This window comes from Homarus americanus, unplaced genomic scaffold (genome assembly GCF_018991925.1).
Source record: "Homarus americanus isolate GMGI-L3 unplaced genomic scaffold, GMGI_Hamer_2.0 scaffold20160, whole genome shotgun sequence".
Lineage (NCBI taxonomy): Eukaryota > Metazoa > Arthropoda > Malacostraca > Decapoda > Nephropidae > Homarus > Homarus americanus.
In genome coordinates, this window is record NW_024752894.1 from 1 (window position 1) to 50,876 (window position 50,876).

The 50,876-nt window shown below is 45.0% G+C and overlaps 1 protein-coding gene across 1 annotated transcript; it reads left to right on the plus strand.

Annotated features, from left to right (window-relative positions):
• Window positions 1–3,472: 3,472 nt before the first annotated feature.
• On the plus strand, window positions 3,473–33,468 carry LOC121855217 (transcription factor collier-like; the record flags this gene model as incomplete). Its single annotated transcript, XM_042350080.1, is given in 9 exon segments — window positions 3,473–3,555; window positions 3,558–3,574; window positions 18,441–18,567; window positions 30,911–30,950; window positions 30,952–31,054; window positions 32,155–32,183; window positions 32,185–32,279; window positions 33,198–33,242; window positions 33,245–33,468. Coding segments are annotated over 9 exon segments (763 nt in total), but the record flags the coding sequence as incomplete, so codon positions are not given.
• Window positions 33,469–50,876: the final 17,408 nt, after the last annotated feature.

Here is a 50,876-nt window from a genome sequence, read left to right on the forward strand (position 1 = left end):
ATCAATGTACTTCGTTCAATTGGGATTGCTCATATGTGCTATACGTATTATTATTAATATTATTATTATTATTATTATTATTATTATTTTTTATTATTATTATTATTAAATATTATTATTATTATTATGAATTTTATTTTTATTTATATTTTTACAGAAGACCTGGGTGACAGGCAGAAACACAGTTATTTGTATAAGACGAAAGCCTAACACACACACACACACACACACACACACCGCACACAGAGGCTAAAGTGAACATGTTTGGTGAGCGTGTATATAGAAGTGTCAGGTCTATCAGGTCCCGTGTTTCTCTTTGGTTGACCCCACTTACTCCTCCCCTCCACGCCTGCCAGCCACGCTCACTTTAGACCCCATTTCCCGCCTCAACGCCTTACTCTTTCCTTCTTTCATCCAATATTTCCCGGAAGTTAAAATTTCATGTTATATTCGTTATTTTTTTTTAGTTTTGTAGTTTTTATTGTTATTTTTGTAGTTGCTGAATGTAACTATTGGCGGGTCATATTGGAAACCCTATAATGATACGTTTGTCAAGATTTTTACTAACTCTCTTTTTCATCAGAATATCGTATTGTTTCAGAAATTTTTATATTCAATTTATAATATATTCAATATCATCAGTTAAATCCTATACGGATTAGTGAATTCAAAAAATAATCGAAAAAATATCGACCACAGTTACCACTCGTCACTTGTCATACAGTTGTCACTTTAAATTCCATCACAGCGAGAAAATTAAACGTCTCTTAATTTTACGGGTTCTTATTCCCCCCTCATATATACTGGCAGGATATTATATTTATCAAGTAGTTTCTCTCTCTGTAAATCTGTCTATGTATCCAGTAATACACATAACATTTAGAGGTTTTTTTTTTATAATATATCTCCTAAGTTCCTGGATCAAATCAAGATATAGTTAGTTTAGTTTCTCTTTAGAAGTTTTTAAAGTTTAGTCAGTTGGCCGTGTCAGACCCAGCAGTGTCACAGTTAAGTTACTAAATTACTTTGTATTTTAAAATTAATCACCACTAGCATCTCAATTCCAGTTTGTGTTGGTAAATAAATGTCTATATTATGTTTTAGATAATTTTGGCCCATAACGTTGGTGTGTAGATAATTAAGGATTTTATACAAGATCATTAACCAGTGTGATGGCAGGGTAATGTGTGTGGTGCTGGGCAGGCAGTGCTGTGTACTATTACTTCACACAAATTAAAAATAATAATTATTGTATGCTATGTTAAAGTTTGTATTTATAAATGATAATTAGATTGTTAAAATAGGTAAAATAAATGATAATTAGATTGTTAAAATAGGTAATTAAGGAATGAGTTGAGTGGTAACGGGAGGAAGATCACCACGCTTCCCCGATCTTCATTTGTCAATCAAATCCAGGGCTTTGAATTGATTTTACCCAAGTTTATTGTATAGTCTTTTTTATTCTTTATTTTCTGTGTACTGTGAAAAATTGTGATATTTATTGAAGAAATTAAAAGATGATTTGAAGAGAGAGAATGTTTCCCCTAGTGAGTCAACCTAGTGACCGTAAATAGACAGATAGAAAGAATTAATTAAATCAACACACAAATTTACTTCGGTTTATCTTGTACGCAAACACATATAAACAACGTAAACAATCGTAAACCAAACCTTAAGTCGATTTAACCAATAGCCGAGGAAAAATAAATCCATATTATTTTTAACTATTTTACATCAAATATAACTAAAACTCTGACCTTTAATTCTACGTATTTCGTATTATTCCTAAAAGTGAAATAATAAAAAATGTGTAGAAAAATACCTCGACACGCTCCCGCTGTTCATTTTGTCACTCAGAAGCTGCCGCTGAGTGTCAACATAACAGCGGCTCACCTCGACACCTCCTCGTTTTTTCCCCCGTTGCACCTCCTGACGTCTTTATAAATACCAGAAACTGACGCTAAAAACGCTGACATTGTATCGACTCTGACATGGAAATATATAAAGACTAAATTTACCAGTGCTAAATAACCGGAAATTTTGTAATAACAATAATATGAACATTAGATGTAGTGATGCTACTACTACTACTACTACTACTACTACTATATAATAATAATAATAAAGTAGGTACTGTATTGTGTGTGTGTGATATTCCAGACATATCGATAGAGACTTATAAGGCCTATAAATGGGAACGTCTTCTTAAGCCACTAGTTACCAGGAACCACAAAACAGTGTCACAAGTCTTGGAAACCGGAATAGAGAAGCAGGATCCTGTGTTTTGTTGTACAAATTGAGGCAGGAGATGGTGGTGTGGGGTGACAACAACGTCTCAGCCCCCCCTCCTAAAACCTCCCTTTCACCTCTCTCCCTCTTCCCTCTCCTCCTTCCTCCGTGACCTTCCCTCTCCCTACCTCACCTTCTTTCATCCTCCTCATCTCCTCCTCTCCTCATCTCCTCCCTAACCCTCCCCCCTTTCTCCCCTCTTCCCTCCTCCCTTCCATCACACCTCTCCCTTCCCCTTATCCCCCTCTCTCCATCCCCTCCCTCCTCCTCCTCCCCCTTCACACACACTAGTTTTCTGCATTAATTATATATATATTTTGTATTAGCACATATATACATATTTGAACTATAATGTGAGCTTATGTGTATGTATGTATATATGTATGTACGCATGTGTGTGTATGTATGTATGTGTGTGTGTATGTATGTATGTATGTATGTATGTATGTCTATTTACCTAGTTATTCAAAAATTCCTGTAATAATTTCATAAGTTTCCTAATTAAGTCTAACTGTTTTCTCTAGATAGACTACGTGTGTGTGTGTGTGTGTGTGTGTGTGTGTGTGTGTGTGTGTGTGTGTGTGTGTGTGTGTGTGTGTGTGTGTGTGTGTGTGTGTGTGTGTGTGTGTGTGTGTGTGTGTGTGTGTGTGTGTGTGTGTGTGTGTGTGTGTGTGTTTGGGTTGTGGTTAGTAAGGTGGGAGGAGGGGAAGAGGCCAGAGAAGATAGGAGGAGAAGGGAGGAGAAAGAACAAGAATAATAGTAAAGAGAGGAAACAATAATTAAACCAACACTCCTAGGTGTAGATATGTGTAGAGGCCTTGGGTTTGTGGGTGTAGAGGCCTGGGGTGTGTGGTGTAGAGGGCCTGGGGTTGTGTGGGTCTAGAGTACTGGGGTGTGTGGGCTGGTATGGGTGTGTCCAACAGGTGTTTGTGGTCTCTTGTGGAGTGTATTATACCCAGGAGAATTGAAGGAGAAGTATGGTTTCCTGTATACCTCCTGTCACCACACACACACACACACACACACACACACACACACACTTGTTCTCAGTAATGACTCTGTACACCTGTGTGAGTGAGAGCCCACAGCACGTACTCTCTCTCTCTCTCTCTCTCTCTCTCTCTCTCTCTCTCTCGTTAATGCAATGTTCACTTGATAATCGTGTTCTTGTTATTCCTGACAGTTATATTCTTTCTTTCAAGTTCTTCTTGAAGTTCTTCCTCAAAATTCTTAACCAGAACTATCTCAAGAACGCCAGTAACCCCAGAACATGCGTCGCTTCCAGGTGAGTCAGTCTGTGTGTTATCTGTGTATACGTTAATACATATACACTGGTGTCTGTATACGTTAGTCAGTGCATATGTGTAAACGTAATGTGAATGCACTAATACATGTATACACTAGTATGTGAACATTCATGAAACATTTCCACATAACTACACACACACACACACACACACACACACATATACACACACACACACACACACACACACACACATATATACACACACACACACACACACACACACACACACACACTAGTGGATGACGTCACACATGCCCATGGGTTTGTTTACACTTGAGACACCTAGCGGAGAAAAAAATCATCATGGCTGACACTTACAAGAAACGTCGCTCCGAGTCCATCTTTCTAGAGTCCTCGTCGACGTACAGCATTAGGACCAGAGTTGCTGCGTTGTGTGTTGGATCGTCCTGTACTGAGAACAAGAATAACATATTTAATTACTAGTTGATGAGCGTTAACAGATAGGCGGGTAGCGTTAGGGTACAGGGGAGTGATAAGTCTTGGGTGAAAAACGATAATTTACCTCATACACATCAGAGCCATTATTTATTTTCTGGTGTTAGGTGGGGGGGGTACAGCCTGTTGATGTTTCAGGGTCTGTCGTCGCTGGTGTAGGAGTGAAGGACAAAGTGGTATTTATGTTTGGTATTTGGGAAGCGAGTGTTACTGAGCCTCGTCGATACCACAACCGATGAGGGAGAGGGAGGTGAGGGGGGGATGAGGGAGGGGAGGAGGGATGAGGGAGGGTGAGGAGGGATGAGGGAGGTGAGGGATTGTGAGGAAGATGATAGGGGAGGGGAGGTGAGGAGGGGATGAGGAGGAGAGGGAGGGGTGAGGGGGAGCCGAGGAGGTGAGGATTGTGAGGAAGATGATAGGGAGGGGAGGTGAGAAATATTAGAGGAAGAGGAGGTGAGGGAAGGGAGAGGTAAGGTAGGTGAGGGGGGAGGTAAGGTAGGTGAGGGGGGAGGTAAGGTAGGTGAGGGAAGGGAGAGGTAAGGTAGGTGAGGGGGGAGGTATCACTTAATAACTCACTCCGATATACTCTACCTTACTGTATTTACCTGGTAGTGACTAGTTTATTGTGCACACCGGGTATGTCTGTGGACGGCCAAATCAAAATCAACCACTTAACAAAGGCCTATGTACTATACTGACGCATCAACACAGCACTAACCGGTTGCCGTCATGTTCAGTCGTTCGTGTGGAGGCTGTGATGTCAACATTGTCTTCGTGTGACGTCTCAGTCTCTCACTACAAGATGGCTGGTCGTCTGCTCTATGTGGCGGCCGGTATATAAATTAAATTAAATTAGTCGGTGCTGTCACAACAGAAAATGTGGTGAGGGGTGACTGGACCAATTTAAGACAGGAAATAACAGGTGAATTTTCTCTATTGCTTTCTTAAGAATATTTTCATTTGACTTTTTGGAAACGTGTTAAAGTAATTCTTAAATTTTTCAAGTAGGACCTTGAAGGAGAATTAGTTTCAAGCTTATGAGTATTGTGAGTATACCACACACTCTCTCTCTCTCTCTCACACACACTAGTCAGGTGTTTTAAATATTATAAACTTATTATGTATGCTTCAAGTTGATCTCGCTGAAGTGGTTTAAAGTTTCACTCATAAGTTACATGTTGGTGAAAAAGTTAAATATTTTAACTCGCTCAGAAGTCTCGTGTTACACCGCTTAAGTTGTGTAGTAATGGAAGGTTGTGATTGGCTCATTCTCCCAGTCGATGTAAATTCTTGCACTATGATTGGTTAAAATTGTCACGATTCAGAGGGTTAGGATTCACTCTGTTTTAGTGGGATAAGATTTGTTTGTCGTTTGTTTGGGTGTTTTAAGCGTTTGTTTTAGTTTCGAAGCAGCTCAGTCATTCGGTTTAGATGCTCGAATCATTTTGTTTCAGAAATTCGAAGCTCTTGTGTGTGTTGGAGCAGTAGTGTTCTCTGGTTCATGTGTTCGAAGCAAGTTATGGATAATCTTTTTTAGTCTGTCTTCACTTGTTGCCCAATATGGGTGTTCGAATCGGTGAGTCGAACTTAAGCCTGGTTGATTTATTTGGTCCGGATTTTCCAAACTTCAAGATGAACTTTTTCGGGTTGCTGTGTGACACCTAACCTAGCTTACGGTAACCTAACCTAGCTTAACTTAACCTAACTTAACCTAACAACCTAATCTAACCAACCATTACCGCGTCTCTCCTGGAACACCTCGTGAATATGTGTGTGTGTGTGTGTCCCCCCAGTGGGGTGGGCGTGACGTCTTGAGGGTGGCGAGTGGGTGTGAGGGTGGCGAGTGGTGGAGGGTGGTGGTGATGAAGGGTGGTGGTTCTGAAGTTGGATGATGAGGATGGATGCTCTGGGTGGACAATGGGTGATGAGGGTGGGTGGTGGGTGATGAGGGTGGGTGGTGGGTGATGAGGGTGGATAATGGGTGATGAGGGGGTGGTGGATAGTGGGTGGTGAGGGTGGGCGTTGATAAGGTAATGAGTGGTGGTGGTGTAGTCTTGGTCCCTCGGGAGGCTAGCAGCTAGTGTCTGCTCCACGCACTGAGCCCTCGCTTGTGTGTGTGTAAGTGCGTGTGTGTGTTTGTGTTTGTGTATATCTGTGTATGTGTCCGCCCACCTCCACCCCCCACCACCTTCCCTTCCTCCACCACCCCCATTACCCACCCACCCACCTCTCCCTCCTGTCGTGGACCCTGCACTTCCTTCTGCAGTAAACCACTCTTAATGGAAGAAGCCTAGCACCATCTAGCAGCAGCCGTGTGGATTCTCAGCACCTATGTATTAATGGATAGATTCCCAGCGCCTAGGTATTAATGGATAGATTCCCAGCACCTAGGTATTAATGGATAGGTTCCCAGCACTCAGGTATTAATGGATAGGTTCCCAGCACCCAGGTATTATTTGGGCAGGCTCTGTCTCTGCTCAGCACCTCACACACATGGGTGAAACATTCCTCGTGAGGTTCAGTCTCCCCTAACGCTGTGTGAAAAAGATTCATGATAACGTGACTGCCAGTGTATAAATTAAACTCACGTTAAATAAGTTGAACAAAATAATAGTCCTGATGTTCAGTGTGGCAGGCGGAGGAGACCGGCAGTGTTGAAGTGACTTTTGTTGTTGTTTAATGTGTATTGATTACCCTAGGCGGTTTGTGTCGCCCTCACACTACATGACTGTTGTGTGTCGCCCCTCACTACACGACTGTTGTGTGTCGCCCTCACACTAAATGACTGTTGTGTGTCGCCCTCACACTACATGACTGTTGTGTGTCGCCTCACACTACACGACTGTTGTGTGGTAGTTGTGGGGGCAGGGGTAGTAACAAGTGGTGGGAAATACCTTCATCGTTTCTGGTAGTTCTTGCCGCCGCCGCCCATGTGATCTGTCTTGTCCAGGTCGCTGGTGAGTGTCGGTCGCCGGTAGTGGTCGAGTCGGCAGCAGCGGTGGCTGAGCTGTACTGCCGAACAGCAGCAACTGGGGGGAGAGGGCTGGGTGGGAGGGAGGCGATGAGAGCATTCCGAAACATCGCTCGTCAAAGTAGCGAACACAGCAACAAGGGACAACAAAGACGTGTTTATCAAGTCATCAAGGAACAAGTAGGAGGAGTAGAGGGCCATCAAGAGCAGGGGACACGCCTCAGTGCATTGCCCTTTATTTTATCTGGCCCCAGGATAACAAGAGGGGGGGTAGGGATGTGGGGCTGACCTTGGAGTTGGTGTGGGGGGTGAGGTGCTCATTACAGGCGTGTGGTGGTGGGCGGAAGTGCGGGCGTGAGGTTGGCCAGGCCCCGGGAGACAGGGCGGCTCTCAACGCCCCCGACCACTGTAGTCTTGTGCCTCTACCCAACCGCCAGCCAGCACCCGACCCGACCCGATTCCACGGTCTCTGGGTTCAGGAGGTGCCGGATCCTGGGTGCTAGGAGCTGAATACTTGTAGGGCTGGGAAGTTCTTGGTATTCCTCGTTACCGGGTGTTGGATGCTCCCAGGTGCCGGGCGCCTCTTGCTAGACTGCGGTAGAACTAAAACACAGTAAGACCATAGTTCTGGGTGCCCTACAGGCCTCTGGGTCATATTACGCTCAGTGCTCTGACGGCCGGAAAATCCTGTGTGTTGGCTGGTAGCTACAGAGTCTTAGCTGCTCGTGGGCAGACTGGAGGTGGATTAAGATACTGCTAGGACCAAGGGGGGGGGTGGCTGTTGCTATGACTGGGGAAATGTGCCATAAGGTACTACTGGATAAAAGCTGAGCTGTCTTGCTAAGGAGACAGATGGAACACTCCCAGAGCTCCATGAAGACGTGTTCTTGTATACACACTTTTACCCTAAATATCTGTCGGACCTGTTGTGGAGGATCACCTGCCTTCAGTTGTCACCTCCGATGGCTCGTCTCTTGTGTTGCCTAGTTGATGACGGTACACCTGACCCATGGATGGTTGACGGATCTCACCCTTGACATGCAGCCCAATGTCGCTTCAACTAACCCACTGCTGTCAACTCTCATCGTTCACCACATCCTCATCTGCCCTGTGACCTCCCCTACAGGGTGGCACCTCTCCTCCCCTGACCAGATATCCCTCCTCCAGGACAGGCCGGCAACTGACATTATTAGTGACCTGCCACATTTTGCCATAAAACAGATAAATTGTACAGGAATTTTCACCACACACTCATCATTGTCACTTTATGTAACTTGCTGACAAAACCCATGCGACCCTTCAGGCCTTTTACGCCCTTAATGCATGAGTCCATAAAACCAAGCATAAACTCCGCATGCTTCCCAGTTGGGCGCTATAACCTTCTGCGCTTCACCTTGCACAGGATATAAGGGGTGCCTAATAAACTAGCCCTCTCCGGCAAACTGTAAATCTGTAATCCTCCTCCCAATCATCATCATCATCATCATTCACCTCCTACTCTTCATTATTCTCCTGTCTTTTTTTCTCTTCCTCTTCCCCTATTTTCCTCCTCTTCAGAACAGGTCATTATTCTCTCCTTTTCTTCTTCCTCCTCTTCTTCTTTACTCTCCTCTCTTTCCTCGTCTTCTTCTCCTCTCCTCCTCCTCTTCCTCCATCTCTTCCTCCTCCAAGTCTATGTTCCTTTCACCAGTTTCTGCTTGTTCTCGCTTGTCATCTCGTAATGTTACCAAGATGAACTAGTGCCTTAAGTGTCTTCGCTCATCAAAACCTTCTTCTCTACTCACCCAGCATCATAATTCACCAGCTAGGTTAGGTTAGATTAGGTTAGGGTTGGGTTAGGTTAGGGTTAGGTTAGGTTAGGTTGGGCTTGGGTTAGGATAGATTACGTTGCTTTGGGTTATATTAGCTTGGTTAGATTAGGTTTGGTTTGGTTAGGTTAGGTTGTTTTAGTTAGGTGGGTTTGGTTGCGGTGCCTTGGGTTAGGTTTAGCCAGGTGAGGTCAAAACTAAGGTAGTTTAGAGTTAGGGTCAGACAAATCTGGGGTCAGACTAAGGTAGGTGAGGTCAGATTACTGTAGGTTAGGTCAGACTAGGTAGTTTAGGTTGACCTAGTGTGTGTTAGGCTGGAATCTTTCTAAAAGCTGAGACTTGAGTTTACCTTCTCTCAGCCTCACACACTATGCAAACTCGCAACTCACGGGGGAGAGGGGGTGACTTATGCTGTTCTGTGTGTGTGTGTGTGTGTGTGTGTGTGTGTGTGTGTGTGTGTGTGAGTGTGTGTGTGTGTGTGTGTGTGTGTGTGTGTGTACCATCATTGTCCATATCCGGGCCAAGAATCCTTCATGACCTTAATGGTGACTCTTCTTGTAGCCTTCAGAACGTGACCTGACCTTGTGACCTACTACCTCCTCCCGTGTCCTTGTTCTCGAATCAGCTTTTTCTTTTGTCTTTCACTGTAGGCCATCCAGGCTGTGTGTGTGTGTGTGTGTGTGTGTGTGTGTGTGGCTGTGTGTGTATTGTGTGTGTGTGTGTGTGTGTGTGTGTGTGTGGGGAGGGGGTCATCCAGCCACTGTCATAAACGAGCTGCTTCAAATACCTACTACCAACACCTGTGGAGTCAGGACTACCTTAACCACTAGACAAAAGACCCTGGGACACTAACCACCAAATTGATGCCTCTAGGAGGCAGCACTTTAACCATCAGACACGGGGACACACTACTGTACCACCTAGGCTCGGATGGTCACCTGTGTGGAGGGCAGAGGCGTCTTAGTGGTCGTAGGGGACCTTCTCACCAGTGTGGCGCCTAGCCTGGCCTCACTCTCACGGACACAGGACATTGGTGTGTTGTTGCTCAGGGAGAGGTGGCTCAGTGGTGGGAGGGGGTTGTGGGGAGGGTTGTGGTGGGAGGTTGTGGGAGAGGTTGTGGTGGAGGGGTGGTGGGAGGGGTTGTGGTGGAGGGGTTGGTGGTGGGAGGTGGGTGGGAGGGGTTGTGGTGGAGGGGTTGTGGCTAGTGGGAGGGTGGGAGGGGTTGGTGGTGGGAGGGGTTGTGGTGAGGTTGTAGGAGGGTGGTGGGAGGGGTTTTGTGAGGGGTTTTGTGGAGGGGTTGTGGAGGGGTTGTGGTGGAGGGTTGTGGTGGGAGGTTGTGGGTTGTGGTGGGAGGTTGTGGTGAGGGCTGTGGTGGGAGGGGTTGTGTTGGAGGGGTCAGGTGGGAGGGGGTTGTGGTGGAGGGTTGTGGTGGAGGTCAGGGGAGGGTGTGGTGGAGGGGGTCAGGGTGGAGGGTTGTGGTGGAGGGGCTGGGGGTGGAGGGGGCTGTGGTGGAGGTTGTGGTGGAGGGGTTGTGGTGGAGGGGTTGTGGTGGGAGGGGGTTGTGGTGGGAGGGGTTGTGGCTCAGTGGTGGAGGGGTTGTGTGGAGGAGGTTGTGGCTCAGTGGTGGAGGGGTTGTGGTCAGTGGTGAGGGGGTTGTGGGAGGTGGGTTGTGGTCGAGTGGTGGAGGGGTTGTGGTTTAGTGGTGAGGGGTTGTGTTCAGTGTGTAGGGGTTGGGGACTAGTGGTGGAGGGGTTGTGGCTCAGTGGTGGAGGGGTTGTGGCTAGTGGTGAGGGGGTTGTGGTGGGAGGGGTTGTGGGTGGAGGGGTTGTGGTGGAGGGGTTGTGGTCTAGGTGGTGGAGGGGTTGTACTAGTGGTGGGAGGGGTTGTGGTGGAGGGTTGTGGCTAGTGGTGGAGGGGTTGTGGTGGAGGGGTGTGGTGAGGGGCTGGTGAGGGTTGTGGTCTGGAGGAGGGGCTGTGGTGGAGGGGGTTGTGGTGGAGGGGGTCAGGTGGAGGGGGTAGCAGGAGGGGGAGAGCAGTGGTGGAGGGGTTGTGGTGGAGGGGTTGTGGTGGAGGGGGTTGTGGTGGGAGGGGGTTGTGGTGAGGGGTTGTGGTGGAGGGGTTGTGTGGAGGGGGTGGTGAGGGGTTGTGGTGGAGGGGTTGTCTCAGTGGTGGGAGGGGTTGTGGTGGAGGAGGTTGTGGTCTCAGTGGTGGGAGGGGTAGGTTTCAGTGGTGTAGGGGTTGTGGGTGGAGGTGGGTTGTGGTCTAGTGGGTGGGAGGGGGTGGGCTCAGTGGTGGAGGGGTTGTGTCCAGTGTAGGGGTTGGGACAGTGGTGGAGGGGTTTGGTTAGTGGGTGGGAGGGAAGGGGGAGGGGTTGTGGTGGGAGGTTGTGGGTTTAGTGTGGGAGGGGTGGAGGGCTGGGGAGGGGTCAGGTGGGAGGGGTTGTGGTGGAGGGGTTAGTGGGTGGAGGGGTTGTGGGGGAGGGGTTGTGGTGAGGTTGGGAGGTTGTGGGTGGAGGTGTGGTGGAGGGGTGAGGTGGAGGGTCTGGTGGAGGTGGTGGAGGGGTGGTGGTGGGGTTGTGAGGGGAGGTGATGTGGGGGAGGGGGTGGGGGTGGAGGGGTTGTGGGTGTGAGGGGGTGGGGGAGGGGTTGTGGGGAGGGGTTGGGGAGGGGTTGTGGGGAGGGTGGGGGAGGGGTGTGGAGGGAAGGTGGGGTGGCTGGGGGAAGGTGGAGGAGTGTGGGTTTGTGGGGGAGGGGTTGTGGTGGGAGGCAGGGTCAGTGGGAGGGGTGTGGTGGGAGGGGTTGTGTGAGGGAAGTGGCCTGTGGTGGGAGGGGTTGTGTGAGGGGATGGGTCTGTGTGGTGAGGGGTCTGGCCCAGTGGTGAGGGGGTTTGGACAGTGGTGAGGGGGACGATGTGAAGGGAAGGAGTGGTCTGTGGCGCTGGGAGTGTGGGAAGTACTGTGTCCTGCCTGCCTGCCTGTGCCTGTCTGCCTGTGTCTGTCTGTCTGTCTGTCTGCCTGTGTCTCAAAATAAATGGGTTTATAAACATACACATACTGTGAGCTGTGACACAAGAGCAAAACAAAAAAATGTAGGTGAACTGACAAGATGTATTTGATGGTATAACAAACACAGGGAGACACAGACAAGGTTGTATAAATTACTGGGGTGAGGTGGGGGGGGGCAGATGTGGTAGTAAACAGGTGTATTATTTAGAGAGACATTTGCAGTTTCATTTCTTGTTAGTGACGGACCTTACTGGTGTGTGTGTGTGTATGTGGGTGAAAATGTTACACACACACACACACACACACACACACACAATAACAACTGTAAGAGAACTTATTTACCAGTGTTTGTTGAGCCAAACGTGACTGTTTTGTTTACCAAGCTCACAGACTAAATATACCCTTAAAACGATACAGGAAATAACGCGACATTTATTTGCTAGTACAAAAAGACAACTCAACGACAACTAACTCACGACGGCCCTGCTTCGCTTTGACAGAGGAGCCGAAAGCACATATCACCGCAATCATATTCACTCAATACTCAGGCATGTGTTTGTTGGATGGTTTTTCAAATAGACTAGACAACCTTAGAGGACAGGTTAGAGAAGCGAGTTGTAAGGTAAGAGACAAGAGACGCCACAGTCAAAGGAAGGGCTAGGACGCGGGCAGGCGCCAGTGTTTGTGTGAGGCAGACGATGCAGCAGATGGCAGGCCTGCGCTTCCGCCTGACATGCCACGGCGCTCTCACATCACTTCTCCACTACCTCTATATTTTGGGATAATCAGGCCACCAGCCAACCTATATACAGACGCTGTAACAAACAACAACAAAAAAAACAAAAAAACCAAACAAAAACAACAAACAACAAAAACAAAAAAACAAACAAACAAAAACAAACAAACAAAAGGGAGGGATGTGTGAGGGGACGGGGGAGGGGATGTGTGAGGGGATGGTGAGGGGATGTGTGTGAGGATCTTGTGGGAGGGATGTGTGAGGAATGTTGGGAGAGAGGATCTTGATGTGACGGGATCTGAGGAAGAGGACGTTGTGTGTGGAGGGACAAGAGGAGGGATGTGTGAGGAACAAAAGAGGACGGGGAGGGATGTGTGAGGATGTGGTGTGAGGATCTGGGGAGGGATGTGTGAGGGAATGATGTGTGTGAGGATCGGGGAGGATGTTGTGTGAGGATCTTGGGGAGGGATGTTGTGTGAGGGATGTGTGTGTGAGGATCTTGAGGGAGGGATGTGTGAGGGGAATGGTGTGTGTGAGGATCTTGAGGGAGGGAGGGGAGGAGGTGTGTGAGGATCTTGAGGAGGGAGTGTGTGAGGATCTTGAGGAGGGATGTGAGGAATGTTGTGTGTGAGGATCTTGAGGGGAGGGATGTGTGTGAGGATCTTGAGGGAGGGGATGTGTGAGGATGTGTGTGTGTAGGGATCTTGAGGGAGGGATGTGTGAGGATGGAGGGTGTGAGGATCTAGTGGAGGGATGTGTGAGGATGATGTGGAGGGATGTGTGGCGAGGGAATGTTGTGTGTGAGGGAGGATGTGTGTGAGGATCTTGAGGGAGGGATGTGTGGAGGATCTTGGGGAGGGATGTGTGAGGAATGTGTGTGTGTGAGGATCTTGAGGAGGGATGTGTGTGAGGATCTTGAGGGAGGAATGTGAGGAATGTGTGTGTGAGGATCTTGGGGAGGGATGTGTGGGGAGTGGTGTGTGAGGATCTTGTGGGAGGGATGTGAGGAGGGGACTGAGGGAGGGATGTGTGAGGAATGTTGTGTGTGTGAGGATCATGAGGGAGGGATGTGTGAGGGATGTTGTGGAGAGGATCTTGTGGGAGGGATGTGTGTGAGGATGTTGAGAGGGAATGTGTGAGGAAGGGTGTAGGATCTTGAGGGAGGGATGTGTAGGGAATGTTGTGTGAGGATCTTGAGGAGGGATGTGTGGAGGACTTGAGGGAGGGATGTGTGAGGAATGTTGTGTGTGAGGATCTTGAGGGAGGGATGTGTGTGAGGATCTTGAGGGAGGGATGTGTGAGGGGATGTTGTGTGTGAGGATCTTGAGGGGAGGGATGTGTGTGAGGATCTTGAGGGAGGGGATGTGAGGGATGTTGTGTGTGAGGGATCTTGAGGGAGGATGTGTGAGGATGTTGTGTGTGAGGATCTTGTGGGAGGATGTGTGTGAGGATCTTGGGGAGGGATGTGTGAGGAATGTTGTGTGTGAGGATCTTGGGGGGATGTGTGAGGATCTTGAGGGAGGGAGATGAGAAATGTGTGTGTGAGGATCTTGAGGGAGGAGGGGATGTGTAGGAATGTTTGTGTGTGAGGATCTTGAGGGAGGGAGGAGGGATGTTGTGAGAGGACGGGAGGGATGAGGATGTTGTGTGAGGATCTTGAGAGGGATGGTGGGGGACGAGGAGGGACACGGAGGGACGTTGTGTGTGAGGATCCCCAGAGGAGGACGGGAGGGATGTGTGAGAGGAGGTGTGTGTGAGGATCTTGAAGGAGGATGTGTGAGGAATGTTGTGTGTGAGGGATCTTGAGGGAGGGATGTGTGTGTGTGAGGGATCTTGTGGGAGGGATGTGTGTGAGGATCTTGAGGGAGGGATGTGAGGGAATGTTGTGTGTGAGGATCTTGAGGGAGGGATGTGTGAGGGAATGTTGTGTGTGAGGATCACTTGAGGGAGGGGATGTGTGTGAGGATCTTGAGGGAGGAGTGTGAGGAATAGTTGTGTGTGAGGATCTTGAGGGAGGGATGTGTGAGGGAATGTTGTGTGTGAGGATCTTGAGGGAGGGATGTGTGTGAGGATCTTGTGGGAGGGATGTGTGAGGAATGTTGTGTGTAGGATCTTGAGGGAGGATGTGTGAGGATCTTGAGGGAGGGATGTGTGAGGGATGTTGTGTGTGAGGATCTTGAGGGAGGGATGTGTGAGGATTTGTGAGTGAGGATCTTGTGGGAGGGATGTGTGGAGGATCTTGAGGGAGGGATGTGTGAGGGGATGTTGTGTGTGAGGATCTTGGGAGGGATGTGTGTGAGGATCAGGGGAGGATGTGTGAGGGAGTTGTGGTGAGGATTGAGGGAGGGATGTGTGAGGATGTTGTGTGTGAGGATCTTGAGGGAGGGATGTGTGTGGAGGATGTTGTGGAGGGATGTGTGAGATGTGTGTGTGAGGGGATGTTGTGTGTGAGGATCTTGAGGGATGTGTGTGAGGTGTTGTTGGAGGGATGTGTGAGGGAATGTTGTGTGTGAGGGGATGTTGTGTGTAGGGATCTTGTGGAGAGGGGATGTTGTGTGAGGATGTTGTGTGAAGGGATCTTGTGGGAGGGATGTGAGGAATGTTGTGTGTGAGGATCTTGAGGGAGGGAGGTGTGTGAGGATCTTGTGGGAGGGATGTGTGTAGGGATCTTGTGGGAGGGATGTGGAGGAATGTGTGTGTGAGGATCTTGAGGGAGGATGTGTGAGGAATGTTGTGTGTGAGGATCTTGAGGGAGGATGTGTGTGAGGATCTTGAGGGAGGGATGTGTGAGGGAATGTTGTGTGTGAGGATCTTGAGGGAAGTGTGTGAGGGAATGTTGTGTGAGAGGGATGTGTGTGAGGATCTTGAGGGAGGGATGTGTGTGAGGATCTTGTGGGAGGGGATGTGTGAGGATGTTGTGTGTGAGGATCTTGGGGAGGGATGTGTGAGGATCTTGAGGAGGGATGTGTGAGGGAATGTTGTGTGTGAGGATCTTGAGGGAGGGATGTGTGAGGAATGTTGTGTGTGAGGATCTTGAGGGAGGGATGTGTGAGGGAATTTGTGTGTGAGGGATGTGTGTGAGGGATTTGGAGAATGTTGATGAAGAGATCTTGAGGATGTGAAATCTTGTAGGAAGATATGCAAAGGGAAATGTAGAATATGTTGAATTGTAGAGGATGTTGTCTGAGGGATGTTATTTAAGAGGATGTTGTGTAGGAGGATGTTTTTTAAGAGGATGTTGTGTGGGAGGATGTTTTTTGAGTGGATGTGTTGTGTTTGTAGGGGAGGGGTAAAGGTTTCCGGGTTGTGGTATGTGTCGGTGGCTGGATCAACAGTTATATTTATAAGTTATCAGCTGTTGTATATGTTTTCGAGGACTCCTGAATTAAGATTTTGGAACCCAATTTATTTTACTCTGATAATTTAAATACGGTACCAAACTCTAATAGTAGTTAAAATTAGTCTCGAGGTTAACATTAAGGGTGGTTAATCTTCAGGTAAAATAAGCTGTAGTGTTGGAATATATAATTATTGTGGCGCCCAGATGAGGATTTGTAGTACGTCACAGAAAGAGTCATATACAGTGTCTCAAAAAATGTATATACACACAAGTAAGGATAATGTTGTTGCTTTAATACAAACATTCACGCCATCACCACGAGTATTAGCGGCTGTGTGTATACATTTTTTTGAGACACCTTTTATATTTGTTGAGTTAGTGAGGTGTAAGTAAATCATCCCTCACAGCCCCTCCACCCTCGAATAGCTCTCTCTCTCTCTCTCTCTCAGCTCAATTACCACTTTTTTTTCTTTTCTAGAAGTGAATAATTATGAACATCAAGCACGCTTTTAAACTCAAAATGGCGGTTAAATTACATTGAGCCTTTACCATAGTCTGACATGATCTCCTTTCTGTTTGGGGGAAAAGTCGATCGCAGGTTTTTTTTTTTGAGAATTTATCTATATGGCGTAATTAAAGTGAACTGGGTAAAGGGAGAATTAAAACTTACGAAGTATTTTGAGAATCTATCGTAAGTTTCGAGTCGGATAGAGAACATATTAACACTTAGGAACCTTTGAGGATACATCGTTAGTGTCTCAAGCCAGTAAGAATGAGGTTAAGAGTAGTGGTGGAGTGTAGCCAATCCTAGCCGAAGCCACCATCCGCGTTCTACCCTCAGTAAACCAAAGACGAATTCTCACTCCCTTATCAGTGGACTCCATTCGCGCGCGAGGGATTACCCGTGTCCACTTCCCGCCAGACTTTCCCGCCTTTTTTGTTGTCACGTGACCTATTTACCCGCCATTAATCCGCCAATCCGGTGTCACTTTATCTTTCCCGCCACTCAACGTCACTTCCGCATCAGAGACTTCCTGCAGTTGCCGCACATTTTTTTTAATTTTGTAATTGTATTTTCTTGTTTATCATTGGAAGGTGTGAGATAATAATTGATTTATTGTCGGTTTCACGTGTGTTAAATTATCATTGTTTACACGTCTCTAGATCTCCTGTTTACACCTTTAGATCGCCTGTTTACGTCTCTAGATCGCCTATTTACACCCTCTAGATCTCCTGTTTACACGCCTCTATGATTGCCTGTTTGTGGATCCTGTGCAAGTTGTTTACGCTCAGCTACACCACGTGAGAGTGTCATCCATGTGTTACACTTATCGCCCTCACTGACACTACACACACACACACATAGTGTCCTCTGGGGTGTGAGACAGACCACTTGGTGACGATGGGGGTGGCGGGGTGAAGGATGGGGGAGGGCTGGTGGTGGAGCAGGGGTGGAAGGGGAGGTGGGGGAAAGGAGGTGATGGTGGGGCAGTGGAGGAGGGGATGAGGGGCAGAGGAGGGAGGAGGTGAGGTGGTGGGGCATGAGAGGGTGAAGGTGGGGAGGGAGAGGGAGGTGATGATGATGGCATGGGGAGGAGGGATGAAAGGTGGGAGGGGGGTGATGGTGGGGCAGGGAAGGGGGGTGAAGTAGGAGGTAGAGGTGGTGATGATTGGGAGGAGGGTAAGTGATAGGAATAAGTAGGCAACCCTCTCCTCTCCTCCCCCTACACACACGCTCAATCCTACAATGCCTGGGAACCCTGAAAACACTTTTTGTAGTGATGACAAGCAAAGGAGGGAGGGATGGAGGAGTCAGGGATAGGGGAAGTAGGAAGGGAGTGGAAGGTGTAAAGGAAGGAGTCAGGAATGAGGAAATGGTGGGAGGGAGGGAGCTTTATGTAGACAACCATTTAGGGTTTCATTAATGTGATGATTGGTAACTCCTATGTACGTTTATAATTCCTATGTAAGTATTTTCAATCCTTGTGTAAGTATTTCAAAACTATGTGCATATTTGTAGTTATTCTGTTTTTTTTTTTAGTGTTATATTTTTTACTAAGTATGTACAATATCCCAAACAAGTATCTACCAGGCTGGATCCGATGACTTCCGAAATGTTACATGCAACTCGTCATGTCTCGGGAGGGTTGGTATACGGGGTTCTGTGTCATACTGATCTTACTACATTTGGTAACCGAACATCATATTAATTACGTCGAAATATTTACACATTTCATCACTTAAGTTAAACTATATACCAAAGTAAATCCATGTCCCAATATATATTATCCGTGGTCATCATAATGTTTCACACGGTGTATGGACAGATACTTTTTTGAGATACTGTACGTACTGTATTTCACATTTTTCTCTCGCAATGTACGTATTATAGGTACCTTAGTACGTGTCCTTAGGTAACATAACCCTCTTACCTATATATTTCCCCCTAACGTACGTGACCTTAAATCCCATACCCCTCCAAGTGTGCGTGATTAACTAACGCCCGTGTCCTTGTCTCTCCGTACAGGTGGTGATCTCTCAGCAGGTGGACGTGGCGGGACCTCTCCTGGCCGTCTCAGACAACATGTTCGTCCACAATAACTCGAAGCACGGCCGACGAGCCAAGCGTCTTGACCCAACTGAGGGTATGTTTGGTAAGTTGTGTGTGTGTGTGTGTGTGTGTGTGTGTGTGTGTGTGTGTGTGTGTGTGTGTGTGTGTGTGTGAGAGAGATGGACAGGGATTAGGTACTGACCGATTAGACAACATTCCCACACTTACTATAGGTGTCTTCAGTATGCCCTGAATAGCAGGTGATTTAAGTGATTAGCATGTCCTGATTAGGTGATTAGTACGGCCGGATTAGATGAGTTGGTCTCCCTCAAATGTCTCCGAATATAATCTGTCCTTGAGGGAGTTCCCACGACGGTCTGCTGTGTGGAGGATGGTGAATTATCATAGAATTATGTTGAATACCCGAGTCCTGGCGAGAGTGAATTATGTCGTCTATTACTATAGGTTTTGTATCTACCTTTAAGAACCTCTGTGGACACTGTTGCCCGTTACTCTTTTACAATCCACGACATCGGTGAGTTTGGTTTTCTTCTCGCGTTTATTGCTCTTTGTGGGTCAAGTAGAGATTGTTAGGATAGGTTAGGTTAGGTTAGGATAGGTTAGGATAGGTTAGGTTAGGTTAGGTTAGGATAGGTTAGGTTAGGTTATGATATTTTAGTTAAAGATAGTTGAATTAGTTTAGATAGATTAATTTGTGTCATTTGAGATAATTGTCTCAGCGCTGTAGTCTCTCAGGCAGCAATAACGTCAACACGGTGGACGCTGGTCGTCGTAGACTTAAGTAAGAATAACCGTTTTATGACGTCCGTCGCCCGTTTCTACTTAAAAAACACAGTAATTTTATAAGAAAATAAGAGGGACTGCAATAAATAAAGACCTCGCACGAGAAGGTAAATAACATCAAATATTAAGACTGAGCGCAGTATATATATATATATATATATATATATATATATATATATATATATATATATATATATATATATATATATATATATATATACATACAGTATATTGTATGTGTGTTCAGGGTTTATTGTGTAATACATTTTTATATACTTGGTCGTGTTTCAGGTGCCACACTCCGCCTCGTCGTGTATTCATCGTCCAACAAATAGTCTTATACTTTTTCCTCTACACCTCAGAAGCGGTTTTGTGGTGCACAGTTAAATTATCCCGTGATGATACTTTTTCTCTTCACGTAGGGGAAAAAATAACTAACTTTCCGTCACATTCTTCTCTCAGAATTCCCGGTGTAATAACTCGCCTCCCTCCCTCGTTATCTGGTGGCCAACATCTTCTCTGCCTTTTAAATCTGTGGCACAGGAAGCTCGTAGATTCTCGCTATGAACTATGTCTTTTACTAACTTTGAGAAACCCCCGGCGATCTTAAGGTAAAAAGCAACAATAGTTTCTCATTTGTAAGTTGGTCTTAGACAATCCCCCGCGGGGCCATAGCTCCCCGCTGATTGGTTTATTCTCCCAGCGGGAGCCAAACTCGGCCTCTGATTGGTCCGAGAAGCCTCGTCGTTCACAAGACGCGGAATGCCAATTCGGATTTTTATGTATGTGTTTTTGAGAAGCTTGTCGCTGTGGAATCTTTTAGGGTATAAAAGATATATCGAAATCACTGTTAACGCCATCGAGCGTGTCAGAAGACGGAACACAACGCCCAGTTAACTTTTGGAGCATAAATTGTGCCGAGGTGTAACGGTGATAATACTCTTCCCGCCTTTTTTTTAAACTCGTGTTTATTTTCACGGAAAGTCCCAGCGAGTTTTACGAGTATGTGAATTGCCACATATAAGAATTTTGTCGTTGAATATACTTGGCCAGCGGCACTATATCGCGGGGTTTAGAATGTAAAGTGCACTCTTTATAAAACTCCGTAGATGATGCCGCGGGATGTACCAACTAGTGTCGTTGAATAATGAACGTTTCCAAAGCCACTTGTATGACTGGTTTAATATGTAAAGTACACTCATATAAGATCTTCTTTAGTAATAATCATGAAATATAAGTAAGACTTATTTTGTCGTTGGAACGTTACCTTTTACCGGAGACAAAGTTAGTAAGTAATAGGAGAGACAGTGTTTATAAAAGCTCCTTAGATGGTGTTCCTGAAAGATAATAATTTTCTCATTAAATACTCTCCTCCCGCACCACTATCAATCCCAACATAGGCTCGAGACGTGAAGAAAATCGCTTTAAAACTCGACTAGATGATGTGCATGGGTGCGATAGGTTTTAACCAATCAGGAGCGTCGCATTGGAAAACAATAAAGATGGCGGATGACTTAGAGAGTATTGTGGTGATGACGTTGTATCTTAGCGTTAATGTAGTGTAGTCAAGATAACACCCGGGGGGACGGGACACAATTTTTAAAGCTGAATCTTGGGGTCTGGGAATGTATACAGCTGCTGTTGGTATTTGTTTTGTTTTGACGGATCAGCTGTTAATGTTTTGTTTTGATAGATCAGCTGTTAATGTTTTGTTTTGATAGATCAGCTGTTAATGTTTTGTTTTGATAGATCAGCTGTTAATGTTTTGTTTTGATAGATCAGCTGTTAATGTTTTGTTTGATTAGATCAGCTGTTAATGTTTTTGTTTGATAGATCAGCTGTTAATGTTTTTCTTTGACGGATCAGCTGTTAATGTTTTGTTTTTGATAGATCAGCTGTTAATGTTTTGTTTTGATAGATCAGCTGTTAATGTTTTGTTTTGATAGATCAGCTGTTAATGTTTTGTTTTGATAGATCAGCTGTTAATTTATAAATATTTTAATAAATTCAATACAAAATATAGGGAGAACAGAAGTCAGGACTAGTTAGGGTTAGGAAGGAGATAGGCCGGGAGGGATAGGGGAGACGCGTGGGGCTAGGAAGTGAAGGGGGCCAGGAGGTAGGGAGAATCAGGCCCCAGGGTGACCACTGTAATAATGCGATCAAAGACACCCACTTCAGGACTATGGGGGGGACCTGGCCTTCTCCTCCTCCTCCATACTTCCCCCCACGACCTCCATCTTCTCCCTACAACTCCTTCCTTCCCCTTACGATTCCTCCTTTCCCCTACGACTCTTTCCCCCACGACCCCCTCCTTCCCTTCGACTCCTTCCTTCCCCGACCCCTCCTTCCTTCGACTTTCTCCTTCACCCCGACATTCTCCTTCCTTCCCCGACCCCTTCTTCCACCACGACCTTTCCCTACGACTCCATCCCACGACCCCTCCCAACAGCCAAGAGTCGAACAACGATCAATCCTAATTCCGGATTCCTAATTTCATCGCGTGTGTGTGTGTGTGTGTGTGTGTGTGTGTGTGTGTGTGTGTGTGTGTGTGTGTGTGTGTGTGTGTGTGTGTGTGTGTGTGTGTGTGTGTTTGAGGACAAGAGTGGGAGAGTGCTCAGAGGTATCGTAGCCATGGGGTCTTTGAATGGTGCGGATAGCTATCGTTGGTGGGAGGTGAGAGGAGGGGAGAAGGTGAAGTGAGAGGAAGATGAGGTATAGTTGGTGGGGTAGGTGGTTAGGGGAAGGTGAGCTGAGGAGCGTAGAAGGTGAGGTTATTGGAAGTGAGGCGAAGGGAGGAGGTGAGGTTAGGGGAGGTGAGACAGGAGGTGAGGCCAGAGAAGGTGAGGTTATGGAAGTGAGGCGAAGGGAGGAGGTGAGGGGTTAGGGGAGGTGAGACGAGGAGGTGAGGTTGGGGAGGTGAGACGAGGAGGTGAGGCCAGAGAAGGTAGGAGTTATTGGAAGTGAGACGAAGGGAGGAGGTGAGGTTAGGGGGAGTGAGGGGAGAGGCAGGTATCGAGGCCACTGCTTCCCTCTCTGTCTTCATTACCTTGGCCTCCCCTCCTGGCTGCCTGACGAAGTCGTTTGTGAGGTGATGAGGTGATGGGATGGGGAGGTGAGATGAAGGGAGAGTGAGGGAAGGGAGGGTAGAAGAGGGTGAGGAAGGGAGGATAGAAGAGGGTGAGGAAGGGAGGATAGAAGAGGGTGAGGGAAGGGAGGATAGAAGAGGTGAGGAAGGGAGGATGGTGGGGAGGATAGAAGGGTGAGGGAATGGAGGATGGTGGGAGGATAGAAGGGTGTGAGTGGAGGATAGAGGAAGGTGAGGGAAGGGGGAAGAAGGTGATAGGATGGGGAGGATAGGGGGAAGAGATGGCTAGAAGAAAGACAGGAAGGTGAGGGAAGGGAGGGAGTGGATGGGGGATAGAAGAAATTTGGGAGAAGTAGAAGAGAGAGGAGAAAGGTGAATAAAAATGAGTACTGAGAAGAAAATAATAATAAAGAGTTGAATAAGTATTGGGAAGAGAGGTAGAGAAGAGGAAAGACAGAGAGACGCATTAGATGGAGCGTTCGTGAAGAAGAATCCGACTTAGTTGACGTTAATTAAGATAAGATAAGATGTATTTAAACGTAAACCAAAGCGATAATACGACTAGCATACGACGACACACCGAAAAGGTAAACAAAACGATAATACGACCAACATACGACGACACACCGAAAAGGTAAACAAAACGATAAACGACTAGCATACGACGCACCGAAAAGGTAACAAAACGATAATACGACCAACATACGACGACACACCGAAAAGGTAAACAAAACGATAATACGACCAGCACATGACGACACGGCGAAAAGGTAAACAAAACGATAGTACGACCAGCACATGACGACACACGGCGAAAAGGTAAACAAAACGATAGTACGACCAACACATGACGACACACGGCAGGTAAACAAAACGATAGTACGACCAGAACATGACGACACACGGCGAAAAGGTAAACAAAACGATAATACGACCAGCACATGACGACACACGGCGAAAGGTAAACAAAACGATAGTACGACCAGAACATGACGACACGGCGAAAAGGTAAAACAAAACGATAGTACGACCAGAACATGACGACACGGCGAAAAGGTAAACAAAACGATGGTACGACCAACATACGACGACACACGGCGAAAAGGTAAACAAAACGATAATACGACCAGCACATGACGACACACGGCGAAAAGGTAAACAAAACGATAGTACGACCAACACACGACGACTTTTAAACTAAATGAGACAAATTAGGACTGACGCCACAGGACCAGTTGACGCTAAATAAACACCACAGAGTAAAAATAATGTAACGCTATATTGGTTAGGTTAGGTTATAGGTAAGGTTATAGGTTAGGTTAGGTTAGGTTATAGGTTAGGTTATAGGTTAGGTTATAGGTTAGGTTATAGGTTAGGTTATAGGTTAGGTTATAGGTTAGGTTATAGGTTAGGTTAGGTTATACTGGACTGGGCTAAAGATTAGGTTTAGGTTGAGAGGTTAGGTTAGGTTAGGTTTGAAGAAAAAACAGAAAGGAAGAAAAAATGAACTTAAAAAAGGTAATGTATTCGTAAACAAAAGAAAGAGAAAACAAGAGTAAAGTGAGAGAAAGAGAGGAAAAGAAAGGAGAGAAAAGAAGATAAACAGGGGAAAAGAGAGTATACGAGGCACAACAGAAACCTCCTCCTTCCTCCCCTCCCTACCTACCTCCGTCTCTCCCTCCATCCCTCCCTCCCCAACAACCTTTTCCCAAACCCCTTACCCCATGACCCCCAACCCCACCCAAAACACACGAGCAACAATAAACCACCACCACCGTTATTAAGCTCCCCCTCCTCCCCCCTCTACCCTCCCTCTCTATCCCCATCCCTCCCCTCTACCCTCCCCTACCTCCCTCTCTCCCCCCAACTTAGTTCTTGGACATTTGCTTCGTGTTATTTCCTCGTGTGAAATAAACCTTACTATTTGATTCTGACCTCCGTGGACGATCACTTCCTCTGCTGCTGCTTCTTCTTCTTCTCTCTTCCTTCTGTGCTGTGGGGTAGTGTGGTGCTGTGTGGGGAAACTGTAGGGGCTGTGGTGGTGCTGTGGGGTGGTGTGGTGCTGTGTGGGGAAACTTAGGTGCTGTGGTGGTGCTGTGGGGTAGTGTGGTGCTGTGTGGGGAAACTGTAGGGGATGTGGTGGTGCTGTGGGGTAGTGTGGTGCTGTGTGGGGAAACTGTAGGGGCTGTGGTGGTGCTGTGGGGTAGTGTGGTGGTGGTGCTGTGTTGTGATGTGATGCTGTGTGGGGAACTGTAGGTGCTGTGGTGGTGCTGTGGGGTGAGTGTGGTGGTGCTGTGTTGTGATGTGATGCTGTGTGGGGGAACTGTAGGTGCTGTGGTGGTGCTGTGGGGTAGTGTGGTGGTGCTGTGTTGTGTGTGATGCTGTGTGGGGGGGAACTGTAGGTGCTGTGGTGGTGCTGTGTGGGGAAACTGTAGGTGCTGTGGTGGTGCTGTGGGGTAGTGTGGTGGTGCTGTGTGGGGAAACTGTAGGTGCTGTGGTGGTGCTGTGGGAGTAGTGTGGTGGTGCTGTGTGGGGAACTGTAGGGGCTGTGGTGGTGCTGTGGGGTAGTGTGGTGGTGCTGTGTAGGGGAACTGTAGGGGCTGTGGTGGTGCTGTGGGGTAGTGTGGTGGTGCTGTGTGTGGTAGTGTGGTGGTGCTGTGGGGTTGTGTGCTGTCCTGTGGGGATTATGTTGGGATTCTGTGGTAGTGTAAGATGGTAATAGTAGAGTAGTATACTAGATGATGTGGTAATAGTCCTATATTGTGATCGTGGTGTGGTGATAGTCCTATATCGTGATCGTGGTGTGGTGATAGTGATGGGAGCAGAATAATGATGGCATTAGATATATAATGACGAAATTAGTACAATGGTGTAAGAGCAGTGTGTGTGTGTGTGTGTGTGTGTGTGTGTGTGGTCGTTAAAATCAATCCCGAGACTTACATGAAGGACGAGATATACTCCTTTATAAACTACTATAACAAACAATAAAACAAGTAAACAAAAGTAAACAACTAGTCTTACACCTTCCATTGACCCGTTTACCTGCAGGGGCTTCTCACTAACGATGCGTCACACCTGTCTCCCAATTATACATCAAATTATAAATGCATCTGTTTGTCATTATCATCAATTTACAATTTATTTCATCAACTCATCAACTGGAGAACAAGAAGATTGATGGATTGAAAAGATTGAATTAATTATGTGTTGTTTCCCTAAGTTAAAAGGTGATTCAACTGTTACAAAAAAAATTAAGTTCTATGGTGAATTTATTAGTAAAAATGGTTATTGAATAAGTTTTAAAAGTTATTGAGTTAAAAAATGTGACTGGAAGGATTAAAAAAGGTGATTCGACGAGTTAAAACAGAGTACACATAAAACAGCAATAAGACAAACACGACACACACACACACACACACCTCCGTCTTGGCCGTCCACTGAATTGCCTCTGTCAGAAAGAGCGTCTCCCTCCTGTGAATTATAGACGACCCCCGTCTGCTGCTGCTGTCTGTAGTAGGCCTCTTGCTGTTACTGCTGCTGTTATCTCTAGTAGGCCTCTTGCTGTTACTGCTGCTGTTATCTCTAGTAGGCCTCTTGCTGTTACTGCTGCTGTTATCTCTAGTAGGCCTCTTGCTGTTACTGCTGCTGTTATCTCCTAGTACCTCTTGATGCTGTTGCTGTTATCTCTAGCAGGCCTCTTGATGCTGTTGCTGTTATCTATAGTAGGCCTCTTGATGCTGTTGCTGTTATCTCTAGTAGGCCTCTTGATGTTGTTGCTGTGTTATCGCTAGTAGGCCTCTTGATGCTGTTGCTGTTATCTATAGTAGGCCTCTTGATGCTGTTGCTGCTATCTCTAGTAGGCCTCTTGATGCTGTTGTTGTTATCTCTAGTAGGCCTCTTGATGTTGTTGCTGTTATCTCTAGTAGGCCTCTTGATGTTGTTGCTGTTATCTCTAGTAGGCCTCTTGATGCTGTTGTTGTTATCTCTAGTAGGCCTCTTGATGTTGTTGCTGTTATCTCTAGTAGGCCTCTTGATGCTGTTGCTGTTATCTCTAGTAGGCCTCTTGATGTTCTTTATCTCTAGTAGGCCTCTTGATGCTGTTGCTGTTATCTATAGTAGGCCTCTTGATGCTGTTGCTGTTATCTCTAGTAGGCCTCTTGATGCTGTTGTTGTTATCTCTAGTAGGCCTCTTGATGTTGTTGCTGTTATCTCTAGTAGGCCTCTTGATGTTGCTGTTATCTCTAGTAGGCCTCGTGATATAATGTTAATAACGTCAACATTAACCTGAGACGCCACTCATCCTGCCATCAGCAACTTTTCATCATTCATCTATTAAAAAAATTCCTTCATCCACCTTTAGAAATATTTATCCATTTCCTCAAAGTCGTAAGTTTTATCATCATCTTATAATAAATAGAACAATGTCTGGGTAGAGTCACAGCACAGTTCTGACGCCACCTCGGTCACGGCCTCATAACAGTTACCGAGATACATGTTGTCCTTGATATGATCCAAAGTTAAGGAGGAGAAATTAATACAGGAGGATCTGAGAAACTGAAATTTTAACCTGATGAAGTATTTTGAGGTGGGGGCGTGTTGGAGATGGAGGTGGGGATGTATGGATCTGGGGTTGGGGAGGAGGAATGAGGGTCTGAGGAAGGGTGGAAAAGGTGGAAGGAAAGGAGGGGGGAATGGCGGGGGGATGAGGAGGAGCGTTGCATCTCGCTGATTACTGGAAAGAATAAAAACAGATTCGGCATCACCGTCTGACACCAGTAAAGGAGAGAGACGGACCTGGGGTGGAGGTGGGGAGGTTATTGGGGAGACATCTATGTGGTTGTGGAGCTGGGGAGGTATTGGGGAGACGTCCAGGTGGTGGTGGTGGTGAGGAGGTTGTTGGGGAGACATCTAGGTGGTGGTGGAGCTGGGGGAGGTTGTGGGAGACGTCCAGGTGGTGGTGGTGGGGCGGTTTTGGGGAGACGTCCAGGTGGTGATGGAGATGGGGAGGTTATTGGGGAGAAGTGCACAGACGCCTAAGTTAATGCTTGACCTCTCCTCTACGTATCACTTGAAGATTAACCACCCAGCTTATACCACCAAGATTAACAAACCTAACCTAACCAAGCAAACCTAATCTAACCCCTCCAGGTAGTGTTAGGAGGTTTAATCATTGGGTGAAATAAGCTGAAGGGGAAAGGGTAGAAGAGAGAACAAGGTCATTGCATGTTTGTGAAGCCCTGAACACATTTCTAACATCTGGTTTAGATCAACATACTCGTTAACGGCAAAGGTAACATCATCAAGACACGGGTTCGAATACTAAGTAAATCCAGGTAACACAGTCTCTCTACTGGTTATTACACAACTTATGAAACGCACCTGTAAAGTGAACACGAGGGTTGTGAACACGGGGTTGTGAGGAATATTATTGACGAAGGAAGATTACGGTCAGTGAGTGTATAGTACATGTGGTGGTGGTGGTGATGATGATGGTAGTAGTGGTGGTGATGGTGGGGATGGTAGTAGTGCAGGTATGGTGATAGTGTTGATGGGGTAGTGGTGGTGTTGTTGATGGTAGTAGTAGTGGTGGTGGTGAGGTGTTGATGATGATGATGATGATGGTAGTAGTGGTGGTGATGGTGGGGATGATACTAGTGGTGGTGGTGGTAGTGGTGATGATACTAGTGGTGTTGATGGTAGTGGTGATGAACTACTAGTGGTGTTGATGGTAGTGGTGATGATATTCGTGGTGTTTGAGTAGTGGTGATGATACTAGTGGTGGTGGTAGTGGATGATGATACTAGTGGTGTTGATGGTAGTGGTGATGATACTAGTGGTGTTGATGGTAGTGGTGATGATACTAGTGGTGTTGATGGTAGTGGTGATGGTTAATGCCTGAAGACTCCCGCCTCCCCAGCTTATTTCACCGACAGATTAATCACCCTATAACGTTACAGGGGTTAGGTTAGGTTAGGTTTGGGGTGACAGGTGTGTGTAAACGACACTGAGAAAGAGGAAGAGGAGGAGAGGGATAGGGGGAAGGACGAAAAAAGAGGAGAGGGAGATAGAAGAAAGAGGCGGAGGAGGATATAGGTAGAAAGAGGAATTAGGGAATAGGTGAGAAGACGGAAGAGGAAAAGGAAGGGAAGGATAGAAGATAATAGGAGAGGCAGAAGGAGACGGTAGAAAAACCTAGTGGAGAATAAAAGAAGGAAAAGGAAATGAATGAAAGGAAGAAAAGGAAGGAGATGAGAAAAAGACGACGTTAAGAGGAAAATAAAAAAAAACTACAAAAATTCTTAACTTCCGTATTGAGCCTACAACCTCCCTCCTTCCATCCTTCTCTCCCTTACCTCCTTCCCTCCCTCCCTCTCCCCCCTCCCTCCCTCCCTCCCTCCTCCTTCTTTTCCTTCCTTCTCCCCCTCCCTCCGTCTGCCTCCCGACACTAAAATGTGGTGAGTATTACGGGCTGAACGTGGTCGACCTCTCAAGATGGCCAAACACCTTTTTTTCTGTTTTCCTTTCTCTCTCTCTCTTTCTCTTCCTCCCTACCGTCACCCCCAAACAATCCCCCCCTCCCCACCTTCTTCATGCCTCAAACAAGTTTTTATTTTATTTTCATTGAGGTTTGGTTGTTGATTTTGCAGGGGAAGGGGGAGCCTACTAGTCCCTCATTGGCTTTTACTCCTCCCGGTATGTTTGTTTAAGCGCACTGTTTCTGTGTATTAGTTTTGGTGGTTTAGTTTTGGGTGTTAGTTTGCATAGCAATATTATTCGAGTGTTTGTCTTAGGGGCCGGGTTGGTTTAGCACTTAGATTCGGGTGTTAATTTTATACATTATTGATTTTTAGTCTTGATTGTGTTATTTTTTGTGTTTAAGTCTCGTGGGTTAGTTTAAGGTAGGTGTTGTGTGTGTGTGTGTGTGTGTGTGTTTAGTATGTTATTACAGTCTTCTCATTGTTTGGATTTGTTTATCATGTATGTTTTTAGCTTTTTTTTAATACACATCAGATATTTTAATGTATTTTACCTGTTTTTGTTTTGATCAACATTGGGATACTTTATAGAATCACTTGAAAATTAGCTGGGGAACATATTTCACCTGAAATTAGACACCCTAACTATATCTTGGAGATTTAGGTTAGGTGAGTTAATCTTCAGGTAAATAAACAAGTGAAAGCTAATCTTCAGGTGAAATAGCTGGGGTGGCTTATCTTAAGGTGGAAATAAGCTGGGGTGGCTTATCTTAAGGTGATGCAATATTAATTTTTTGCCATTCCGTGACGAAGGTGAGCTTTGCCTACCTGTCACTGATGATCTGTTACAGCAGGTGTTCTGTACATCCCAGCCCCTACCTCACACGCAGCCCTTACCACCACACAGTCCTCACCACCACCAGCCTTTACCGCCACCCACCCCTCATTGTCACCCAGCCCTCACCCCCACCCAGCCCTCACCTCACACCCAGCCCTCACTTTCCACACACCTACATCTCCACTCATCACCCTATCTTGTTTACCTGTGACAACCCTCACCCCCCTCATGCCACACCCCGTCTTAAATTCCTAGTGCATGTGTACATCACCCCCTCATCCCCTCCCTCCCTCCCTCTCCCTCACCTTCCATCCTCCTCGCCCTCCTTCCCTCGCCCTCTTTCCCTCCACTCGCCTCCTTCCTTCCTCCCTCCTTCCCTCCTCTCTTCCTCCTTCCCTCACTCGCCCTCCTTCCCTCACTCGCCCTCCTTCCCTCACTCGCCCTCCTTCACTCACTCGCCCTCCTCTCCTCGCCCCTCCTATACAGAGTGTGGGCGTGGCTCTTCCCTTGTGTCCATCCGTCCACGACACAGGTGAGTCGAACTCCACCTCCTTCTACCACCACCACGCCCCGGATTGTACAGTGGTGCTGAATAAAATGCTTTGGTAATCTCTCTCTCTCTCTCTCTCTCTCTCCTCTCTCTCTCTCCCTCTCTCTCTCTCTCTCTCTCTCTCTCTCTCTCTCTCTCCCCCCTCTCTCCAAATGCATAAGAATTTTTCCCTCAACTTATTTTCACCTGAAAAATTAAACACCCTAACGCTACCTAGTAGAGTGCGTTTAAGTTAGGTTAAGTTCGGTTCAGAGTAGAATGGGTGAAGACTCGCTCTCTGCTGCCCTTGTCCACCTCCTGTGCCTCAGACAATTTAATACCAGGTAGCTGTTGTCACACTCTCACTGTGTGGTGTGTGAGCCCAGCTGGTGGAGGCATCCGAGTGGTGCTCAAGGGACAGCTGGGGTGTCAGTCAGTGCTAAGGGGCGCTGGTATTAGGGTGTCAAATATTTGTTTTGTAATTTATGAGAATTTGTACCTTAGTAAATAGTTCATTGTATTGTGTGTTGTTTTGTTGCAAAGATGTATCGATTATTATTATTATTATTATTATTATTATTATTATTATTATTATTATTATTATTATTGACGATGATAATGGTGGCCTTACATACCTGTCCCTCATAAAGTCTGTGCCTACATCTAGCCAATTCCCCATACATATTAACCCTCCCCCCGTATCTTCCCCAGGACTGTACCCCCCACTTGCCAGCTACCCCTGCATCAAGGCCATCACCGTCAGAGGGCTGGACCACGGGAGGCGCCACCGTCATCATTATAGGCGATAACTTCTTTGACGGGCTGCAGATCGTCTTCGGCACCATGTTGGTCTGGGTGAGGTGAGACGCCACACTGTTTACATGTTGTAGCCAAGAAGAATTTTGTTTTATGGGAGTTTTATAATGTTTTAGATATTTATGAAATCAGTTTAATGTAAGTTCATATGACGGGTTTAATAGTATAATAACACGTGGACAATGGCATTATAGTATATAAATTCAAATAATTCGGTACTATTTTACTGGTGTTAGAATGATTTACGAGCTAGAATACTAATAATATTTATAATACGACAATAACAACGGCAGTAACCAGGACAACAATAACACAGTAATAATGACTAATAACAATAATAATGACTTGTAACACAGTATCTGATAATAATAAACAACAGTATTTGGATGTCGAGAGCAGTACTGGGCTACAAAAATTGGCCTTGAAAAGATAATCCAGAGTAATGGAGGGATGTTACACAGATCACTGGCCTTCTGACATCGCCATGGCCACTTCTAATTTGGGTGGCCATTAGTAAATAAAAGGAAACAGTACTAAATTAAGCATTTCAGGACTCCTGCGGGCAGTTTAGAAGACAGAGCTTGTGTAAAGTTGTCATCGTTCACAATATTGGATAGCAACACTATCACGCATTAAACCAGTCGACAGCTAAGGACAGGGAGTATCTGTGACGGTATATTTAGCCTCTTTGACCCTCCTGCTACCGTGCCAAATGCAGAAGGAACCTCGCCATGTGGAGCCTCGCCTTGTGGAGCCTCACTGTTATAAAGATTATGCTGTGATGGCTGTGTGTACGTACTGTGTCTTGAAGGTTCACCATTCTTGTATTGTTAGTCAGCACGTGTCAGTGATAGTGGAAATGTATACCATTAACAGTGTTTTATGTGAAGTCAGGGATAAATATGTAGTCGAGGTAGTTTGGTAGTGAGAGGGACAGTTGTTGTGGCAGGTGACGTCACATTCTCTTGTAACTAGTGATGGTATATTATGTTGGTGCTGCTCGTAACGTCACACGCTGCCGAAGGTGTTAACACTGTTATTATTGTAGTCACTAAAGACGCAATATACTCTTGTTATAATGGCTGACGTTGTTTATTTTGGTTTTGAGATCGATGACGTCATATAATGTTTTCTTGCAGTTGGTGACGTCACACGCCATCCGGGTCAGACACCCCGCGTCACATCCCTGGGGTGGTGGAGGTGACGCTTTCCTACAAGTCCAAGCAGTTTGCAAGGGGCGCACCTGGCAGATTCGTCTATGTCTGTGAGTATCAGTGTTAGTCTCTCCAATTGTAATAACCCCAGCAGTCGCCAGTGGGGAATTAATACACTCTGTTAATAGCTGTTAGGAATGTGTTGTACGCCCACCTACTGAAAATGGCTCCCTGTGACTTCCTCATATCCGGCTTATGTGAAATTTGGAACTGATTGTTTATGAAGGGAATCAAATGTCGTGGTTTACAGTGTAGAGTTTTAGACCAAACGTATAATTGCTTGTAGAATCATTATCTGATCCTGCTGTAGAATCATTATACTGATCCTCTGTACTGTAGAATCATTATACTGATCCACTGTACTGTAGAATCATTATACTGATCTTCTGTACTGTACTTAATTGCCGGTGTGGCGGCGAACTGTGAGGTCAGTTACATAACCTTGTATACATACGCCTTCCTGCTTCACCGTAGACCCTTCTGACTAGCGGACGTTCTAGACTATTTTGTTTTTAGTCTCCTCCCTTCACTCCACAATAGCAGACAATATTTACATTATCGTAAAATACAATAGTTTTTTAAAGACGACGGCATTACGATACTCTTTTGTGGTTGGCAGTCATATACATAGTAAAGTAGTTTTATAGACAAGATGGAGTTATGAGGTTGGCAGCGTCTCCGAATAGAATTAGTGGAGGTAGTTGATGGAGGCCCACGGACACTCTTACGATAACTGAACGTACGAGTATCTTTATTGTTTCGTTGGATGGTTTTAATGAAGCATAAAATTAAACCTGATTCATCTATCAGTTTGACTTAACCTTCAGCGTTGACTCATTATCTATCCCTCTCAGCGTTGATTCTTCCCATTCTCAGCATTGACTCTCCTTTCTCAGTGTTGACTCTCTCCCCTTTCTCAACATTGACTCTCCTTTCTCAACATTGACTCACTCTCTCCGTCTTCACAGCGTTTGCGCCCACCATCGACTACGGGTTCCAGCGGCTGCAGAAGTTGATCCCCGGCACCCAGGCGACCCAGAGAAGCTGCCGAAGGAGATCATCTGGCGCGCGGCGGACCTGGCTGAGGCGCTTTACTCCATGCCCGCAACAACCAGCTTGCCCTCCCGCCCCACGCTCCCCCGCTATGAACCAAACCTCCGCCATGACCGGTTTCAACACCTACAACCGGCCAGCTCGCCGTCACGTCAGGACACGGCTAACACACAGTGGGGAAGGTGATTATTGTTGACCTTTTATTGAGTAACTGAGTGTCTGTGTTTTGTTTTTCTCTTCTGTTTTTCTGTATTTTTGTTTTTTTATATTTTTTTACTTTTGTTTTTATTGTTTTAAGCCATTGGTATTATTTTTTTTCCTTCTTCAATCTCTGTTTTTGTAATTTTTCGTAAATATAAATTTATCGTCATTTTTCCTCTCATCTTTTTTCTTTTTTTTTCTTGATAATACTTAATATTGTCCCTCTCTTTTAATTTTTATTCTTAACCTTACTCTTCATCACAGTCATTAGCATCCTTCTCCCTAATAAATAAATAAGTTACTTTAAAATATTATGGCTCAGAAATACCCGAGACCGAGATAATGCCAAATGTTCAGGGAATTTGTCCTCAACTGTACGTATTGCTGGAGAATAAAATATATTTACTTTACATTCAACATAATTATTTAAGATAGGATTTTGTGTATATTTTCACTCTGGCTTTTGCGGTTTAGTAATGAAGTTATTTATTGTTTGCTATTGTAATTTATTGGAGGTTTATAATTGTTAATAAATGGTATATATATTTATGTCTCAGGTGTTATGTCATACACTGTTACCACACCCTGTTTACCATGTCTTACACTGTTACCACAACCTGTTTACCATGTCTTACACCATTACCACACCCTGTTTACCATGTCTTACACTGTTACCACCAACCCTGTTTACCATGTCTTCACTACCGTTACCACACCCTTGTTTACCATGTCTTACCTGTTACACAACCTGTTCACCACGTCTTACACTGTTACCACACCCTGATTTACCATGTCTTACATACTAACAAACCCTGTTTACTATGTCTTACACTATTAACCACACCCTGTTTAACCATGTCTACAATTGTTACCACACCCTGTTTACCATGTCTTACACTGTTACTAACAACCTGTTTTACCATGTCTTACACTGTTACCACACCCTGTTTACCATGATCTTAACTGTTACTACACACCCTGTTTACCATGTCTTACACTGTTACCACACCCTGCTTACCATGTTCACACCACTACCAAACCCCGTTTACCATGTCTTACACTGTTACCACACCCTGTTTACCATGTCTTACACTGTTACACACACCCTGTTTACTATGTCTACACTGTTACCACACCCTGTTTACCATGTCTTACACTGTTACCAACAACTCTGTTTACCATGTCTTACACTGTTACCACACCCTGGTTTACCAGTCTTATACTGTTACCAACCTGTTTACCATGTCTTACACTGTTACCACACCCTAGTTTACCATGTCTTATACTGTTACCACACCCTGTTTACCATGTCTTATAACTGTTACTTCAACACCCTGTTTAACCATGTCTTACACTGTTACCACACCCTGTTTACCATGTCTCTTATACCGTTACCAACAACCTGTTTTACCATGTCTTACTACTGTTACCACACCCTGCTTCAACCATGTCCATTAACTGTTCCACACCCTGTTTACCATGTCTTACACTGTTACCACACCCTGTTTACCATGTCATTACACTGTTACCACACCCCTGTTTACCATGTCTACACTGTTACCAATAATTCTGTTTACCATGTCTACACTGTTACCACAACCGTCATTTCTTACACTGTTACCAAACCCTGTTTACCATATCATTAACTGTTACCAAACCCTGTTTACCATGTCATTAACTGCAACAACAACCTATACCATATCTTACACTGTTACCAAAACCCTGTTTACCATGTCTTACCAATTACCAACAACCTGTTTACCATGTCATTAACTGTTACACACACCCTATACCATCTCCTACACTGTTAATAACAACCTGTTTACCATGTCTTACACTGTTACCACACCCTGTTTACCATGTCTTACACTGTTACCACACCCTGCTACCATGTTCTTATCATAACACCCTGCTTTACCATGTCTTACACCTGTTACCACACCCTGTTTACCATGTCTTACACTGTTACCACACCTGCTTACCATGTCTTACACTGTTACTAACACCCTGTTTACCATGTCTTACAATTGTTACCACAACTGTTTACTAGTCTTACACTGTTACCAAACCCTGCTTATACCATGTCTTAAATACTGTTACCACACCCTGTTTACCATGTCTTACACTGTTACCAAACACCCTAGTTTACCATGTCTTACACTGTTACCACACCCTGTTTAATTATGTTCCACACTGTTACCACACCCTGTTTAATATGTCTTACACTGTTACCACACCCTGTTTACCATGTCTTACACTAATGTTACACAAACACCCTGTTTACCATGTCTTACACTGTTACCAACAACCTGCTCTAATTATACCTACACTGTTCACCAACACCCTGTTTACCACACTGCAATTAAATAATACTACACCCTGTTTACCATGTCTTACACTGTTACCACACCCTGTTTACCATGTCTTACAACTGTTAACACACCCTGTTTACCTATGTCTTACACCTGTTACCAACACCCTGTTTACCCATGTCTTACACTGTTACCCACACCTGTTACCATGTCTTACACTGTTACCACAACTTGTTTACCATGTTTTATACTGTTATCACAACCTGCTTAACAAGTCTTAACTGTTACCCCTGTTTACCATGTCTACACTGTTACCACACCCTGTTTACCATGTCTTACACTGTTTAATAACCCTGTTTACCATGTCTTACACTGTTACCACACCCTGTTTACCATGTCTACACTGTTACCACACCCTGTTTACCATGTCTTACACTGTTACCACACCCTGTTTACCATGTCTACACTACACCCTGTTTACCATGTCTTACACTGTTACCCACACCCTGTTTACCATAGTCTTACACTGTTACCACTAACTCTTGCTTACCATGTCTTACACTGTTACAATAACCTGTTTACCATATGTCTTACACTGTTACCACACCCTGTTTACCATGTCTACACTGTTACCACACCCTGTTTACCATGTCTTACACTGTTACCACAACCTTACTATGTCTTACACTGTTACCACACCCTGTTTACCATGTCTACACTGTTACCACACCCTGTTTACCATGTCTTACACTGTTACCACACCCTGTTTACTATGTCTTACACTGTTACCACACCCTGTTTACCATGTCTTACACTGTTACCAATCAATGTCCAACACTGTTACCAGACCCTTGCTGGCGCTGTAATGACTTGCTGTTGTCACTGTAGGTTTTTTCTTCTAGAGGACTACACGAGTCAGGGGCCGGGAGTAAGCCTGAAGTCGCCCCCGGGAGGTTTCGGTTCCAACGCCTCCACCCCCACTCCTCCTCCACGGCTCCTCCTCCTCCTCCTCCCCACCTACGGTGCCCATCAACGCCGCGCTGGTTACTCATCTCCCCCAACTTGCTAACATGACCGCTTCAACCAGTATCTTCAACACTACCACAAGTAAGAAGTTTTTTTGTTTGGTAATACTGCACGAAGGGTCATTTGTAACACATGTTTTGCATCCTGGTTGAGATATTTTGCTGGTTTGTCAATACTGTTTGATTTGATATTTTTTGGCTGGTAATACTGTTTTTCTGGCTTGGTGATGCTGTTTTTGTTTCTCTGGTTTGTAATATACTGTTTTTGGTTCCCTGGCTTGGTAGTGGTGCAGGAGGGAATGTCTTGATACCCCTCTATACCCTGCATGGTCAACACTATAGTAACGTATTGGTACCTCAGTTTACACCCTCGGCATGTTAACACTGCAGTACCATTGGCAATTTCAGTTTACACCTCGGCATGGTAACACCTGCAGTAACTAGTATTGGTACCTCAGTTTACACCCCGGCATGGTAACACTGCAGTAACTAGTATTGGTACTTGCTTACACCCTCGGCATGGTAACACTGGCAGTAACTAGTATTGGTACTTGCTTACACCCTCGGCATGGTAACACTGCAGTAACTAGTATAGTACTCTGCTTACACCTCGGCATGGTAACACTGCAGTAACTAGTATTGGTATTTTTACACCCTCGGCATGGTAACACTGCAGTAACTAGTATTGATACCTCTGCTTACACCCTCGGCATGGTAACACTGCAGTAACTAGTATTGGTACCAGCTACACCCTCGGCATGGTAACACTGCAATTCAGTATTGGTACTTTTTACACCCTCGGCATGGTAACACTGCAGTAACTAGTATTGGTGTTCAAGCCAGTTCCCGGCATGGTAACACTGCAGTAACTAGTATTGGTACTGCTTACACCGGCATGGTAAAATGAACTAGTATTGGTACCCTTTTACACCCTCGGCATGGTAACACTGCAGTAACTAAGTATTGATACCTCTGCTTACACCCTCGGCATGGTAACACTGCAGTAACTAGTATTGGTACCTTTACACCCTCGGCATGGTAACACTGCAGTAACTAGTATTGGTACCAGTTTACACCTCGGCATGGTAACACTGCAGTAACTAGTATTGGTACCTTTTTACACCCTCGGCATGGTAACACTGCAGTAATTAGTATTGATACTCTGCTTACACCTCGGCATGGTAACACTGCAGTAACTAGTATTGGTACTTTTTTACACCCGCATGTAACACTGCAGTAATTGTATTGGTACCTTGCTTACACCCCTCGGCATGGTAACACTGCAGTAACTAGTATTGGTACTTACACCCCCGGCATGGTAACACTGCAGTAACTAGTATTACAATTTTTTTACACCCTCGGCATGGTAACACTGCATTAACACTGCTTATATATGTTAACACATTCACATTGGGCAACACTGATATAGTCGCTACTAGCCTTAGAACACTGCATGCATGTTAGTCTGTGTGTTGTCAGGAAGAGTTTGTCTGTGTCTGTCTGCTCAGTCTGTCTATCTGTCTGTCTGTCTGTCTGTCTGTCTTTAGTCTTTACATCCCACTTGATTGCCCGAGTTCATTTTTACGTATATTTTAAATTCTCCTCTTGTGTTTTGCTTCTCTGCTGAATTATCAAGTTTTAGGCTTTTATATTATTTTTCTTTTAAGCTGTTACGTCTTCTCTACCCATTATACCAACCGTAATAGATATTCAAGTCTTATTACCACCATATATCACCGTTTGCTTAGGATCAGAGTATTATTATAGACAGGTGTTAATGGTAGAGAGCAGCGCCTGCATCATTATTTCGTTTTGTTGCTTCAGTATATTGGTGGGTCAATGCCTTCAGTATACAGGGTCAATGCCTTCAGTATTGGGTCAATGCCTTCAGTATATTGTGGGTCAATGCCTTCAGTATATAGTAGGTCAATGCCTTTAGTACAGGTCAATGCCTTCAGTATTGGGTCAATGCCTTCAGTATATTGGTGGGTCAATGTTCAGTATATTGGTGGGTCAATGTCTTCAGTATATTGCGGGTCAATGCCTTCAGTATATTGGTGGGTCTATGCCTTCAGTATATTGCGGGTCAATGCTTCAGTATATTGGTTAATGCCTTCGTCATATTAGGGTCAATGCCTTCAGCATATTGGATCAATGCCTTCAGTATATTACAGGGTTAATGCCCTCAGTATATTGGTGGGTCAATGCCTTCAGTATATTGGTGGGTCAATGCCTTCAGTATATTGGTGGGTCAATGCCTTCAGTAATTGGTGGGTCAATGCCTTCAGTATATTAGGTCAATGCCTTCAGCATAATGGTCAGCCTCAAGGGTCACGCTTCAGTATATTGGGTCAATGCCCTTCAGTATATTGGTGTTCAATGCCTTCAGTATATGGGTCAATGCCTTCAGTATATTGGTGGGTCAATGCCTCAGTATATTGGTGGGTCAATGCCTTCAGTATATTGGTAGTCAATGCCTTCAGTATATTGGAGGTCAATGCCTTCAGTATACAGGGTCAATGCCTCAGTATACTGGGTCAATGCCTTCAGTATATTGGTTAATGCTCATATATTGGTCACTTCAGTATATTGGTCAATGCCTTCAGTAGGAGGGTCAATCCCTTCAGTATATTGGCGAAAAAGCCTTCAGTATATTGGTGGGTCTATGCCTTCAGTTATTGGTCAATCCTCAGTATAGGGTCAATGCCTCAGTATATTGGTGGGTCAATCCCTCCAGTATATTGGTGGGTCAATGCCCCAGTATATTGGGCAATGCCTTCAGTATATTAGGCAACGCCTTCAGTATATTGGTCAATCCTTCAGTATAGGGTCAATGTCTTCAGTATATTGGTGGGTCAATGCCTTCAGTATATTGGTGGGTCAATGCCTTCAGTATAGGGTCAATGCCTTCAGTATATTAGGTCAATGCCTTCAGTATATACAGTATGTGGCAAAATCTTTCAGTTTAGTGATGGGTTTGAGGTACATTACATATAAGTGGATGTAGGGCGGGCTAGGAGTGTAGCGTGAGGCGGGGCTGGTGTAGGTGTAAGTGTGGCGCAGTGACTGACGGAGCTCCCCTCTCCTCTCCTCCACTGATGGTGTGCAGGCGGCAGGCACAGCAGACACCACCATCACCACCACCATCATCACGGCTCCTGGGGTGTGGCCGCCACCTCCTGCGCCTCCTCTTCGGCCGCCCTCTTCTCCCAGTTCACAGCCAACATGAACAGCAAGCAGAGGAGCGCCTTCGCCCCCGTCATCTGGCGCCGCCACGCCCCCCTCACGCCCATCACCACCGTCACGGGCGGCTCCTCCATGAACAATAACGCTGTTGCTGCTGCCGCCGCTGCCGCTGCCGTCGCGCCCTGGCAACAGCTGCTCTCTTAGTGTTAGTGTCACAACACCTGCATGACTGCTCGGTTGTCCTCACCTATTGTGCTTGGCTCATGCTCAGCTACAGTCTCTGCTGTTTCAACTTTCCTCCTGTCTTTCTCTTAAGAAAATTAAGATATAGTTAGTAAGATAAACTGACTACAATATGCAGTTTTCGAGACCTTTTCTGTGACAACCCCAGGAGTGACGCTTGTCTATATATTCAATAGACTTTAAGGACCCTCTAGCCTGTAGATGGATGATAGATTTAGTAAGATGGGGTCGACAGACCTCCGTCGGTGCCTCCCTCAGGATTAATACTTTACCTTCTCGCTCTCTCCTTAGGAATGGGCGGTTTCATGTCCTCAGCGTTCTCCTCCATGGGCCACTTCGCTGCCTCCTGCAGCGCCCATCAGCTCCTGGCCTCCCTCGTCCACACCCCTGCCAAGTGATAGTGGGCCACCCGCCGCTCCTGTTCTGTAGGACTGAACACCACACCTGTTCTCTCGGGATGAGCACCAGGGCTGAGCACGACGCCTATTCTTCAGGGCTGAACATCACGCCCACTGCGCAGCGTTACACCCTCAGTCGTATACACAAACCTTCCCGTGCGTCGCCCCGTCATTCTCACTCTATGAGAAAACTCGGATGACGTCACGGATAAACAGGCGCTCCTCTTTCCTCAGTGACGTCACACAAGCAGACTCGGTGGTCAAGCAGAAAAGGAGTGACGTCGTACAGGAGCGCCGGAAGCCAACATTCTCGCCAGTAATGGCACCGTCGACGTCTTGGCGTGGCACAGCGAAGCGATTTAACGTGTGAGGATGATGATGACGAGATGAGCAAGAAGTTGTGTCGGCGACGTAGATGTACTCTCGCAATGAACGTGTAGAGGACGATGCTGTTACGATCATGTGGCAGAATCAAGACGTTGTGGTACATCAGTAGTAGTGACGTGTGAGGATGATGATGTGATATGTGGTGTCGTGTGGAGGATGACTGGAAGACGTGTCAGGAGATGAAGAACTTGTTACAAAACCTAATATTAATGGAGCTTTAGAAGGCAGAGAGACGTGGTAGGGTACAGTGGGCGGTGCAGGTCCTCGTGGCTTCCCTGCTTCTCACAACTAACACTTAAAGAAATTGTTCGTTATTTATTATTATTATTATTTGTTGATGTGTGAGTATTTCTTGTGGTCAGTCCTCAGGAGGCGTTGGACCCTATATCTCTACCTATATATTGTATACATCATAAGGTTTCCATTCTTTTTTCATTCAATTGTCGATATCGCGAACCAGAGACGAGCAAGTTGTGTTTTATGAGATGTTCAGTGAGCAGAGAGTCTCTCAGTGGTCTTGTGAGTCAACTGGGCTTAGTTGAGGAAAGGTTGACGGCTACAAGTCAGTGTGGAAGTTATTGGTACAGAAAGCTGCCTCAGTAAGCTTGTATATAACCTGAGAATCCTTTATCCAAAATTTATATACAAAGCAAAAACATTGTCACTACACTTGATGACAATATTGCTGTGGTTGTCACGGTTTATGCCTTATAAGATAAAGATATTTCAAAAAAGTTTTCAAAATATAGAACAGTCGTTAGAGCGCTGACTTTGGGCCTGAGGCCTCTGACCTCCCGACATATACTGTGGGAAACTAGGTGAAGATCCGTCAATTAAGTCGGTGGTGACCACAGATCTCCACTCGGGAATCTCAAGCTAAGAAAGAATCTCCATTTTAAAGTCTCTTAAATTATTAATTAAAAGTGTTAAGCCCGCGACTCTTGTGTGTGTGATTTACAAAATGTTTTTACGCCAGGCGATAAAACTGTTTACAAACGAAGAACAGAAACACTAACATGTGGTGTGACGGCATCCTTCCTTGGGTCAACACGGTACTTAACCAGCCTTTGTACATTATGTTTATGTAAATACGTGTACATTTTGATTCTCTGTGAAGGAATAGCTTTGTTAAGTTATTGGACGGCTATTATCTTGTGTACATGTTAACGTTACCTAATATTTTTATTATATCAACATTTCCAGAGATCAAATTCTCTTTGTTTTTGTCTTTGTTTAATGTATATGGATGATTATCTATTTACTTAAGTCTGGACCATTACCCTATATTTTGTGTCATGGAACACAACTTGTTTTTGTCTAAATTTGAGCCCTGGAAACGCCAATACCGCCTTGTAAGACCTGCCTCTTGTTTACCCACAACGACTCATCATCATTATTATTATTATAGAATTTACCTTAATAGTATTGGCGCCTCCATCGCTCTAATGAGTATTAAGGTTATTTTCCGAACAGTTCCCCAAGGGTTATGAAGGACAATAAGTATTTCCAAATACTAAGCTTTTCTATCGTACCTGTACATAGTCGTAATAATACATATCATTTACAAAATACTCAGATTATATGGACGTGTAGAGGCTCGGGTCTAAAAGGTTCTCAAGTTATTCTGTTTTTCTCTAACTGGTGATGGAGAAATGGTCTTAGTATAGTACAGTACAGCCTCAATACCTTATCCATTGACTTTCGCCTCTGCTTCAGTGAGACAATTAAAATACATTCCGGGAACCTCTTAGATTAGGAGAAATATTGGAACTCGTGAATGTTTTTGAGAATCTGGGCTGTTAGTTCAGGATTCAAGATTAGTATGTTAAATTTATCACAGATTAGAACGTCAGAATGCATCTTCTGGTCTGTCAATGAAGCTACGACGCGATTTATCAGCCAAAGTGGTAGCTTACAGATAACCATTGAGACTGTACCGTGGCTAGATACGCCCTCATCCCCAGTTCACCAGGAATGTAACGTGGGAAACCTTGAAGACTTAGGACCTGGTCTCCAAGCGTGGGTAGGAGCATGACCAGGGCTCAGTGGTCTCCTCTGGTCTGACTAGGGCAGATGGTCTCCGGGTAGACATAAGGAATCAAGATTTTTATTCAGGGTAACGTATACCAGGGTGGAGTTAGGCGTCTGCTGCGGCTGGTCACGGCGTCCTGCAAGTGCTGATCCTCACTGGTTCCTCACCAGTTTGTTTTTCTCCTTAAATTACGGGTGTTTTCTCCTACCATTTTATTTTAGTTATTAAGGGATTTTATTGTTTATTTCTGTTTGTATGACCAAATTTTCTGATATTGTTTTAGATCTTGGTATTATAAGGTGTAAGTGCGTTTCCTGCTTACATTATCTCTGGAGTTTTTAATTTTGTAGTTAGCTTTTAATACATTGCATTATTATTGTTCTATTGTTGTTTTAATAATTCATTTATCACTGACCTTACATTCTTATACATCCACCATTAACCTCATCATACGTGCATCCGTGACCCTAACATCCATACATCAGTGACCTCCAACTCACACACACACACACGCATCATTGACCCGCCAAATCATGCGTCCGTGACTTTCAATATACCCATACGTTTACACACCCTCCTCCTCTTCATGCGTTAGAGCCGGACGCAGAGCCAGGCCGCCAGCAGACACACCTCTCCACCATGCGCTCTCCCTCCTCCCCCTGTGGTTGGCGCATCACCATCATTGTTGTTTAAGTCGACGCATCGCTATGTTAAGTGTGATAGTTCCACCACCTTTATGTGTCTAGGTTAGGATGAACTAAATGTATTCTGATCTTGTACAGAAGTCAAATTTACAACTTAATTTCTTAGGTGTATAATAAATTTTATAAAAATCTATGACGTCTGTGTTTTTTCTTTTATTATTATTATCCTCCAATGTTTGTATTTGTATATGTGTGTGTGTGTGTGTGTGTGTGTGTGTGTGTGTGTGTGTGTGTATAAGAATGGAGTCAGTGCCTCAATATTCTCTAAAAAAAAGTCCGGTTTAATAACAAAAATAAAATTGTGAAATTGAAAAGTCTTAGAAAAATAAAATAAAAAGAATTCGTCCAACAATATTTGACCCGACCCGACTCAGCTCATCTCGACTCATATCTCATCTCATCTCGTCTCAACTCAACTCAAATTCAACCTAACCCAACCCAGCCCATCCCAGCCCAGCCAAACTCAACCAAACCCAGCAACCTTTGCTTCATAACTTTATCTAACCTAACCTAACCTAATTAATTAACCTTGGTGACCACTAACGAGACTGATCTTGGTTTAATTAATCTAAGACCTGACCTACTTAATCTGTGACCTTTACCCGAGTAATCTAAGACCTAAAGCTTATTTTTGTAAAACCTTGACCTAATTAATCCACAACCCAGACCTAATTAATCTAAGGCCGGCCTAAACAATCTAATACCTTGATTTAATTAAGCTAAGACCCAATTAAACACCTTGACCTAATTAATCTATGACCTCGAGATAATTAGTCTGAGATCTTGACCATATTAATCCTTAATACTTGACCCTAATCACTGTCTAAACCTGACCTCGTTAATCTGTATGTACCTTTGACCTTATTGCCTGTGTAACCTTGACTTAATTGTCCTGTGACCAACATGATTAGGCTGTTACCATGACCTAATTATACTACGTAACCTTGACCTAACTACTCGCTTAAAACCGAAGTCGTGCAACAAACCACTTTATTTTGTGGACGGTACATTGTGTCATGTAGACGGTACACTGTGTCATGTGGGTGGTACATTGTGTCATGTGGGCGGTACAGTGTCATGTGGACGGTACATTGTGTCATGTGGAGGTACACTGTGTCATGTGGGTGGTACATTGTGTCATGTGGGCGGTACATTGTGTCATGTGGGCGGTACATTGTGTCATGTGGACGGTACACTGTGTCATGACCTGTCAGGTGGACGGTGAGGGTGTATCAGTGGGTGTGGGGCACTATGCCTCACCCTCCAATTTGCTGCCGAAATGAGACTCGGTCAGGAATTGACTCCAAATTTCCCAAGTGGACACCTCAAATTGAAGGTGAGGTGGGGAGGTAGAGGAGGAGGGAAGGAGTGGGAGGTAGAGGAGGAGGAGGCATCCCCCCCTCAGCTCTCACTTATCCGTTTACCTTCGGCGTGTTGCAGGTGCACAGCCTGGCAGGTGTAGCGTGGCAGGCAGGCAGGCAGACCAAGGTGGATGGGATATGGTGGGTATGTAGGCTGGAGGAGAATGAGATATGGCGAGGTGTAGGCTGACAGGTGTAGCCAGGAGGAACAAGGAGGTAGGATATAGGGTGTAGGCTGGCAAGTACAGGCTGGAGGAGTAAGGGGTAGGCTGGTAGGTGCAGGCTGGCAGATGTAGGCTGGATAATGGGAAGGATGAGAGGACGCACCACTCGCCACCTACTGTTTAATGAGGAAGATGTGAGGAATATTATAATGTTGGTGAGTGTGGTGGCAAGGTGAAGGGGTGACCTCCTCCTGTTGCCTTGTCTTGTGGTTTAAGGAGGAGATGGAGGAGGAGAGGAAGAGGTGACAAATAACAAGTGGACTGATAAATATAGGCAGAGAAAGAAAGAGGGGGACAGATATGGGGATGTTCAGGAGAGCTTTTAGATAAGTGACATAAGTAACGTGTTAACTGAGGTTCATCTTAATTCTCACAATATTCGAGAACTTCATTTCGCTGTCAACATTACACCCAGATCTTCCTCTCATGCAGTTTCAATTGGGAAGATGTGTTCAGCTGGGTGGGTCAGATAGTACGCTTCCTGCTCTTACTACCACCAGGTACACCCTCTTGCATTTCTCAACGTTGAATTTCGATGTCTTTGTTCAGTGGTCGTGCTTGTGTATGATTATAATCCTGTAGGCCTTACATTCTGATAAATAATATGACCTCATCAGTAAACATTTGTATAGAAAAATTAATGATCATATGGTATGTTATTTATGCAACAAACAGTATCGGTATTGACACAGCCTTGTGGAACACCGCTGGTTCACCCCAATGTGGCGTCACCAAGCGGCCGGAAATGTAAACAAAATCGTCATCAGGCAAGGAGTAAAGGGAGGAGACGAATAATTCGGTGAAATCGTTTTGCTCTTGTCTTGGTAATTTCTTTAGCAGCTATTAAGTGCTCTAACAACTCTACAAAGAACAGAAACTTGTCTGTCTTCCGATTTCCGAAAGATCAGAGAGGTGAGTCGTACACCTGCTTCTGTCAATGTTGGTTGTTCATTTTTGTTTTATGAACTCTTCTTTATTTAATGGATTTAGTACTGATAACCTTCCACTCTTCAAATTGCTAGTTAACATCAGAGTATCATATTATTTAAGGTGAGAGAGGAATCCTGTTGTATTCTCGAAAATATAGGCTGGAACTTTGAAGTTTTGTCAATATTCGTTTTGGACCAACCACGACTTTTTTTTGACGAAATTATGTTTTTCCTGTATATTTCGTTGTGTTTTGAATGGATTTCACAATCATTTCTTGGCTAACTTTGTAAACCCATATACCCAACCCAAATTGTGGTAAAACTCGCAAAAAAAACAAAGCAAACCCAATTTACCTTCTAACCTAACTTTACCTAACTAACCTAACTTTATCTAACTAACCTAACTTTATCTAACCAACCCTTTACCTACCCAACTTAACATTCCTTAACCTATCTTTACCTAACCTAACTACTTAACCTTATACCTTACCTTAGTTTTGGCAGTTTTTAGCGTTTCATAAAAAAATCAGTCAAGTATCCTCGCTACAGATGTCCGCTCTGTTACCATTAGCTTATACAAATATTCTATTCCTATAACTCTTTCTCACTAAACAAAATCTATGGTCCCTTAAGGAATGTACTCGTTTGGTTCTTCAGTAAGAGCGATGGTGGTAGCTACACTTTACACCAACTAATATGAACAAAAGGTTTGAAGAGCAATTTAGATTATTCCAAGTTGGAATAATAATAATATTAATATTTCATAAATGAAATTGTCATGTACAGTATATACATTAAGCAGGTATACAGGTCAGCATTAATATAGGATCTTTGATTTAGTCTACAAAGTTCCCCGGGTTTTATTGAGACAAATTGTCGGGTAAATACAAAAAATTATCAAATGAACCTGACCTGACCTGACCTGACCTAACATAATCGTACCTTTGTCGGTGATGGCATTCCTCCATAAGCTGTTCCATTGTTGATGTTCCATGCATCATCGCAACTCGTATGATAATAATAATAATAATAATAATCTATAACACTTAACACTATACTGGCCAGATTCACCGGGCTCCAATAGTTCATACAACAGCGATCACCAAAAATAAATATATGAATCACATAAATTAATTTCCATTAGGTAGTCATTTTTTCCTCTTCCATGATTACATAGAAGATACTGAGAGGTCCGGAGTTCATTATTCCTTACGGCCACATTTTATTGAACCAACAGCGACATAACATATAGAGGTGATACACTTCACTTACAACTAACTGTACAGTATACACTCCCACTATTGTACAGAACTGCCCATCCTCAAAATCTACCAGTTATTTTTATCCTCCTGTAAACGGTGAGAAAGATTTCGTGTTTAAATAGAGTTCAGTATAATTTCAATACCAGAACAAACAAAAAATGCTGAAATGTGTGGAGGGACGAAATGTAGCCACGTTTCGTCCTGTAGCCAAAAAAATAAGAGGGCCAGACACAAGAAAGGTTTAGACCTGAGAAACAATAATTTTTGGTAGGTTTGCCACGTGAGAATTCGACAAGAGATGTGGATTATAGAGAGTGGGGAAAAATATTAATGTGGGTGCAAAGGCTATGTTCTTGAAGGTGCTTGAAAATGATGTCGACGCCAGGGCTTCATACTACAGCTGTTGGGCTGGTGATGATGGCTACTACTGCTGGTGGTAATGATGGTACTACTACTGCTGGTGGTGATGATGGTACTACTACTGCTGGTGGTGATGATGGTACTACTGCTGGTGGTGATGATGGTTACTACTGCTGGTGGTGATGATGGTACTACTACTGCTGGTGGTAATGATGGTACTACTACTGCTGGTGGTGATGATGGTACTACTACTGCTGGTGGTGATGATGGTACTACTACTGCTGGTGGTGATGATGGCACTACTACTGCTGGTGGTAATGATGGTACTACTACTGCTGGTGGTGGTGATGATGGTACTACTACTGCTGGTGGTGATGGTACTACTGCTGGTGGTGATGTTATTACTACTGGTGGTAATGATGGTACTACTACTGCTGGTAATGATGGTACTATACTGCTGGTGGTGATGATGGTACTACTACTGCTGGTGGTGATGTTATTACTACTGCTGGTGGTAATGATGGTACTACTACTGCTGGTGGTGATGATGGTACTACTACTGCTGGTGGTTGATGATGGTACTACTACTGCTGGTAATTATGGTACTACTGCTGGTGGTAATGATGGTACTACTGCTGGTGGTAATGATGGTACTACTGCTGGTGGTAATGATGGTACTACTGCTGGTGGTAATGATGGTACTACTGCTGGTGGTGGTCTCTGCTGGTGAATGATGGTACTACTGCTGGTGGTAATGATGGTACTACTGCTGGTGGTGGTACTACTGCTGGTGTGGTAATGATGGTACTACTGCTGGTGGTAATGATGGTACTACTGCTGGGTGGTAATGATGGTACTACTGCTGGTGGTGGTGATGATGATACTACTGCTGGTGGTGATAATGGTACACTGCTGCTGGTGGTGATGATGATACTACTGCTGGTGGTGATGGACGCTGGTGGTGATGATGGTACTGCTGGTGGTGATGATGATACTACTGCTGGTGGTGATGGTACTACTGCTGGTGGTGATGATGGTACTACTGCTGGTGGTGATGATGATACTACTGCTGGTAATGATGATGATACTACTGCTGGTGGTGATGATGGTACTTCTGCTGGTGGTAATGATGGTACTGCTGCTGTGGTGATGATGGAACTACTGCTGGTGGTGGTGGTGATGATACTACTACTACTGGTGGTGGTGATGATGATACTACTGCTGGTGGTGATGTTACCTACTACTGGTGGTGGTGATGATACTACTACTGGTGGTGGTGATGATGATACTACTGTGGGTGGTAATGATGGTACTACTACTGCTGGTGGTGATGATGATACTACTGCTGGTGGTAATGATGGTACTACTGCTGGTGGTGATGATGATGGTACTGTGCTGGTGATGTTACTACTACTGGTGGTGGTGATGATGATACTACTGCTGGTGGTGATGTTACTGCTACTGGTGGTGGTGATGATGATACTACTGCTGGTGGTGGTGATGATTGATTACTACTGCTGGTGGTGCTGTTACTACTACTGTTGGTGCTGTTACTACTACTGTAGGTGCTGTTACTACTACTGTTGGTGCTGTTACTACTACTGTTGGTGCTGTTACTACTACTGTTGGTGCTGTTACTACTACTGTTGGTGCTGTTACTACTACTGTTGGTGCTGTTACTACTGTACTACTGTTGGTGCTGTTACTACTACTGTAGGTGCTGTTACTACTACTGCAGGTGCTGTTACTACTACTGTTGGTGCTGTTACTACTACTGTTGGTGCTGTTACTACTACTGTTGGCGCTGTTACTACTACTGTTGGTGCTGTTACTACTACTGTTGGTGCTGTTACTACTACTACTGTTGGTGCTGTTACTACTACTGTTGGTGCTGTTACTGCTACTGTTGGTGCTGTTACTACTACTGTTGGTGCTGTTACTACTACTGTTGGTGCTGTTACTACTACTGTTGGTGCTGTACTGCTGCATGGGGATAAATAAAGCAGAAATTCTTCACATAAGAGAGGAGGCCGGTACTGACAGACATATGTACCTTATACACTGTAGTCATGTGTATGATACGTTCATGTTTGATATATGACTGTGTTCTTTACTGTGTGATGGTGTTGTTATTATTTGTGGTATTGGTATCACAGACTGGTATTATTATGGAAGGTGGTATTGGTATCACTAACTGGTATTATTGTTATTTGTGGTATTGGTATCACTAACTTATTGTTATTTGTATTGGTCCTAACTGTATTATTGTTATGGAAGGTATTGGTATCACTGACTGTATTTTATCGTTATTGGTATCACTGACTGGTATTATTGTTATGGAGGTGGTATTGGTATCATGACTGGTATTATTGTTATTTGTGGTATTGGTATCACTGAGTGGTATTGTTTTGGTGGTATTACAATCAGTGGTCTCTCGCATACCTGTGTCTGTATTAATGCTGTCAATTTGTTTATAGTTTAAATCGTGTTATATGTTGTAAATAGTTATAGTTGTAGTGATGATTATTTGATGTAATGTTGTGTTAGTTTGGTTATGGTGAGAGCGGTGACAGTCATGGGGGTCTTGCTGAGAGGATGTTGGTCAGGGAAGAAGGGAGTTGGTAGGAAGAGGTGTGGTGAGGAAGTGGTGTGGGAGGGAAGAGATGAGAGGGAGACGGTGAGGGATGGAGGTGGTGAGGGAGGTGGAAGGAATGGTCGGTCATGGAGTTTTTGGTAGCGGTGTAGTGACTGGAGACGATGTTGGAGGTGGTGATGATGGAGGAGGGAGGTGTGGCACTGTGGTTGGTGACGGTGTAGCCTGATTGTTATAGACTGTTGTAATGGTGTGTGTGTGTGTGGAGGAGACCTTGACGAGACCCAGGTCACTGGTCCTCAGTCACAGATAAGAGGCTGGTGATGAGTCTGCATGTCTTGCAGGTCCACCTGTATTGGCATGACAGGTCGTTTAGA